This window comes from Anabas testudineus, chromosome 18, assembly GCF_900324465.2.
Source record: "Anabas testudineus chromosome 18, fAnaTes1.2, whole genome shotgun sequence".
NCBI classification, from domain to species: Eukaryota; Metazoa; Chordata; class Actinopteri; order Anabantiformes; family Anabantidae; genus Anabas; species Anabas testudineus.
In genome coordinates, this window is record NC_046627.1 from 10,424,353 (window position 1) to 10,496,441 (window position 72,089).

At 38.7% G+C, this 72,089-nt stretch overlaps 1 protein-coding gene, 1 long non-coding RNA gene and 1 pseudogene across 3 annotated transcripts; 1 reads left to right on the plus strand and 2 right to left on the minus strand.

The window, feature by feature from the left end:
• Positions 1–23,654: 23,654 nt before the first annotated feature.
• LOC113168583 lies at positions 23,655–24,439 on the minus strand. Of its 2 annotated transcripts, none has more exons than XR_003299477.1 (3): positions 24,415–24,439; positions 24,129–24,199; positions 23,655–23,852 (listed from the first exon to the last, which is right to left on the minus strand). It is a non-coding gene; the product is annotated as an uncharacterized LOC113168583 (long non-coding RNA). The 2 variants fall into 2 exon arrangements; XR_003299478.1 differs by having other exon boundaries at positions 23,687–23,726.
• An 11,212-nt stretch (positions 24,440–35,651) lies between these two features.
• Positions 35,652–55,804, plus strand: LOC113168310 (uncharacterized protein YGR130C-like). Its single transcript, XM_026369329.1, has 58 exons — positions 35,652–35,670; positions 35,882–35,935; positions 36,713–36,751; positions 36,849–36,920; positions 37,146–37,184; positions 37,284–37,322; positions 37,422–37,460; positions 37,558–37,629; positions 37,856–37,894; positions 37,992–38,063; positions 38,290–38,328; positions 38,426–38,497; positions 38,724–38,762; positions 38,860–38,931; positions 39,158–39,196; positions 39,296–39,334; positions 39,434–39,472; positions 39,570–39,641; positions 39,868–39,906; positions 40,006–40,044; positions 40,142–40,213; positions 40,440–40,478; positions 40,576–40,647; positions 41,276–41,347; positions 41,574–41,612; positions 41,712–41,750; positions 41,848–41,919; positions 42,146–42,184; positions 42,282–42,353; positions 42,717–42,755; positions 42,853–42,924; positions 43,150–43,188; positions 43,288–43,326; positions 43,424–43,495; positions 43,722–43,760; positions 43,860–43,898; positions 43,996–44,067; positions 44,293–44,331; positions 44,431–44,433; positions 44,567–44,638; positions 44,865–44,903; positions 45,001–45,072; positions 45,299–45,337; positions 45,437–45,475; positions 45,575–45,613; positions 45,711–45,782; positions 46,008–46,010; positions 46,148–46,186; positions 46,284–46,355; positions 46,579–46,617; positions 46,715–46,786; positions 47,026–47,064; positions 47,162–47,233; positions 47,457–47,528; positions 47,719–47,790; positions 52,790–53,017; positions 55,490–55,602; positions 55,763–55,804. Exons 1-58 carry the CDS (start codon positions 35,652–35,654, stop codon positions 55,802–55,804), a joined length of 3,177 nt encoding a protein of 1,058 aa, XP_026225114.1.
• A 2,192-nt stretch (positions 55,805–57,996) lies between these two features.
• LOC113168311 lies at positions 57,997–59,521 on the minus strand (annotated as a pseudogene).
• Positions 59,522–72,089: the final 12,568 nt, after the last annotated feature.

Here is a 72,089-nt window from a genome sequence, read left to right on the forward strand (position 1 = left end):
TAGGAGTGACCAGGTTAGACAGAATAAGGAACGAGTACATCAGAGGGACGGCTCACGTTGCCTGTGTTAGCGACAAAGTCAGAGAGGCCAGACTGAGATGGTTTGGACATGTTCAGAGGAGGGATAGTGAATATATTGGTAGAAGGATGTTGGAGATGGAGCTGCCAGGCAGGAGGACAAGAGGACGACCAAGGAGGAGATATATGGATGTTATAACAGAGGACATGAAGTTGGCTAGTGTTAGGGTAGAAGATGTTCATGATAGAGTGAGGTGGAAAAGGATGATTCGCTGTGGTGACCCCTGATGGGAAAAGCCGAAAGAGAAGAAGAAGAACTCATTAAAAAGCCTCCAGTCAATCCAAAATGCTGCAGCCAGAGTTCTGACTGGAATTAGCAAGAGAGATCATATTTCTCCTACGTTAGCTTCTCTCCATTGGCTCCCTGTTAAATCCAGAATTTAATTTAAAATACTTCTCCTCACTTACAAATCCCTTAATAATCAGGCTCCATCTTATCTTAAAGACCTCATAGTTCCTTATCTTCCAAGCAGAACTCTCCGTTCTCAGACTGCAGGTTTACTTGTGGTTCCTAGAGTTTCCAAATGTAGAATGGGAGGCAGAGCCTTTAGCTACCAAGCCCCTCTCCTGTGGAACCAGCTCCCAGTTCAGGTTCTGGAGGAAAGACACCCTCTCTACCTTTAAGACTAGACTTAAAACTTTCCTTTTTTATAAAGCTTATAGTTAGAGATGGATCAGGTGACTCTGAACCATCTCTTAGTTATGCTGATATAGCTTAGTCTGCTGGGGGACCTCTACTGATAAACTGAGCTCCTCTCCTCTCTCCTTTCTCCTCTATCAATGCAAATGCCACCATTGCATGTCATTAACTTTGTGTCTTCTCTCTCTTTTAGTTGTGTTTCCTCCTCTCTGTCTCCCTCTCTCTGTACTTTTCTGCAGGTATCCTCGGCCTGGAGCTGTACATCTCCAGAATCCAGTTCATCTGCCCAATGTTCTTGCTGCTTGTTGTTGTTTTTGTTACCTGCTGTTCTTTTCTCTCTACTCTTTCCACTCACCCCAACCGGTTGAGGCAGAAGGCCGCCCACTATGAGCCTGGTTCTGCTGGAGGTTTCATCCTCTAAAGGGAGTTTTTCCTCTCCACTGTTGCCTAAAGAATGAATGAATGAATGAATGAATGCCTTTTATTGTCACTGTTCACATATACAATGTGCATTATATACATGTACAATGAGATTGAAAGCATCTCACTGTTGGTGCAGCATGCTTAAATATAACATAAATAAATAACAGTTTCAACAGTAGCAGCATGGGGGTGCAGGTCACATGAGGTAGGGTACACAAGAGAGGTAGCACTAATATGTACATATATCAATATGAAGATGGATAGAAAAATTGCACAGCAATTTTAAATATTGCACATTCAGTGGTATATACAAGGTTTTTATTTTAATTCTGTAGTTCGGATGATTCATTAGGTAGTCAGTGCATATGTGAGTTTATGACAGTGATGGCTTTTGGGAAAAAGCTGTTCCTGAGTCTGTTAGTCCTCGTTCTGTGGCACCTGTAGCGCCTTCCTGAGGGTAACAGGTTAAACAGTCCAGAAGCAGGATGGGAACTGTCCTTGATGATGTTCTCTGCTCTGCTGAGGCAGCGGGAGGTGTAGATGTCCGACAGGGAGGGGAGAGAGCAGCCTATGATCTTTTGTGCTGATTTAACTACTCTCTGAAGCCTCCCTCAGTCTGCCATAGTGCAACTCCCGTACCATACTGTGATGCAGTAAGTCAGCAGGCTGTCGATGGACGCGCGGTAGAAGGTCAACAGTAGGCTGGGAGCCAGGTTGTGCTTCCTGAGGACTCTCAGGAAGTAGAGTCTCTGCTGGGCCTTCTTGATGACCGCTGTGATGTTCTCTGTCCATGAGATATCATCAGAGATGAGGACCCCGAGAAACCGGAAAGTGTGGACCATCTCCACGGACTAACCACTGATGTAGAGAGGGGCTAGCTCGGTGCTGTGCTTCCTGAAGTCGACAATGACCTCTTTGGTTTTCTTGGTGTTCAGGGCTAGGTTATTCTCTGAACACCATGTTTCCAGCTTCAGGACCTCTTCTCTCCCTCTATGAGGTTTCTGTCGTGGGACGGACTACAGTCATGGGTGTAGAGACAGTACAGGAAGGGGCTCATCACACAGCCCTGTGGGGAGCCAATGCTCAGTGTGCGGGTGGAGGACAGGTGTGGGCCAAGTCTCACAGTCTGGGACCGGTTTGTGAGAAAGTCTTTTAAACAGGCACAAGTAAGTGGGGGGAAGCCAAGAATGTCCAGTTTCCTGATGAGTATGTCAGGAGTGATAGTATTGAATGCTGAGCTAAAGTCCACGAAGAGCATCCGAGCATAACTCTGCTGCTGCTCCTGGTGTCCTAGCACAGCGAGGAGGGCTAGGGCGATGGCGTCCTCTGTGGATCTGTTGGTGCAATATGCAAACTGGTGTGGGTCGAAGTCTGGTGGAAGGTAGCCTTTAATGTGTCTGAGAACCAGCCTCTCAAAGCACTTCATGATTACTGGAGTGAGAGCCACAGGTCAGTAATCGTTCAGGCTGGTGACAGGAGACTTCTTCGGTAGTGGAATGATTGTTGCGGATTTTAGACAGGATGGGATGACTGCCTGTGCTAAGGAGCGGTTGAAAATTGTAGTGAAGATGGAGGCGAGCTGGGGGGCACATGTCCTTAGCACCATGCCAGGTACACCATCTGGGCCAGCAGCCTTCCTGGGGTTCACTGCTAGGAGCACCCGTCTGACATCTTGCTCTGTTACAGTGAGTGGGGCAGTGCCGGAACCAGATGGAGGTTGGAGCGGTAGTAGGGCTTGGGCAGATGCGTGCTGATGCTGTGTTTCAAAGCGGGCGAAGAAGCTATTTAGCTCCTCTGCCAGCGACACATCTATGTCCTCCGTTAAACCCTCGCTGCCTCTGTAGTTTGTGATGGCTTGAATACCCTGCCACACCACCCTTGTGTTGTTGCTGGACAGATGGGACTCCAATCTCCTCTTATAGTCCGTTTTGGCTTTATTAATTCCTTTTTTCAGGTCTGCTCGAGCAGCTCTGTACAGAGCTCTGTCGCCTGACCTGAAGGCAGCATCGCGGCCTTTGAGGAGTTTGCGGACCTGGTTGGTCATCCAGGGTTTCTTGTTAGGAAAGACCCGGATGTTTTTTTCCACAGTCACATTCCCGATGCAGAACTTGATGTAGTCCAGCACCGTTCCTGTAAGTGTTTCCAGCTCCTGGTGTTCGAACATGTCCCACACTGTCTGTTCAAAGCAGTCCTGCAGTCTGGAGAGTGAACCTTCAGGCCAGCTTGTTACAGCTCTTGTAACGCGCCTGGTACTGCGCCTGCGGGGGGTGTAGGCTGGGGAGAGCAGGAGGGAAAGATGATCTGAAAGATGATCTAAAGCTTGCTCAATTGGGATTGTTGGGTTTTTTGTACAATTATACTCTGTAAGGTCTTAAACCTTAAAGTGCCTTGAAATGACTTCTGTTGTGAAATGGTGCTGTAAAAATCAAATTGAATTAAATATTTATTGAAATCAGCTATGTGGGCAGATGACGTCATCTTGCTTCTCCAGCGCAGAGTCAAAGCTTCTCCCTCCAGCACTGGGAGGACAGCACTCTCCAGGAAAACAGAACCATCTGATCATGAATATTTGCAATATGTCAAACATTTAGCGTGGTAGAAAATGTCCTGATTGAAGAATACTTAGCTATCCCAAAACATTGACAATTATATCATCAAACCTGGTTCCAAATAGGACAAAACATAGTTTAACATTTTAGATTCTTTTAAACTGTTTTTTGTCTTGCTCACATTAGAATTGTATCAGTGTTTGTTTTTGTTTGTGTGTGATGGACATTGTTGTTATTGAGAAATATCACTTTATCATTATTACAGTGTAAATGTTTTATATAAATTTTTTAATAAAAGCTAGAACCAAAGGGAACTAGTAAGTGCCTGGTAAAGACCAGAAAATTATCAACAGAAAATCACGGCATTAATGGGCAGGCAAAAAAGTTAAAAAGCTAAAGTTCTATGTCTTTGATCAAAAGGTGCATCCAGAAGTGAGCAAGAGGTCCAAAACATGAGGGAGTCAAAATTCTAGTGGGCAAAGCAAATTCCAGAAGACAGGGGCAGGAAGCACAGTCGGGGTTGTCGCTGACTCACCACAAGAGGAAGGGAGGCCGGCTGAAGCTCTGCCTCACCAAGACATCTTATGGAGACATCCACACACTTCTTCTTCTTCCTTCTCCAAAGCGGGATGACAAGTCGTCTTTGGTGCTTTATCCGTTCATAACAAATACATAGAACAATCGAACTCATCCACACAGTGAGACACGGAGCGGGACCGGACACCGTAACACGCCGTCGAAGCAGTTCAACAAAGAGGGATGACAAGTTGTCTTTGTCTCTAAACTGGGTGCAGTTCTCAAGTTAAAAAATATTATATCATATTTAAAAAAAGCGACTCACAAGTAGGACCCCTACTATTAGTAGATCACAGCTGGGATTTGAACCCCAGTCTCCCACATGGGAGGTGGTGATGTCACCACTACACTAACCAGCCGAATACTAATGTTTTAACAAAGCTAAGAACAGAACCTGTAGTGTTCTGCAGGGAGCTACTGTTACAGTGTTACATTGCAAAAATACAATAATCTAGATCAAACAACACAGTAAATAAGGAGTAATAAGGAGGTGTTCTTGTTAGAAATATTTCAACGGGGGGGTAACATAGGTCGAGTTGTATGTGTGAATTTCTCACTCTAATATGTTTTCTAAAACCACGCAAATCACAAATGTGCAAAGAAAGTAACAAAAAATCACAATGGCAGAAGAGACACATCCAGGACTTCTGATTGATGGCACAAATCAGGCCATTCACCATTCAGAAGTGGGAAATGTGCAACAGTTCTCCGGTCAAAACAATGATAAACTCCCTACTGAACAACATGCATTTGTATGATGAACATGCACTCAATCACACTTATGATTACATGCTATACCAGTACATTTTCCTGCTTTTGTACTGACATGAATAGTTTCATTATTTGTTACTTTAGCCAACATAATGTTAAAACAAACATTTTTTGTGTTTTTTTTTTATTACTGTGACCACCAAAGAAAAATGTAATGGTGCCTAAGACCTTTGCACAGTAATGCATATTCTTAGTTTTAGTTAGTCAGAGCAAAATCTAGATCAAACAACACAGTAAATAAGGAGTAATAAGGAGGTGTTCTTGTTAGAAATATTTCAACGGGGGGGTAACATAGGTCGAGTTGTATGTGTTAATTTCTCACTCTAATATGTTTTCTAAAACCACGCAAATCACAAATGTGCAAAGAAAGTAACAAAAAATCACAATGGCAGAAGAGACACATCCAGGACTTCTGATTGATAAACTGTCCACATGTGAACCTACAGAAACCAGCACATCTCTTGGTCTGAGGTTCACAGTGCAGCAGTGCTTCACCTGGCACACGGCTCTTTTTCCAGGACTAGGTGTGGGGGGTTGGTTTCGAAGCTCTTGCTCCTTCGTTGCATTTTTTCCTGTGCAGCTGTTGAATGAAAGTGGGCGGGCCTTCCATGCCCCGCGCCCCCAGCCCCCACATGTACCTGTACATGTAGGGGGGGGCTCGAAGTCAGGACTCCAGAGCCAGGACAGGACCCAGAGTCATTCAGTTGTATGTCTGACAGAGCTGCTTACCTACTAAAAAGTCACTGAGACAAATACGTTGTGACACATTTACAATGTGACAGAGGGGGTGTAGGTTTTTATAAAAAGAGTGTGACACGGAAACTGAGTGCTTTATTTGTTGGTCACATAACACATACATGTTTCTGAATAATAACAGTAATAACAATAACAATAACAATAACAGTAATAACAATAATAATAACAGTGTGACACCGTAACACGCCGTTGAAGCAGTTCAACAAAGCGGGACAACAAGTTGTCTTTGTCTCTAAACTGGGTTCTTTATTCGTTGCTCTGTTTCTATGGGTCTTTTGGTTCTCACATCTACAGACATGGGCCACTGACCCATGGGTTGAATGGCCCACCTGATGGCACAAATCAGGCCATTCACCATTCAGAAGTGGGAAATGTGCAACAGTTCTCCGGTCAAAACAATGATAAACTCCCTACTGAACAACATGCATTTGTATGATGAACATGCACTCAATCACACTTATTATTACATGCTATACCAGTACATTTTCCTGCTTTTGTACTGACATGAATAGTTTCATTATTTGTTACTTTAGCCAACATAATGTTAAAACAAACATTTTTTGTGTTTTTTTTTTATTACTGTGACCACCAAAGAAAAATGTAATGGTGCCTAAGACCTTTGCACAGTAATGCATATTCTTAGTTTTAGTTAGTCAGAGCAAAATTGTTTAAAATTGATACACCTCAAATCCTTGAGACAATTCGTCAATGTTTAGCAGGCTATCAATGCGTTGTCTGCAAATTTCAAGATATGATGATTTCAAACCTGCTGATACAGTCATTTGTGTAAAAGATGTACAAGAGAGGAGAGCTCTGTGGTGACCCAGTTAATACTGTTGTCTGGTCTGAGATTGTCCATCTGAGTCCTGCAGGTTAAAAAGTCCAAGATCCAGCCAACAACCAAACTGTTTCTTCACCATCAGGTGGGGTTGGATGATTTTACATGCTGATGAGAAATCCACAGTCAAGAATGATTTCCACGCAAGGGTTTTTAACAAAAAAAAAAAATTAAAAAGTGATTAAAGATGCATTAAAAAAACACATGATTATTACACAAGATAGTTATTTAATTCCCTACAACCACTACAGCAAGAGGTGAGGCCAAATGTAAATAAAATACTTAAATAAAGCCATAAATAAAACCTGGACAGAGCTGTACATTTTAAAGAACTCTGATCATCCAACATTAAAACCTTGAGTGAAATGATGCAAATACGTATTTTAGTATTTACTGGTGCATATGGACCTACCGCGTTCCCTCCTCTCCTTTACTGTAAGTGGGCGAGATTCCTAAGGACAAACAACCTGAGACTGTCTTAAGTCTTTAGTACTTATACCTATAATTAATAATAATGTATTACAAAGTATCTTATGCTTATGGAATCAGGCGCATACGCAGCATAACCTTACATTTTGTGTTTACACATTGACTGGTTTTAGTACTGTATGTGTTTTAAAAACTATAATTTTTCGTTTTGTTTAAAAATAATTAATTCATACATATAGAAGACGCTTTTTATCCAAAGCAACTTACAAGTAGGGTACAAGTGTAGGCGTGAGGAGGTCTTGCCAAAGCACCCCTACTGGTTTTAGGCCACAGCTGGGATTTGAACCCAAGTCTCCCACACGGGAGGCAGTGACCACCATTCTCCTGCATGTCCCTGACTCCATCTCACCAAAGTGCATCAACCCTCATCTGGTTCACCTGTGTCTCGTTATCTCCACCCCTTTACTACACATCCCACTCCACTCCGCTGCCTCCCTGTCAGTCCATCCAAGTCTGCTCGACCAAGAACTCTCAGGATTACTATTAGTTTATTGTTTCTTCTGTCTGCTAGCTCTTGCCAGAGAATTTCCTGACACCTTTATGTCAGGAAGGAATGATTTATGACCCTCACGGTGTGATTTATGATAAACTTTACAATCACAACATTAGCTTTGTCTGATAGCCCAACGGAGAAACAAAGCAATATTATTATTCTACCAGCCAGCGAGTTACTTTAAGCTAACGGCTGTATGTCTGCAAAAAAACTGAAAATTCCAGACATAAATTTTCATTTTTAAGATATTTTCTCCATTTCATGAGGCGGCTACGTGATGATCTACAACTTCGGTGGCTTTTTCCGGCGGAGTCTGGGGATGAAAATCAACATCCGGTCAGAGCTGTCTGGAAGAAAAAAAAAAAAAAAAACTACGAAAAAATGTAAGGCCTCTGAACGATTGTTTTGAAAATATAAATTTTAAATTTTCAGTCATAAAAAAACTGATACAGTGCTTGTGTTTCAGCGCCGTAGGTCGCCATTCCTGGATCCACTATCGGTGGCTTATTCTGAAGAAAAACAGGCTTTTATTCTCTGCAATCGGCGATTCGACTTCCGGCGCGTCATTCAAAGGATCAGACCGACGCTTGGAAACATCAACGGGTAGTGTAAGTGATCCATCTTAATTCCTTTTAGAAAAAAGTCTGTATTCATGTCAACAGCGCCTAAACTTTGACCTATTCGTCTACTCCAGGATATCCTGCTGTGTAGCTCGTCTTCATTCAAAGAAAAAAATACATAAAGTGCTACGTTTTGTTGGAATGCCACCTATCTCGTGATTGTATATTACATCAGCGTTTTTTTTGTTTGTTTTGTTCTCATTAATGTTTTGTGGGAAATTAGGATATAATGTGTAGTCGTTTTCTGAAAAAATCCTTGTGTTGAGGGACTGTTGCGAGTTTTGTGGTTTTTATATGTTGTTATCGTTTATGGTTGATGATTGTTCATATAATTTGTGAAATTAAGTGAGAAAATGGAGCTTAATAATGTACGTGAGTTTGTTTCTGACGTTATCGGCGCTCTGTCACCGCCAGCGTCAGCTGATCCTATTAGTCTACCTAGCACACCAAACGTTGATAGCAATAATATCGCGGCTCAGCCGGATGTTGATGAATGTGAGTCATAAACTCCCATAAGACCGCACACACCACCCCGGGACCTCCATTTGATCATGACGAAGCAATAAACCGTATACTAAATATTGCCAATCAGAATCAATACGTTGCATATGACCAGAGTAACGCAGCTGAAAATATACTGTCTCAACATCAACAACAAACTGCAACAGCGTCTACATCGTCTGGTATGTCTGGTGTGCGGCCTTGTATGTTCACATAATGGATGTTGTTCATCAGTTGGTTGACGAAATACAGGCGCATGTTAGGGGTGATGATGATGTAATACAGCTGGAGCTACGTGGTGAATTGATGCGAAACAGCGCCCCCGCCATTGTATCGACGCCTGATGGAATTGACCTGAGTCTCTTTCAGGATGTGCTTGATCACGTGGCCCAGTCTAACCAATCAGTTATGAGCGACAGTAGTTTAGAGCTTGTTGTGCAGGTTGTTCATAACGAAAGGGGGGGTGTTAAAAGACGTGCAGACGAAACCCTAAACTGTGAGATTCTGCATAAAAAATGTAAATCTCTGTATATTGTAAACAACAAAGACAACCAACTGTGTTTTGCTATCAATCTTGCGCATCTTCTGCATTCTGGTTGCACCAATGCTGATGCCGAGGCCTTTGGTAAAATTATTCAGGAGCAAACAGGTCTACCAGAGCAGACCCCTGTCTCCTTCGCGGACATTGCTAAATTCGAAACAGTCGTGGAGAGTAAAATTGTTGTATATTACAGAAACCAGGGTAGCTCTATGTTGAAATTTGAAACTCAGACCCCTAGAAATGCAAAAACCCTGTTTTTGTTCTTATTCCAAGGTCATTATTATGGAATAAAAGATGTCAGAGCTTTTCTTGGAGTTAGGTACTTTTGCACATTCTGTCATACTGCATGTCGCTCGGAAGAGCATCACATGTGTTTGAATCATTGTGGTGTGTGCCTTGATGAAGCATGTAGCAGACGTCCAAAAAATTTCATCGTATATCAGGATTGTAACCGCAAGTGTCAATTGGTCTACTGTGTGGATAAACACAAAGAGCAAAGATGGCGACCTAGAGCTGGTAAATTTGCTTGTCAATGTGATTTACAAAAATATTTTCCTGATTGCGAAATGTTCTATTATGGGTACTAAATGAAATCGAAGATAAGCATAGCTGTGGAAGTGTCCATTGTCATATTTGTCAAAAAGTGTATGATCTCGAAAAGGAGACACCCGAAACACATGAGTGTTTCAAATCAGCCCATCGGATTTAAAAAGAAAAAGAAACAAAAAAAAACAAGTCTAAAACAAAGCAAAAACATGCTGGGGGTCCTGGTGCTGATGTTGATGATGATGATGATGAAGAGTACGCGCTAGATATTATTTACTATGATTTTGAGACATTCCCGACAGCTAGCAGTATCCACATACAATTTTTTGTGTGTGCAATAAGTGATGATGGAGATGAGTGGACGTTTCATGGTAAAGAGTGTTCTAAAGAGTTTGTTCTGCATTTCAGGAAACCGCAGTTCAAGAGAAGCATTTTTGTGGCTCATAATTCTCGAGGATACATAATTGTGTATAATATGGTGGAGTTAGGGATTGTTCCAGATGTGGTGATGCAAGGTGCCAAGCTAGTGTTATTCAGTGAAAAACACTATAACCAGAGATTTATAGATTCAGCATCCTTCCTCCCATTTCCACTGTCTCAGCTGCCCAAATGTCTGGGGTTTGAGGATAAAGTGAAAGGTTATTTTCCTCATTGCTTTAGCTCAGAGGAAAATCTGAATTATGTGGGGGCTTATCCTGCTGTTGGATATTACGGCATGGATCAAATGACCAGTTTCTAAGCTGGTACAAAACGGTTTGCAGAGGCACGTTTGATTGTCAGAAAGAGGCACAACTCTATTGTAGGAATGACACAGAGATCCTCAGGGTGGCATGTCAGTTGTTCGCAGAAATTACATAAATGAAACGACTGTGGATCCGTTTAGTTCAGCTACAATAGCTTCTGCGTGCATGACGGTTTTCAGGAAAAACCATCTTCAACCAGAAACACTCGCAATTCCATGCCCTCAAATTACCGAAAGCAGTGTAAGCGGTATTCCGACGCTGGCATTCTGTGGCTGGAATACATCATGCATGAACAAAATGTGTTCATTGGGCATGCACTCAACAGAGGGGAAAAACTATTTGGAAATTTCTTTGTTGACGGCTATGCAGTGATTGATGGTGTTGAGACAGTTTTTGAGTTTCTTGGATGTTTTTACCATGGCTGTGTGAAGTGTTTCAACCCCGCAGACAGAAATCCATTGACCGGTCAGAGTTTTGAATCTGCATACATGCAAACTGAGGAGCGTCTCAGGCAGCTAGAGAGTGAGTACGGTGTGAGGTTGGTGACTATGTGGGGACATCAGTGGACCCGTATGAAAAAAAAAAAAGATCCGGCTGTGTGTAACTTCCTCAAAGATTACCACGCCCCAACCCCTGATCCCACGTGATGCACTGTACGGTGGCCGTACGTGCCCTGTACGTTTGCGCCGCTGATGACGAGAGTTTTTATTACGTGGACTTTACATCATTGCACCCTGATGTTCTTTGAAGATTCCCCTACCCTGTTAGCCATCCGGAAATTATCAATCACAACTTTCAGTCCCCAGAGCATTATTTCGGACTCATCCAGGCTAAGGTGTACACACCCAGAAGTCTGTTCTTTCCGGTTCTGCCGTACCGCACTTCTAGCGGTAAAGTCGTCTTCACGCTCTGCCGCACATGCGCAGAGGTGAATTATCAGAGCGGTGCTTGTCTGCATGGCGAGGAAGAGCGAGCCTTGAGCGGAGTGTGGATTTCACCTGAGATCAATAAAGCTGTGGAGAAGGGTTTACCGGGTTGACATAAAGGAGGGATGGAATTTCACTGAAAAAAGTAAGACTCTCTTTACAGATTAATTCAATTCAATTCAATTCAATTCAATTTTATTTGTATAGCGCCAATTTACAACAGAAGTTATCTCAAGGCACTTTACAGTGTAAGGTTTAAGACCTTACAGAAAATATTTATACAAAAAATTATAGAGAAAACCCAACAATCCCATTTGAGCAAGCTTTAGGCAACAGTGGAGAGGAAAAACTCCCTTTAGAGGAAGAAACCTCCAGCAGAACCAGGCTCATAGTGGGCGGCCATCTGCCTTGACCGGTTGGGGTGAGTGGAAAGAGAAGAGAGAAAAGAACAGCAGGCAATAAAGACAACAACAAGCATCAAGAACATTGGGCAGATGAACTGGATTCTGGAGATGTACAGCTCCAGGCCGAGGATACCTGCAGAAAAGTACAGAGAGAGGGAGACAGAGAGGAGGAAACACAACTAAAAGAGAGAGAAGACACAAAGTTAATGACATGCAATGGTGGCATTTGCATTGATACAGGAGAAAGGAGAGAGGAGAGGAGCTCAGTTTATCAGTAGAGGTCCCCCAGCAGAATAACCTATATCAGCATAACTAAGAGATGGTTCAGAGTCACCTGATCCATCTCTAACTATAAGCTTTATAAAAAAGGAAAGTTTTAAGTCTAGTCTTAAATGTAGAGACGGTGTCTGCCTCCCGAACCTGAACTGGGAGCTGGTTCCACAGGAGAGGGGCTTGGTAGCTAAAGGCTCTGCCTCCCATTCTACATTTGGAAACTCTAGGAACCACAAGTAAACCTGCAGTCTGAGAACGGAGAGTTCTGCTGGGAAGATATAGAACTATCTTTAAGATAAGATGGAGCCTGATTATTAAGGGATTTATAAGTTAGGAGAAGAATTTTAAATTCAATTCTGGATTTAACAGGGAGCCAATGGAGAGAAGCTAACGTAGGAGAAATATGATCTCTCTTGCTAATTCCAGTCAGAACTCTGGCTGCAGCATTTTGGATTAACTGGAGGCTCTTTAATGAGTTATTGGGACATCCTATTAATAATGAATTACAATAGTCCAGTCTGGAAGTAACAAATGCATGGACTAGTTTTTCAGCATCAGTTTGGGACAGGATGCTCCTAATTTTAGCAATGTTTCTTAGGTGAAAAAAGGCAGTTCTAGAGATTTCTTTGATGTATGAAGTGAAGGAGATATCCTGATCAAAGATAACTCCGAGGTTTCTTACAGTATTACTTGAGGCCAGAACTAAGTCATCAATGGTGAGAATGTGTTTAGACATAGTGTCTCTGAGATTTTTAGGCCCAAACAGTATAACCTCTGTCTTGTCCGGATTTAGGAGAAGGAAATTGGAGGTCATCCAGGCCTTTATGTCTTTTAAGCATTCCTGAAGTTTGACTAATTGATTAGTTTCTCCTGGTTTCATAGATAAATATAGCTGGGTATCATCTGCATAACAATGGAAATTTATAGAGTGTTTCCTAATAATATTGCCTAAAGGGGACATATATAAAGTGAAAAGAATCGGTCCAAGCACAGATCCCTGTGGAACTCCATAGCTGACTTTGCTGTGCATGGAAGACTCATCATTAACGTGTACAAACTGAAATCTATCTGATAGATACGATTTAAACCACTCTAGTGCTGTTCCTTTGATCCCAATGACATGTTCCAGTCTGTGTAATAAAATGTTGTGATCTATAGTGTCGAATGCAGCACTAAGATCTAACAAGATGAGTATAGAGAGTAGACCATTGTCTGATGCTAATAGAAGATCATTAGTGACCTTTACCAGTGCTGTTTCTGTACTATGATGTACTCTAAATCCTGACTGGAAATCTTCATACAAGTTATTGCTACGCAGGTGGTCGTACAATTGCTTAGAAACTATCTTTTCAAGGATTTTAGAGATAAAGGGCAGATTGGATATTGGTCTATAATTCGCTAAGACCCCTGAGTCCAGAGTAGGCTTTTTGAGTAGGGGCTTGACTAAAGCAACCTTAAAAGCCTGTGGTACGTAGCCTATTTGTAAAGACAGATTGATCTGATCTAATATGGACGTGCTGATCAAAGGTAAGACATCCTTGAGAAGTCTAGTCGGGATGGGGTCTAAGAGACATGTTGATGGTTTAGAGGAATTAATTACTGAAATTAATTCAGAATGATCTACAGGGAGGAAGCAGTCTAAGTACGAGCGTGGATCTAGAGTTGTTGTACAATCCATGCTATATGCAGGGATGATCTGATCAATTTTTTCTCTAATAGTTATGATTTTATTTGTAAAGAAATTCATGAAGTCATTGCTGCTGAGAGTTGAGGGAATACTAGGGTCAACCGAGCTATGACTCTTTGTCAGCCTGGCTACAGTGCTGAAAAGAAACCTATGGTTGTTCTTATTTGCCTCTATTAATGAGGAGTAATATGAAGTTCTAGCTTTACGCAGGGCTTTTTTATATATTATTAAACTATCTTTCCAGGCTAGGCAATATTCATCTAAATTGGTGGAACGCCACCTCCTTTCCAGCTTACGTGATTTCTGCTTTAAGCTACGGATTTGTGAATTGTACCATGGAACTAACTTCCTCTGACTCACTAGTTTCTTTTTCAGAGGAGCAACAGTATCAAGTATTGTTCCAAGTGAAGCACCAGTACTATTAACAAGATAGTCCACTTGTGCTGGAGTAACATTGAAATAACTGCCTTCCTCTGTGTTGGTACATGGCTCTGAAATAAAAGATGGAATCAGTTCCTTAAATTTGTCAACAGCATTTTCACAGAAACATCTACTGTAGTGAATCTTATCTGTAGGTTTAGTAAAGTCTGGTACTGTAAATTCAAATGTAATTAAGAAATGGTCACATAAAAGAGGGTTTTGGGGAAAAACTATTAACTGATCAACTTCCACACCGTATGTCAGAATAAGATCAAGGGTGTGATTAAAACAGTGAGTGGGTTTATTTACATTTTGGGTAAAACCAATGGAGTCTAATAGTGAATTAAATGCAGTGTTGAGGCAGTTATCATCAACATCTACATGGATATTAAAGTCACCCACTATAATGACTTTATCTGCACTAAGAACTAAATCAGATAGAAACTCTGAGAATTCAGTTAAAAACTCAGAGTAAGGGACAGGAGGACGGTACACAATAACAAAAAGGACTGGTTTTGGATTTTTCCAGTTAGGATCAGAGAGGCTAAGAGTGAGGCTCTCAAATGAATTAAACCTATGTTTAGGTCTGGGGTTGATTAACAAACTTGAGTGGAAGATTGCTGCTACTCCTCCACCCCGACCTGTGTTTCTAGGAACATGATAATTAACATGACTTGAGGGGGTCGACTCATTCAGAGAGACATATTCATCCTGCTGCAGCCAGGTTTCAGTAAGACAGAATAAGTCTATTTGATGGTCAGTTATCAAATCATTTACTAACAGGGATTTAGACGAGAGAGATCTGATATTTAAAAGTCCACATTTGATTGTTTTCTTGTTATTTTGTTCTAAGAGAGGAGTCGTCTTTATTTTTATTAGGTTTTTATGAATTACTCCTCTTGTGTTAGTTTTAGATATAAATAATTTAGGTACTCGGGGAGCAGACACTGTCTCTATGGGGTTATGGTAGTTTTTGGGGGGTGACGGCTGTAAGGAAGCTGCAGAGAGGTGTGTAAGACTGTGTCTCTGCGTCCTGGGCTCCACTCTGACATGTCAGGGTTTAGGTCGTCTAATAAACTCTGTCATATTCCTAGAGAGTTGAGACGCACCATCTAAAGTGGGATGGATGCCGTCTCTTCTAATCAGCCCAGGTTTTCTCCAAAACGTTTTCCAATTGTCTATGTAGCCCACGTTGTTAGCGGGACACCACTTAGACAGCCAGCGGTTGAATGACGTCATGCGGCTAAACATGTCGTCACTGGTCAGATTGGGAAGGGGCCCAGAGAAAACTACGGAGTCCGACATCGTTTTGGCAAAGTTACACACCGATTCAACATTAATTTTAGTGACTTCCGATTGGCGTAATCGGGCGTCATTAACTCCTGTGTGAATTATTATCTTACTATATTTACGTTTATCCTTACACAGGAGTTTTAAATAGGATTCGACGTCGCCCGCTCTGGCCCCAGGAATACACTTGACTATGGCCGCTGGAGTCTCTAACTTCACGTTTCTGACTATGGAGCTGCCAATAACCAGAGTGGGTTTCTCAGCAGGTGTGTTGCTGAGTGGGGAAAACCGGTTGGAAACGTGAACCTGGTCGTGGTGAACCTTGGGCGAGTGTCTAGGGTTATGCTTCCTACGAACCGTCACCCAGCCGGCCTGACTTCCCGGCTGCTCGGGAACTGCCGGGGGACAGCTAACAGGAGCTATGCTAGCTGGCTCCACACCGACTACCGGGACCTGACTAGCTGGCTTGTTTTCCACGGTGGGGAGCCGAGTCTCCAAATCAGTCAGCCTCGCCTCCAAAGCTGCAAATAAACAACATTTATTACAAATTCCCTTCTCACTAAAGGAGGCAGAGGAAAAACTAAACATGTGACACACCGAGCAAGAGAGAGCAGGAGGAGAAGAGGGAGAAGAAGATAAGGGAGAAGCAGCCATGGCTAACAGAGTTAAGCTAGCAGACCTCACAACACAAGAAAACAAGAGTAATAAGTATTATGAATGGTCCTTAAGCAACACAGGTGTATGTTATAACTCTTACGCCAGTAGTGCTTTTCACTAACACTATAAATTTAGCTTAAAGTTTGTTAAATTTAGCAAAACAAACAGAGCAACTGAAAAGCGAGTCAGCGTCGACAACAGGAAGAGATACGATACGCCTACCGTAGGAGGAGCAGCCAGATTACATCATGGGTTTCCTGAAATGGAACCAAGAAGCCATTGGGTATCCTGCTGAAGCTGTAGATGAGGCAAGCAGAGAGAGATACATTGAACAGTATGCAGAAAAATAGGGTATAAGGCTTGATCCAGCTAAAATCTCCTTCAATCCTGCTAAAAGACAAGTTGCAAAACTTTGTCTCAACAGTTTGTGGGGGAAATTTGCACAGAAGAACAACATGACGCAGACTGGGCTGGTGAATAAACCCGAGGATTTCCTCAAATGCATGTTCACCAGGGAATGTAGAATAAAGTACTTTACTTTTATCAACGACAAGGTGGCTCTAGTCCAAAAATGCTATGGTGACAAATATGTTGCACCACCTAATAATACAGACAACATCTTCATTGCAGCTTTCACAACTGGCTATGCACACCCGAGGCTCTATGTACACCTCGATCGGCTCCAGGACAGGGTATTATGACACAGATAGTTCGATTTACGTGGCAAATCCAAATCAGGCTCCTCTCCCTCTAGGTAATCTACTCGGTGATCTTACAGATGAGCTAACAGGTGATTCCATGAAAGAGTACGTAGCAGCTGGCCCTAAAAGTTATGGTTATCAGACAAGGCGTGGTAAAATGTCACTATGTGGGAAGGGATCACACAGACTTATGAATGTTGTGAGGCAATTCATTTTGACAGTGTTAAGGATCTGGTTGAAGGGTACATCGCCGATTCGACAGAGGAACGTTCCTTCAAAACTTCGCAGCACAAGATTCTGCGTGACAAGAGCACATTCCAATTGAAAAACTCCTTGATTGAAAAAAAGTTTTTGATAAATGTAGGTTGCTGCCTGGTGGAAAGAGTGTCCATTCGGCTATTAAAAAGACAAATGACTATGGATGAAACAGATTCAGATTTTAGACTGAAGGCTAAAACTGTTTTTGTTAAAAATGTATTGGTGAATTGTAAATATGTAATGGATGTTGTGCATGACAATATTGTATGGATTTACACTTGTTTTCAACCTTTGTATTGTGAATTGCACAAAAACAAAAAAAAAATCAAGTTTGTGGAAGGCTTGCCTGCTTCTTTTGATGATGATAAACTGTTCCCTGATGGTGAAAAACATTTGGTTATTTTAGATGATGTAATCCGTGAAGCGAATGATAACCCTGAAGTAGTGAAAATTTTTACATAGTATAGACATCATAAAAATATGTCAGTGATGTTTCTCACACAAAACATATTTCATAAGAGTAAATATAGTCGTACTCTCATCTTGAATTGTACTTATCTTGTCCTTTTCAAAAACCCACGTGACAAGCTTCAAATGTCTATTTTCGCTCAGCAAAGATTTCCCAGACAGAAAGAAAGTTAGAAAGTTATGAAGACGCCACAAAAAATCCACACAGTTATTTATTAGTCGACCTCACGCCAGCTTGCCCAGACGACTTTAGACTGAGAACCGGTCTGCTGCCCTCTGAGCTCCCATGTGTCTATCTGCCTGGAAAAATAAATAAATAATAATGTCAGCTCGCATGAAAAGAAACATGCCTCTACCCTCAGCGTTATTGAACAACACGCCGCGTCTGCGCAAAGCAATACTCTCAAACTGCTCCTCAGACCTTATCCAGGCTTTGTGTGAATTAGGTTTAAACTTACTAAAAGGTCAGATTCCAGTCTCAGACACACAATATAAAAAGCTCAGACGGGGAAAGAATCATCTTAGACTGATTGCTAACAGAAGGACGAGTTTATCCAGGAAAAGAAAAACTCTTCAAACAGGTGGTTTTCTGCTCCCTTTACTCAGCATCGCTCTGCCATTCCCCGGTCAGCCGATATCAAACTCTGCTTCAAGATAATTGATGTAAGACATGGCGTCATGAAAAATGTGCCTGGTATCCCCTGAACAACTAAAACGTCTAAGAAAGAGTTAACCAACCTGAAAATATCAGAGAGCAGGTTGAAAAGATGCGGGAGATCCTGGAAGAAAAAGGTCTGATGCCTGATGAGAAAATAAAAAAATACAACACTCTGCTGCAGCGATATTTGAATCTCCAGAGAACGAAACAAGGTGAGAGCCGAGAAATTGTTCTCAGTGTGCCGAAGGAGGAGGACCAAAAAGAATCACAGGTGCGTAAAGATGCAGAAGACGCTGTTGTCAAAGAGGTTCTAATGAACATTAATCCTCGTTTTCAAAAGAAGGCTCAATACATTTTACAGAAAATATCAGAATCTGATGGTTTAGCTCGTTGGAACAATGACGGAGAATTTGTATAGAATAAAAAAACTATTCGCGGATCACATGTAATGGATCCAATAAAACATTTAGTGGTTACACATCATTCAACCTCTGGGCTGGCCTGATTTCATACACACTTTATCCAGCCTGAACATACCTCTGTCCACGATTCCTAATAATCGTGCACGTATGGAAATTCAACAAATCAAAGACAACAACGGATCATCTCTGCCATATTCTAAAACCCTGCAACTGAGAAGTTATGGTTCATACGCCGATTGGCCTGAAACACCACAGGCTCCATATGAAGCACCTGTTACCCGTGCTTTTACATCAAAATATAGGAAGAATAAAAAGAAAAACATTACTCTGTCACCACGTTGGCTCACTATGTGATGATTATGTATGCTATGTACTTGTTTGTTTGCTTTTTTGTTTCATAATAATAATAAAGAGGCTTTTTGAAAAAGTAATTATGAATTAGTCGACGTCTTTATTTGTTATACATTACAAGTTATGACATTGTAGAAACATTTCCATTGAACAGGCCATATGGTTATAGTGAGGTATGCTGTGTTTAATTACACATTTTATTACATTTTGATATTTTTCCACAAATTCACAAACAATAGAATCATTTAGATCACAGTCATCGTTATAAAGAGAGAGAACATTTTGATAAGACAAACGGCAGGCACGATGACACAGGTAGTATATGCAGTAATGACCACAAGCAACAGATAATGGACTCTGTAACGTCATGTTGTGATATTTAATCCTCTTTATTCAGTCCTGGCTTTCCAAAAAGTGTAGAATGGACTCTGGATAATAAATAAAGTCAGGTGGAAACCCAAATGAATCGAAAAACGTAGCGTCACCATTTTAATCCAGAGTGAGGGCCAACCAGTGCCCGCCCGGCCGGTCACGTGGGTCTGTATTTACTACAAAGTAGGCCGGTCTTTCCAGATTGTTTTCCAGCAGATATAACTCGTCAGAGGCCAAAACACCGCAGAAAACATCACCCAGTAAATGATGTAAAAGGTTTTGAATCTGATGATTGTTCATTATGAATCTCAGTAATAATCAACCAAGATATTTCTTTTTGAATTGATTTCAAGGATTGAGTTGTAGCAACCATAGACGATGAGTGTTGTTGTCTGAGGTAAGGGGCTTCTGAACCGCATCTCCAGTCTCAGTGTACCGGTGGTTACTGGTGCTAGAGCCTCTGTGTCCTCATCCGCAGTCAGATTAAAGACAAATAATGCATAACCCTGCTGAAAATCATCCCTATCTATACAGAGAGGTAAATCTTTAAGATGTCTGCCTGTTGCTGTGTAGAGCGAGTAGAACTCTCTTACAGCCTGATTCTCAACAAAGTTAGGTTGAAACGCCTAAGCTGGAATTTGTCTTCCGTTCTGGCACAGGGCTAAGTATTCAATATCATTATGTAAAAAGTTGAATGGGGATAGGTTTGGTCGACCTGTAAATGCTTCATGATTTACCATGGCTAACGCGAAATACTTGGCTTATTCCAGAGAAACAGGTTCTTCTGGTTACATACTCGTGGTATAGAATACGTTTTCACATTAATGCGTGAGAGAGGGTATAAAGCATTCCCTTTAATTGATGCAGCTGAATGCCCGAGCCTCACAGACGGTGAAACTTTCTTCACAAAAAGGGGAGCACCCAGTATTTTCAGTCGGTATTCTGCATTAGCCGCGTGCATTAAGCAAACAGCATCATTTGCTCTAGTAGGTTTGATTCTCAAATCCACAGAGTTCAAAAAGAGCGGCTCACAGAAAAATATATCAACATGTACAGTTCCTAAAACGTGAAATTCCCTTGATTCCTCACTAAATGTGACGCGTTTTACTAGCCCTCTATTTGGTCCGTTATTAGTGACGAAAGAATCCATTGATCCGGCTGTGTCCTTATAAAACAGACCTGCTGTAAATTGTGACTTCAGGGTGTCGTCAGAGAAATTTAACAATGTTTTAATTATTCCTCTGTATGGATGTGTTGCACTGGACTGTGAAATAAGTCGGTCTCCGAGGATGGCACTTAGAGAAAATGGTGTTTATTGGATAGTTAATAACAGAAACAGCCGCACCGGGAGCAATGTCAGTTCCATCTGCATTTGTTATTTTTAACCGTAAAAATAACAAGGTGTCGTTTAAATCCAGATATTTTTCTCCATCGCAGGGTCAGAGAGGGCCATGTTCGGTGATGGCCGATATGGGCCATGACCAATACTGAATTGAGACATTGGGCAAGAAAACAAATCCAATTCTGACAAGGCACATTCGGACGATTTCTCATGTAAAAGAGCCATATTATTTCTCAAAATATGTTGTTGCTGCTCCGTGTAGACTTCCTTCTTTTTGACTTGATGACCTCGACTGACTTCATTTTTTGAGAGCATCTCTCCTTTTTATCCCCCCGCCTCACACGCTCACCAGGGGGTCGCTTTCTAGCTCACCTAGATAGAATCATGAGACCTGACCCCTCCTGACGGTCATCCCCGTTATTATTACAGGCCAGTCGGTGTACAGTTTTACTCAACACGTCACTCGCAATGTTTTTAGTTGCAGTTTTCAAATGAGGTTTAACAACTGAAACACCTTTCTTTAGGAACGGCAAAACGGAAAACGAACAATTTTGAAAAGATTAATCCAATTCCACGGCCATACATCACAGGCGCTCCATGAAAACCAGGCAACTCTCCAACCTGGTTTTCATAATAACTCACAACTCGCCAGAGGTAAGTACTGGAGGATTAAAGGACTGACTGATGACGTCGCCATATTTCCCCTCTATTTTAACAGTGTCAAGTAGAGGAGCGTAGGCATCTCCCACAACCTGATGTCTGACAATGTCGCTGTAAAAAAACCGGGCCCGGTCCAACTTGTACCCACTCACCCCCTCTTAAACCAAGTAAGTAAGACATGGGGGGATTGACACACACAATAACTCAAAATCTCAGTACCATGTGATTTAAAACAAGCGTTTAATTCCTGCATGATTGTGTCTTTGTCTTCATACACACCATCTTCAAATGGTACAGTGCGCAGATTTAAATATTCATACAGTCGTGAGGGGGTGTTTTCTCCGCTGACAGGGGTTCCGTGTTGCCTAAAATCAATGGATTCAATCTTCTGTAAATATATGATATGGTGTGAGACTGAATCAACATTAGCTTGGATTCCTTAAGCAGTAGTAAGTGATTGAGATATTAAATATAATCAGTAGTAAGTGATTGAGATATTAAATATAATCAATATATTCAGATGATATTGGTAGTGAATAGCATGCTTCACTTAATGTAGAGTAGACATATACATTTCCGTGTAAGGCCATGTAACATGTAGAATCAGAAAGGTATGCACAAGATTCATAAATTGCCCTGTATGGTAACATAGCAAGAAAGGAGCCAGGCACACATAGTTCTTGTTTGGGTTGATAATCAAAACAGATAAGGGAGTATAGGGGACCACCTCAGGAATGAGACATATGTGTAGATCCAATTTATGGTTAGACATGAAACGGCAGAAGCAGAGAGAGAGAGAGAGAATCTTCTCACAAACAACCACTGATAACAACATGAAGGGTGTTATGTGGAAGCAGGTTGCAATTAAATTGCAAGGCATGGGAGTAACCAGCAACCATGAAGGAGACCAGAGCACAAAGTGTCTTTGTGTTATGTTTTCAGAAAGGCATAAATCGTGGGAAACGTGCTCTGAGGGTGAAGGGCCCCACCAGGAAGGAACCCGATGCAACGTAGACCAATGACTGAGGATGATGAAGGTCAAGGAGTAGGATGAGGCTGAGGTGGACCTATGGATTAACCGGAATGAAGAATGTGCAAACATTTATGCAAATTAATTATTTTTGTGTATAAGAAGACTGGGTCAGGGAGAGTCAGGTGTCAGACTTCGTGAACTGGCACACACTTTGTTGTTTGTCAGGGATAGGAAGATCAAGACCCAGAGCTCTGTATGCTTTATTCATTTATCTAGTCATTTATCTAATTATTCATTTATTTACTTATGCATTTATTGACTCATTTATTCATTTATTTAATCATTCATTTAATGGTTAAATAAACACTTAACTTGAGACCGAAACTTCTTCTCCTATTCCTTCATAAACGAGCACGCAGGACTTGGCTGACACATAGAAGAGAGTTTTTGCTAGTAGATTGAGCCACAGTCCAACACTTCCTAGGGCTTACATTAATATAATCATACGTTTTCACCAACAGCAGGTGCACCGTTTTGCCATAAGTCGATGCATTGGAAAAATGCCTGTTCCTTATTGGCTGTGTACCAAGTATGAGGATATGAGATATCCGTCACGGCTACCTCCCATTGTCCATCGAGGTCGATATGATGAGCCAGGTCCACTCTGAAATTTGAACTAGTGTTGTCTTTGAATATATCGCAGCTGGCGTTGGATGGAAGTATGATGTAAAAGCCTTCAGCCGTGGTAGCAGCGAGAGTGAATGTGCCAAGCCCTGTAATACGTTCTTATACATTCACAACATCCAAGCTCGTATGAATGAGTTATATTTTTCATGCCAGTTTTTCCATTTGACCAGATAGTGTTTTACACCTCTCATTTTACGCTCACCCAATATTTTTTCTATATGAAAGACTTTATCTCTTGATACAATAACTTTTTGCATCTCAGCCTCATAAAAACACAGAACCCAGATAATCCTTCAGCTTGTAGACTGGTGGAATGCGTGGAATGCATTCATCTACAATAAATAATTCATCCACAAAACTCTTTGTATATTTCTTCTCAAACACACCTCGTCTGGATATTCGTACAACATCCCCCTTGTGAAAATTCATTTTAAATTTGTTTTTATAATGTAATGGTATTGAGCCATAAAGATTTTGAAATACTTGTAATGTGCTCTCAGGTGTCACTTGCATAGGCGTCATTTTTATACTGCTATTGTGACCTATGGTATCATGTCTTCGAATGACCACTCAGAGCTGCTCTGGATGTTGGTAACAGCAGGTTTATTCGGCAACTGTAGTTTCACAAGGGATTACAAAGACAAAATGGATCGTGTGCTGTGGGCACTCTGCTCGTGCGCTCCGTCTCTCGGGAAATCCTCCGCGCTTCTGAAGATTACCCATTCATAGTTCACAACTGTCTATAATGTGAACATATCGTGGACTATGTGTTTATAAAGAAGATAAAAATAAATAAATTATTCTAACCTTACAACAGTAAAAATTAATTAATACAAAATAAAACATACCTACAGTGTAGCTTACACTGGACTGTTACCTTCTTATATTTTCATTACAATATGAAAGACTTGACAACAAATTACAGCTCCACTTAAAACATGTAACTGAGCCAGATAACAAATATAATCTTAACCACATTTTTACAATATAAACATTATCAAACAACAATGACATACCTGTAGTTTCACAAGGGATTACAAAGACAAAATGGATCATGTGCTGTGGGCACTCTGCTCGTGCGCTCCGTCTGGAGAGATAGCACCATTAGAGTTAGCTAGTTAGCTTAAGGCTTCGACATTTCAAGCTAAAATACACACACAAAATGGTTCACAAGTCAACAAAATCACTGCGAAAACAATCAACAAACCGCTACTATCAGCCTCATAGTGCTGGTACAACTTTCATATACTTTTAATAAAGTTTACACACTTTGCCCAGGGAACACATTCACAAGCACGTTACCTCTCGGGAAATCCTCCGCGCTTCTGAGGATTACCCATAATCCCTTGGTTTTACTACCGAATGTATGTGCAACATTTTACCAGCAGGTGGCGAATTGCTCCTTTTAGCTGGATTTAACCAGCATACACTTTAACTATGTTACACTATGATACAGTAAGTGTTGTTGTAACTTGAAACCAGATCGTCGATCACGTCGACATGAGTGTTTTCAGCTGTAAAATACCTATATAATTTTGTTTTCAGAGTTCTGTTGAACCTTTCTACCACACACACTTTCATATCGCTGGCGGTAAAATAGCTTGATATTGTGTTTTTTTCAACGTTTTATTGTGAAACTCACGCCCTTTGTCCGTCTGCAGAAAACGTGGAACTCCACTGTCGTTCAACACGGATGCAAAAGCTTTGGTGACATCCACCGCTGTTTTTTTATTTAAAGGTCGTACATATGCTTTTTTAGAAAATACATCAATAACCGTGAGCAGATAGTTATACCCATTATTAAGGACAAAGGTCCGCTTGAATTTGAATCAGCGATCTTGACACAAACACCTTGTTTCTGGGGAATTTTATCCTGGCTGGCTTGTGTAAAGTATATATATCTTCAGACATTAGAAATTCTCTGATTCGACAGATGTTTACTTTTTTACCAGTTTCTTCTTTTACCGCTTGCTGTAGGCATCTCACTCCACCGAAACTCCCTGGGTGGGATGGATCATAATATATTTTTGTCATGATGGCTTTGAATTTACGGGACATCTTTGCAGGCTTTTGAATTTTACAAACTAAGACTAAAGTAAAACTTTCATCTTTTATAATTCATAAACAATGAGAACAACAAATAAATAAAAAAAACACAAGTACCGGTGGAAAAAACAAAGTTTTATTTGCTATAACACAGAACATTCTTATTTATTCACTTAGCATCATCATGATGTTTGATCACATTTAAAGCATGAATAAGTATGCCACATCCATTTTTACACAAGATACTGGAATTAAGTTTTCTCAACTCAGCCATCACATGAACAGTTTGCCTGTTTTTTTAAAAGACAAGTCATTGTGTCAACAAACAATGTGTACAATGTAAACAGATGGAGCAGGCTCAATACATTGTCTGGAAATACATCAACGACTTTTGACAATGCCATTCCTGAATTTTGACCAACTGATTCAACTATGCTATTCCACGGCTGGTTTTTAGAGTTCTCTCGTACAGTTGACATTACTTTTTCAAACGTACAAACATCTCTGTCACAAACATAACTGTTGCTTTTATACACTGAAACATTTCCAACACACTTCTCAATAGCTTTATCAATCACCTTGGCAAGCTCCCTGACAACTAGGCCCTCGCCGATAGCCACAAATAATTTTCTAAAACTTTAGAAAAAAATTTTATATATTTTTTTAGCTTTGCCAAAATGCTACAGCTTCTTCAATTTTAGCTAGTTTAACATTTACATTTACATTTAGTCATTTAGCAGACGCTTTTATCCAAAGCGACTTACAAGTGAGGAACAAGGCAAGCAAACAAAATCAAGAAAAAACTACATCAAAGCAAAGTGCTATCGAAAAAGTGTTTCTGTTTCAGGAGATGTGAGAATGAAAGAGTAGGAAAGTTTTTTTTTTTTTTGCAAAGGAAGAAGCGGAAGAGTTCTGTTTTCAGCAGTTTTTTAAAGATTGCTAGTGAGGTGGCTGAGCGTGCAGAGATAGGCAGCTCATTCCACCATCGTGGGATCACTGAGCTGAACAGTTTTCCTTGGTGTCGACTGTGTGGTGCTGGTACCACCAGACGACGTTCCCTGGTTGAGCGCAGTGGACGGGAGGGGATGTAGAACTGAATGATTGAGTTGAGATAAGATGGAGCTGTGGAGTTAACCACTCTGTAGGCAAGAGACAGAGCTTTGAACTTGATCTTTGCAGCCACAGGAAGCCAGTGCAAAGATCTGAAGAGCGGTGTGACATGAGACCTTTTTGGTTGATTAAAAATGAGGCGTGCTGCTGCATTTTCGATCATCTGGAGGGGTTTGGTCGTGGATGCCAGTAAACCCATCAGTAGTGCATTGCAGTAATCCAGGCGAGATAAGATCAACGCCTGTACAATAAGTTGGGTCGTGTACTCCTTCAGGTAAGGTCTGATCTTTCTGATATTGTGAAGGGCATATCTGCACGACCTAGCGACTGTGGCGATGTGATCTGTGAAGGTCAGCTGGTCATCAATGATGACCCCCAGGTTTCTGGCTGACTTAGTAGGGGATATCACCGCAGATCCAATGTTAATGCTGATGTTGTGTTGAGTTGAAGGTCTGGCAGGGAAGACTAGAAGTTCAGTTTTGGGTATGTTGAGTTGAAGGTGTCTTTTTCTCATCCAGGCAGAGATGTCAGAGAGACAGGCAGAGATGCGAGATGAGACAGTTGAGTCATTCGGCGGAAAAGACAGGTAAGAGCTGTGTGTCATCTGCATAGCAGTGATAAGAAAAGCCATGAGAATGGATGATAGAGCCTAGAGAAGAAGTATAGATTGAAAAAAGAAGAGGACCAAGGACTGAGCCCTGCAGTACACCGGTGGAGAGGTTATGAGAGTCAGAGACACGCCCCTGCCAGGATACCTTAAAGGTTCGTTCGGACAAGTATGACCGAAGCCAGGCTAGAGCTGATCTAGAGATGCCCAGGTCTGAGAGTGTAGTCATAAGGATCTTATGGTTTATAGTGTCCAAGGCTGCAGATAAATCTAATAGAATAAGGACAGAAGAGTTTCCTGCAGCTCTTGTCACCCGTAGGGATTCCACAACAGTCAGAAGTGCCGTCTCTGTGGAGTGACCACTCTTTAAGCCAGACTGATTGACATCAAGGAGATTGTTCCGGGAAAGAAAGTCAGAGAGTTGATTGAAGGCTGCACGTTCCAGAGTCTTGGCCAGGTATGAAAGAAGAGAGACCGGTCTGTAGTTCTCCACAAGGGAGGGATCCAGAGAAGGCTTCTTCAATAGTGGAGTAATCTGGGCCTGCTTGAATGAGGTGGGAAAGGTGCCTGTTGTGAAAGAGGTGTTGATAATCTGTGTAATGGCTGGTGTTAGTGTTGGTGCGATAGCATGAAGAAGAGTAGAGGGGATCGGATCCAGAGACCAGGTGGTCGGGCGATTGGAGAGAAGGAGGGTGGATACATCGTCCTCTGACAGTGTTGAAAAAGCGAAGTGAGATGCATCGTCGGGTTTAGTAAGCAGAATGTCATCGTCAGGAGGAGTGAACTGGGAGCTGATGGCTGCCATATTGTTGGTAAAAAAGGAGGCGAAGACGTCAGCTGTGGTGGAGGTGGGTGGTGGAGGTGGAGGTGGATAGAGTAGAGACTTGAAAGTTGAGAACAGCTTTCTGGTGTCTGTGGTGTTGCTGAGCTTGTCCTGGTAGTATTCAGTCTTTGCCCTGGTGACACTGTAAGAGAAAGATTGAAGCAAATCCTGATACTCAGTTAGAGCAGGTTGAGACTTGGATTTGCGCCACGCGCTGTTCACGGATCTGGTCAGTGAGCCACGAGTTGGAAGCTGAAGGACGAACAGGTCTAGTAGATGTCGGGCACAGACTATCCAGGCAGAACAAAAGAGTATCGCAGAGCCTGTCCGTGGCTGCGTCGGTGTCGTAGGTGGATAAAACCTGCGATGAGGGCAGCGCTGCAGAAACCAGGGAAGACAACTGCTCCGGGTTGAGAGATCTGAGGTTGCAGCGGAATGTTTCCAATGCAGTGGAAGAATGAGACGGTCTAGAGATGAAGACTGTGAGCTCAATGAAGAAGTGATCCGACAAATGCAGAGGAGTGACAGAGATGTCATCCACAGTGCAATTTCGGATCAGAACGAGGTCCAGGTTGTTGCCAGCTTTGTGAATTGGAGGAGTGGAGACTAGTCTAAGGTCAAACGTGTTCAGAAGAGCGAGCACGTCAGATGCCTGTGGTTTGTCAAGGTGGATGTTGACGTCTCCTAAGACGCTAAGAGGAGTGTCATCTTCAGGGAATTGAGACAATAGCATATCCAGCTTGTCACAAAAGTACCCCAGCTGGCCCGGCGGTCGGTACATCACAATGAGGTGGGCTGTGATCGGCACTGTAATCCTAACGGCATGATATTCTAAGGAAGACAGATTACTAAAGGGTGCCATAGTGAAGAACTTCCAGGTATCGGCTACTAGGAGACCAGTCCCGCCCCCCCGGCGTGATGGGCGAGCAGTGTGAGAAAAAGCAAAGCCGGTGGAGAGCGCTGCTGGGGTGGTCGTGTTTTATTAGTAATCCAGGTCTCCGTAAGTGCAAGCAGCTGAACAGCTGAGGTTGTAGCAAAAGCTGGAATGAAGTCCGCCTTGTTCACCGCCCACTGACAGTTCCACAGGGCAAGAGAATAAGAGGCCGGTGGCGAGGTGTTCTGGGTGAGGGGCCGCAGGTGGGAGATGCATCGTCCTCTCGGAGAACGCCATGTCCTGCGTCTGCCGAGGAGGACTGGAATCTGCTGAAAACACATTGGAAGAAAGGAGACAGAAAGGTTTTCCGAAGCGGAAAGGGTTAAAGTGAAGAGAAAGAGAAAAGTGCAATTTGTGTGCCTTTGTTAGGTCAAAGGTGTGAATGCTCGGTGATTACTAAGCTGAAACTACCACCAACAATAGACCAAAACTCTCTAACTACAGTTCTTAATACTTATTGAAACACACTGACAAACAGGCTAAATCAGCAGACTAGAGAGAAATGACAGAAACTCTGCTACCTCTGAAACTAACAAACAAATTTCAAACAACCCTTACTTATTCAGTAGATCTCCTGTTCTAGTTTGGTGCTTGTCCTAGCTTACCAAGTGCAAATCTGGCTTTATATATGGCCACTTCTCTTAAAATACCGCCCCCTGGTAGAAACCAATCTAATTTGTGTGCCTTTGTGTCAAAGGTGTGAATGCTCGGTGATTACTAAGCTGAAACTACCACCAACAATAGACCAAAACTCTCTAACTACAGAGAGTTAGTGTACTGTAGTGCTCTCTACTACTCTCTGTAGTAGTAGAGAGCACTACAGTTCTTAATATGTATTTAATAACCAGTTTGTGCGGGTCAAGACTCATTAAACTGTCTTCTACTGCCTCAGTTGCCTTGGCTATATCAGGCCAAACTCGTACAAAAACGTCTCAATCACACTTGTATTTTGGTTTCTGACGCTCGCAGGTCGTAGGCTTCCAAATGACGGAGAGCAGCCGGTATTCATTTTCAGCCCCAGAGTCTTTTCTTCACACCGTATCAAATATCACAATACCGGCATCCGGCGCTGGGGGAGACCAGTTCTTCAATGATGGAGTGCTTTCTTCCCAAGTCTTTTTTTTTTTCTTGAGAAAAAACACATAAAAGGGGATAGAACAATACAGATCTTAACGTTAAAAACACAGCTCTATCCACCGTTTTTACCAATTGTTTTATTTTTTTAATAATAACATTGTTTGAGATTAACAACATGTAAAAAACGTACATAGATTTGTTTTTTTTCCCCAACGTTGTCTTTAAAAATGGCGAGCCTCCTCGAACGCCAACCAACGACGACGCCGGCCTCACCTGTGTTCTGCGGATACTTACATGCTCCTCTTTTCCGGGTGAGGGGCGGGATCGGCTCTGATTGGCTAGCGGCTCGTGGGGCTGGTTATGCCCTAAGGCTGCAGAGGGGGTGCACCGGGGGGAGCATGAGGGGCACCACATGGTGGAGGGGTAGCGGGGGCACAAGTGGGGGGTCACAAGGGGGGTCACGATGACGATCACGAGGGGTGCCACCATGATGGCTGTGAGGGTGCATGAGGTGCGCACGTGGGGGGGTGGGTGGATTCCTATGTGTACAGGAGGGGGTCACGAGATTAACCTGTGACCTGGGGGGGTGGGGGTGGTCATAAATTATGACATATGACCTGAGGGGTCATAACACATCACGTCATAAATCATTCCTTTCCTGACATAAAGGTGTCAGGAAATTCTCTTACAGGGCTAGACCACTACCACACCTCTGGCAATTCTGACCGCATGTCCTTGCTTTTAATCCCTGTTCCTAGCCTTCCTCCTCAGCCCTGTTTTCTTCCCCCCTGGATCCTCTGGACTTTGTTCTTCTGAACTTTGGACTTAAGTTACCTGTTTCTGTGAGTTGAGCCATTGAGCAGTGGTTTCTGTTGTACTTTGGTTTCTTGTTTGTTACTTTGTGCCCCGCCATATTGGTAGTTTTATGTTGTTACTTTTTCTTCGTGTTTTTGCCTGTTTTTGTAGTGTTTTTTGACACCCCCCCTTAGTTCTCTGTTTTGTGTGTAGTTTTCTATAATAAATCCTGTTTCTATTTCACTATTCACTATTCATCCCCGACTTGTCCCTTTCCCCTTAATTTGTGACTCTTGATGGTACAGGAGGGCTGCTGGACCCGGTGGTGCCTCCAGATATGTGCTATCCTGTCTGCAGTGCTCCACCACATGCTACAGCTTGGCATTCAACACTACCCTACCCCTACCCCCAGGACTTGAGCTACACTTCTTTAGCGCTACACTTATGATTGCACCTCAGCCCACCCCAGCCCACCACAGCAACCTCGACGTCAAATTTGCAGGCAACTTCACAGTATTGGGGCAAATGTGTGGGATAGATGAGTCTGCCTGCAGGCATGAGGTAGAGCATCTGGCACAGTTTTGTGTGAGAGTAACCTGCTCATCAACCTCAACAAAGGAGTAGCATTGTTTCGGATTCACTCAATATGAACTAATCTTTTCTATGACTTGGGAGTGATTAGTTCTCTCAGTGAGTGATTCGTTCATTTCCAGTTCATTGCAGTACCTTCTCTCCCCACATGGCATCAGCTGCATAAGCTCAGTCAGCAGGACAGGAAACAGAAATGATTCGTTCACGGCTCACTCAACTGTGAGTCTGTACTGAGGTCCTCGTTCTTTTGTCATGTGACAGCCAAGCCGCTCAGGCTCTGTGGCAGCAGGTACTACATTTCGTTCACAATTCATTCATATGGATCATTACGGATCGTGCTTTCATTCTTTTGTTATGTGACAGCTGTAGCTCTGCTACGGAGTTGTGGACTGAGAAACAAAGGAAATGAATGATATCTGATATCTGACTGTCATTTATTTGTCAGCTGACGCCCGACAGACATTATTTATTCATGGAATCATATTTAATTAGTGGTCTTTGATTCTTGTAGATGTGTGTAGTGATGTTGTGTTAATAATGTAAATTATGTTTGTACATAAATACTTTTGAAAATTATAAACATGTTAATTGTGTTTTTCTCTTCCATAAAATAATAAAATGTAACATTATTAATAACAACGACAATAACAATAATAATAAATATAAAATAATAATAATAATAATGATAATGTCGCGTGTTGGACAGAATTAATGCACCATGTAAATATTTTCAGGAACTTGTTACTTGTTGCTTTAAAAGTTCAGTTCAATTGTTCGCAGCTCAGTCTCTCGTTCATGTGTCACGTGACAGCTACAAAGTCACTGCTTCGCTGTTAAACAACAATATCAGGGTGGATGCAAGAACACTTTATTGTGGTGTGTATTTGTTTTCATAGGTTTTCACATGGTTTGAATTGCTTGTGGCATTTTGTGTATTATAATTTGTCAGATGAACAAACCATGTTGTCTTCAGTATATAGTGTCTGAGAACCGTGGCCATTTTTATATCACCCACTAGAAGATTACACCGCAACCCACTGGAAAATGAATGAAATAAATCAAAATGATTTGTTCACTTTACAGTACGAGACTCACGCATCTGAGTCAGTTCAAAGACTCATTTTTCCCTTCTCTACAAAGGACCAGTTTTATAAAACTGTGTGAATAATGCTCTGACTGGATGACATTTTTATTGTATTGTACATGGTACAACACAATAAATATTTTATGATTCTGCTAACAGCTAATTAGAAGTCTAGAAAATAAATCTCCCTCCCCAAACTGCTACCTTTTAGTGCAAGGTTGTGTGTAACCAAATGATCTTACGAGCTATGTTGTCAGGGGTTTAAAGCCACTGGTAGGTTATGCCAAAGCAAACAGGTCCTAGGCAACAGGCCAGATCAAGAGCAGTTCATATACCCTTAATGAACAGTGCACAATCAAGGATCGCTGATCGCTGTTGCTTGAATTGTTCATTGCCGGGGCCCTACTCCAGGCCTGGCAGCAAACTGAATATTTGTTTCAATTTCTGGGCTATGGTTCTCAAGCTGAATAAAGTTGATTTGCCTTCTCCAGGCTGGAGGAAAGATCCTGCCTCAAGTGGAGGTGTTCAAGTATCTTGGGGTCTTGTTCATGAGTAAGGTGGAGGTGGATGGAGCGCAACAGACCACCATGGTTGACACACCATCCACCACTACAGTGTAAGGTCAATTTTAAAAAGTGCATATATTTTAAAATGAATTAAAATTATTATTATGCTTAGGGAGTAGGCTTTGAGCAACCTAACTGTGTATAAATGTTACAGATGTTACAGAAAGGGAAACATATGATGATCTAGGTCAAAGTACTTTTTGTATCTTGCACTTCTATTGCGGCACTTTGACCTACAGCTTCAGGCTTATCACCCTGTCTGAGACTCTTTTCACCTCTAGAACATTGTTCACAAACTCCCCCTTCATTCCTAAACCCGTTTCTCTTCCTATCAACACCATGGTAGAACAGTTTGTATCCTCCTCCAATACTACGTGCCTTGCTGCCCTTCCACCTTGTCTCCTGCACACACAGAACATCTACCTTTCTTCTCTCCATCATGTCTGCCAGCTCTCTGCCTTTCCCTGTCATCGTGCCAACGTTAAGAGTCCCTATTCTCAGATCTATGCTCCTGCCTTTTCCCTTCTCTCTCTGACCACGAACCCTTCTGCCTCCCCTCTTTCTTCGACCAACAGTAGTCAAATTTCTACCGACACCCTGTCGGTTAACGGCATCGGTGGCGGTTGTTGTTAACCCGGGCATCACACCAACCGATCTGGCATGAAAGTCTTGTGGATGATTTGCATAGTTATTTTGGCAATTTTTACGACAAATGCCCTTCCTGATGCAACCCTCTCTATTTATTCAGGCTTGGGACCGGCACAGAAGTCACTGGCTTGCAACCCCTGTGGCTAGATTAGAAAACAGGATATCATGGCAACAATAAAAGAACAGAATAGGAGAGATCTATATAAAGACAAGAAAAACAGCTTATATCCACACAGTCTAGTCAAAAGATCTCTGCATATGTGGTCTGTGCATATGTGTGTACCAGAGACCAGAGTTCACACCCCGATTCAGACAAGGTAACAGGGAAGTAACTGAAAAACCTAGCTTTCCTGTTTATTTTCTAATCTGATTTTGAATGGTTGAATGGTTAATATAAGACATCTTACTCCTATTTTCAGTGTGTTTGTAGCAGGAACATTGTGAGTACATTGTTGTAGGCACACAAATAAGACTCCACATACTACGGATGAGAGTTATTTCACTACCAACAACCACCAGCAAGAGGTGTCGCCAGAAGTGATTAGGATTGTTATATCAACCATAAAGTGAACACAGTTTATGAGCCTGGTCAAATTCCTAAATGTCAAACAGCTAAATTATCTAGAGTGAACTGATATGGATAGGTATCTGTATTTAATACTGGTGCTATTAAATGGAGCTCTACAGAGGTTCATATGTTTTGTCAGTATGAAAAACAACCTTGTAAAGAGTACACTCAATTGTAAACCTGAAAGCTGACTTACTCATCTTGAAACCTCAAAAACAGAAAGACATAAACAGCCCTTTGAGAGCCTCCTCATTTCCTAAGGGGTGTCCTGTCTGATCTCTGCTCACAATGCACAAATGAAGCAACTCTAATCATTAACATATTGGATACATGCTGCTTCTCCTACAGTATAAGTTGGAGCATCAATAACACCTGGTGTACTAACTAGTAACTGTAGATCCCAGAAGAGTGATCTCCCTGAAAAACAACTAGTGAAGGACCTGAGACTTCCACATTCCATCAGTGACTTCATCTTCCTGTCTTTTCTCAGCCACAGGGTTAAAATTGTATATATATATATATATATACATATATATATATATATATATAAATTTTTTAGACTTTATTTTGTGCAACCTAACACTGTGTGTATATATATCTATATCTATCTATCTTTATAGGTATGTTTCACCTTTGCACAAAGGAAAAACTCATGATGACCTAGGTCAAAGTACACTTTTTATAATGCACTTATATTGCGGCACTTTGACCTACAGCTTCATACTGAACTGACTACTGCTGAACTGCAACAAATCTACAAGGTATCTACCTTCAGTTAAGTAAATATTTTTTATTTAATTATTTACCTTTTCACCATTTTTAATGAACGTATTTCTGGATATGGGTTATTTGTTCGACATCTTAACAGTCTTACTGTGTTGAGTGTTCCAATCCCTCCTACTACTACTAAAATTCTCTCTAACTATTGTGATATTGTACTGGAAGGCATCTGTGACATAACAATAGAACTGAGCTATGATTAACTACGCAAGATCATATATGGAGTTTAGTATTGACAGTATTGACTTTTAAATATGTATATGTACATAATTATTTGCTAGTAGATAATTACAAAAAGGGTGTATCTTTAATTTACTAAGTTTGTTGACTTTCCACTGCATCATGACCCCACTTATTTTAACAAAGACTTATACAGTAAGTATGAACAGAGGGTGAAGTCAATATGAAAATATTCACTAGGAGCCTATTTTGCATGTTTGAGTACGAAACTCAAAATCAGTGAGTATCTTTCATAAAGCTGACAAAATATGTTTTTATAGTAAACAAATGTGTCATCTTTGCTAAAATATTTTCCTTCTACAATTAACTTAATCTTTGTCTTTTTCAGCACCTGAGATTTTATCAGCAATAAAGGAGATAAAAATAAAGGAGATTTCCATTAAACAAAATACTTCATACAATGCAGAAATCCAGTGAGTATTTCAAATAAAGCTGCCGAAACATGATTTTATTGTAATATAAATATCATATTTCACAAAAGAATATATGTATATTTTTATTTCCACTTTTGCCATCTCTGGAAATTGAATATAAAAACATCAAATAAATAAAGTATTAGAGCACAATATATTTCAATAAGTTTTCTTCTAGAATTAACTTTTATTTTTGTCTTTTTCAGCACATGATATTTTATCAGCAATAAAGAAGATTTCCAATAAATGAGACTCCGATGAAGAAACTCAAGCCCAGTAAGTATGTTTACTGATGCTGTCAAACTATAATTTTATTGAAATCTAAACGTCCTCATTCCAAAAATGACTTATGTAAATTTCAATTTCCACTAATTTCCAATTTCTGGAAACATATATAGTAGATAGTAGATAGTAGATTTTCAGATGTAAATTTCCTTCTAGCATTGATTTTCATTTTTGTCTTTTAAAGTCCTTAAAATTTTAACAGCAAAAAAGAAGACTTTCAATAAACAAGAGACTCAGCTGCAGAAACGAGAACCCAGTGAGTATCTTTACTAATGCTGCCAAAATGTAATTGTATTATAGTATAAATGTTTTTTTTTTTTATAAATGCCCATTTCCACTATAGCCAATAGTAGAACATATATAAGAGCAGTAGGACTTGCAAATTTTGATTACTAAATGCAAGTTAAGCTTTGAAATTAACTTTCATCTTTGTCTTTTACAGTGCTTGAAAATTTGTCATCAATAAAGAAAATTTAAAAAGAGACTCAAGTTAAGAAACTTGAATCCTGTAAGTATTTTAAATAATGCTGCCAAAACATTATTTTATTGTAATATAAATGTCATATTGACCAAAAGCTGATATATAAATTCTTAATTGTACTATAAACATCTTTAAAGATGGAACATACATATAAAATATATAAGTATTTGTGAAAGTATGTTTCCTTCTAATTTTAACTTTTTTGAACGATTTTTGAATTCTTCAGTGTCTGACGTTTTATCAGCAACAATGAACATTTTCAATTACCAAAGTACTCAGGTGCACAAAGAAGAAGCCAGTAAGTATCTTTCCTACTGCTGCCAAAATGTGTAATTTATTTTTTTGTAATCTCAATTTCATCTTTTCAAAAATGTTTAATGTATATTTCAATTTTTTACTTTGACCATCACTGCAAATCGAACATAATATGTAAAATGTAAATAAAAACATAAAAGCAGTGAACTAAAAGAGGCAAGGAATCTATCAATAGTTTTTTTTTTTTATATATATAAGTTTCCTTCTAATATTAACTTTCTTTTTTTTCTTTTTCAGTAACTCAAGATGAGATACAGGCAAAGAAACAAGATCCCAGTAAGTATTGTTAAAAATGCCAACAAAATGTAATGTTATTGTTATATGAAGGACACGCTTTCTGCCTAATATTAACTTTAACTTTTGATTTCTTCAGTGTCTGACGTTTCATCATCAACAATGGAGATTTCCAATGTCCAAGATAATCAGGTGCACAAAGAAGAACTCAGTAAGTATCTATAACCCTACTACCAAAGTGTAATTTTATTGTAATATAAATGTCATCTTTGTTCAAATGTTTTACTTAAATTACCATGTTCTACTATAACCAACTCTGGATGTTGAACCTAAAAACGTAAAATGAGTCACTGTAGGAGCAGAATGTTTTAGAATTGTTGATTCTAAAATATAAGTTTCCTTCTAATATTAACTTTCATTTTTGTTTCTTTTTCAGTAACTAAAGATGAGATACAGGCAAAGAAACAAGATCCCAGTAAGTATTGTTAAAAATGCTAACAAAATGTAATGTTATTGTTACATGAAGAACACGCTTTCTGCCTAATATTAACTTTCATTTTTGTTTCTTTTTCAGGAGGTGAAGATGAGATACAGGTGCAGAAACAAGATCCCAGTAAGTATTGTTAAAAATGCTAACAAAATGTAATGTTATTGTTATATGAAGGACTCGCTTTCTGCCTAATATTAACTTTCATTTTTGTTTCTTTTTCAGGAGGTGAAGATGAGATACAGGCAAAGAAAGAAGATCCCAGTAAGTATTGTTAAAAATGCTAACAAAATCTAATGATATTGTTATATGAAGAACATTCTTTCTGCCTAATATTAACTTTAACTTTTGATTTCTTCAGTGTCTGACGATTCATCATCAACAATGGAGATTTCCAATGTCCAAGATAATCAGGTGCACAAAGAAGAACTCAGTAAGTATCTCTAACCCTACTACCAAAGTGTTATTTTATTGTAATATAAATGTCATCTTTGTTCAAATGTTTTACTTAAATTACCATGTTCTACTATAACCAACTCTGGATGTTGAACCTAAAAACATAAAATGAGTCACTGTAGGAGCAGTATGTTTTAGAATTGTTGATTTTAAAATATAACTTATCATTCTAATATTAACTTTCATTTTTGTTTCTTTTTCAGGAGGTGAAGATGAGATACAGGTGCAGAAACAAGATCCCAGTAAGTATTGTTAAAAATGCTAACAAAATGTAATGTTATTGTTATATGAAGGACACGCTTTCTGCCTAATATTAACTTTAACTTTTGATTTCTTCAGTGTCTGACGATTCATCATCAACAATGGAGATTTCCAATGTCCAAGATAATCAGGTGCACAAAGAAGAACTCAGTAAGTATCTATAACCCTACTACCAAAGTGTAATGTTATTGTAATATAAATGTCATCTTTGTTCAAATGTTTTACTTTAATTACCATGTTCTACTATAACCAACTCTGGATGTTGAAACTAAAAACATAAAATGAGTCACTGTAGGAGCAGTATGTTTTAGAATTGTTGATTTTAAAATATAAGTTTTCATTCTAATATTAACTTTCATTTTTGTTTCTTTTTCAGGAGGTGAAGATGAGATACAGGCGCAGAAAGAAGATCCCAGTAAGTATTGTTAAAAATGCTAACAAAATGTAATGTTATTGTTATATGAAGGACTCGCTTTCTGCCTAATATTAACTTTAACTTTTGATTTCTTCAGTGTCTGACGTTTCATCATCAACAATGGAGATTTCCAATGTCCAAGATAATCAGGTGCACAAAGAAGAACCCAGTAAGTATCTATAACCCTACTACCAAAGTGTTATGTTATTGTTATATAAATGTCATCTTTGTTCAAATGTTTTACTTAAATTACCATTTTCTACTATAACCAACTCTGGATGTTGAACCTAAAAACATAAAATGAGTCACTGTAGGAGCAGTATGTCTTAGAATTGTTGATTTTAAAATATAAGTTTTCATTCTAATATTAACTTTCATTTTTGTTTCTTTTTCAGTAACTAAAGATGGGATACAGGCAAAGAAACAAGATCCCAGTAAGTATTGTTAAAAATGCTAACAAAATGTAATGTTATTGTTATATGAAGGACACGCTTTCTGCCTAATATTAACTTTAACTTTTGATTTCTTCAGTGTCTGACGTTTCATCATCAACAATGGAGATTTCCAATGTCCAAGATAATCAGGTGCACAAAGAAGAACCCAGTAAGTATCTATAACCCTACTACCAAAGTGTTATTTTATTGTAATATAAATGTCATCTTTGTTCAAATGTTTTACTTAAATTACCATTTTCTACTATAACCAACTCTGGATGTTGAACCTAAAAACATAAAATGAGTCACTGTAGGAGCAGTATGTCTTAGAATTGCTGATTTTAAAATATAAGTTTTCATTCTAATATTAACTTTCATTTTTGTTTCTTTTTCAGGAGGTGAAGATGAGATACAAGTGCAGAAACAAGATCCCAGTAAGTATTGTTAAAAATGCTAACAAAATGTAATGTTATTGTTATATGAAGGACTCGCTTTCTGCCAAATATTAACTTTCATTTTTGTTTCTTTTTCAGGAGGTGAAGATGAGATACAGGTGCAGAAACAAGATCCCAGTAAGTATTGTTAAAAATGCTAACAAAATGTAATGATATTGTTACATGAAGGACTCGCTTTCTGCCTAATATTAACTTTCATTTTTGTTTCTTTTTCAGGAGGTGAAGATGAGATACAGGCAAAGAAACAAGATCCCAGTAAGTATTGTTAAAAATGCTAACAAAATGTAATGATATTGTTACATGAAGAACACGCTTTCTGCCTAATATTAACTTTAACTTTTGATTTCTTCAGTGTCTGACGATTCATCATCAACAATGGAGATTTCCAATGTCCAAGATAATCAGGTGCACAAAGAAGAACCCAGTAAGTATCTATAACCCTACTACCAAAGTGTTATTTTATTGTAATATAAATGTCAACTTTGTTCAAATGTTTTACTTAAATTACCATGTTCTACTATAACCAACTCTGGATGTTGAACCTAAAAACATAAAATGAGTCACTGTAGGAGCAGTATGTCTTAGAATTGTTGATTTTAAAAAATAAGTTTTCATTCTAATATTAACTTTCATTTTTGTTTCTTTTTCAGGAGGTGAAGATGAGATACAGGTGCAGAAACAAGATCCCAGTAAGTATTGTTAAAAATGCTAACAAAATGTAATGTTATTGTTATATGAAGGACTCGCTTTCTGCCTAATATTAACTTTCATTTTTGTTTCTTTTTCAGGAGGTGAAGATGAGATACAGGCAAAGAAAGAAGATCCCAGTAAGTATTGTTAAAAATGCTAACAAAATGTAATGTTATTGTTATATGAAGAACACGCTTTCTGCCTAATATTAACTTTAACTTTTGATTTCTTCAGTGTCTGACGTTTCATCATCAACAATGGAGATTTCCAATGTCCAAGATAATCAGGTGCACAAAGAAGAACCCAGTAAGTGTCTCTAACCCTTCTACCAAAGTGTTATTTTATTGTAATATAAATGTCATCTTTGTTCAAATGTTTTACTTAAATTACCATTTTCTACTATAACCAACTCTGGATGTTGAACCTAAAAACATAAAATGAGTCACTGTAGGAGCAGTATGTCTTAGAATTGCTGATTTTAAAATATAAGTTTTCATTCTAATATTAACTTTCATTTTTGTTTCTTTTTCAGGAGGTGAAGATGAGATACAGGCAAAGAAACAAGATCCCAGTAAGTATTGTTAAAAATGCTAACAAAATGTAATGATATTGTTATATGAAGAACTCGCTTTCTGCCTAATATTAACTTTAACTTTTGATTTCTTCAGTGTCTGACGATTCATCATCAACAATGGAGATTTCCAATGTCCAAGATAATCAGGTGCACAAAGAAGAACCCAGTAAGTATCTATAACCCTACTACCAAAGTGTTATTTTATTGTAATATAAATGTCATCTTTGTTCAAATGTTTTACTTAAATTACCATGTTCTACTATAACCAACTCTGGATTTTGAACCTAAAACATAAAATAGTCCTGTAGAGCAGTATGTTTTAGAATTGTGGATCGAAAATATAATTTCCTTCTAAAGAGTAACTTCATTTTTGTTTCTTTTTCAGTACTAAAGATGAGATACAGGCAAAGAAACAAGATCCCAGTAATATTGTTAAAATGCTAACAAAATGTAATGTTTTGTTTACATGAAGAACACCTTTCCTGCGCCTAATATTAACTTCATTTTTGTTCGTTTTCAAGGCAGTGAAGAGAGATACAGGTGCAGAAACAAGATCCCAGTAGTTTGTTAAAAATGCGACAAAATGTAATGTGTATTGTTATATGAAGGACTCCGCTATTCTCTGCCTAATATTAACTTTCATTTTTGTTTCTTTTTCAGAGGGTGAAGATGAGATCAGGCCAATAAACAAGATCCCAGTAGTAATTGTTAAAAATGCTAACAAAATTAATGATATTGTTACATGAAAAGACACGCTTTCTGCCTAATATTAACTTAACTTTTGATTTCTTCAGTGTCTGACGATTCATCATCAACAATGGAGATTTCCAATGTCCAAGATAATCAGGTGCACAAAGAAGAACCCAGTAAGTATCTCTAACCCTACTACCAAAGTGTTATTTTATTGTAATATAAATGTCATCTTTGTTCAAATGTTTTACTTAAATTACCATTTTCTACTATAACCAACTCTGGATGTTGAACCTAAAAACATAAAATGAGTCACTGTAGGAGCAGTATGTCTTAGAATTGTTGATTTTAAAATATAAGTTTTCATTCTAATATTAACTTTCATTTTTGTTTCTTTTTCAGGAGGTGAAGATGAGATACAGGTGCAGAAACAAGATCCCAGTAAGTATTGTTAAAAATGCTAACAAAATGTAATGTTATTGTTATATGAAGGACTCGCTTTCTGCCAAATATTAACTTTCATTTTTGTTTCTTTTTCAGGAGGTGAAGATGAGATACAGGCAAAGAAAGAAGATCCCAGTAAGTATTGTTAAAAATGCTAACAAAATGTAATGATATTGTTATATGAAGGACACGCTTTCTGCCTAATATTAACTTTAACTTTTGATTTCTTCAGTGTCTGACGTTTCATCATCAACAATGGAGATTTCCAATGTCCAAGATAATCAGGTGCACAAAGAAGAACCCAGTAAGTATCTATAACCCTACTACCAAAGTGTTATTTTATTGTAATATAAATGTCATCTTTGTTCAAATGTTTTACTTAAATTACCATTTTCTACTATAACCAACTCTGGATGTTGAACCTAAAAACATAAAATGAGTCACTGTAGGAGCAGTATGTCTTAGAATTGCTGATTTTAAAATATAAGTTTTCATTCTAATATTAACTTTCATTTTTGTTTCTTTTTCAGGAGGTGAAGATGAGATACAGGCAAAGAAACAAGATCCCAGTAAGTATTGTTAAAAATGCTAACAAAATGTAATGTTATTGTTATATGAAGGACTCGCTTTCTGCCTAATATTAACTTTAACTTTTGATTTCTTCAGTGTCTGACGTTTCATCATCAACAATGAAGATTTCCAATGTCCAAGATAATCAGGTGCACAAAGAAGAACCCAGTAAGTGTCTCTAACCCTTCTACCAAAGTGTTATTTTATTGTAATATAAATGTCATCTTTGTTCAAATGTTTTACTTAAATTACCATTTTCTACTATAACCAACTCTGGATGTTGAACCTAAAAACGTAAAATGAGTCACTGTAGGAGCAATATGTTTTAGAATTGTTGATTCTAAAATATAAGTTTCCTTCTAATATTAACTTTCATTTTTGTTTCTTTTTCAGGAGGTGAAGATGAGATACAGGTAAAGAAACAAGATCCCAGTAAGTATTGTTAAAAATGCTAACAAAATGTAATGATATTGTTACATGAAGGACTCGCTTTCTGCCTAGTATTAACTTTCATTTTTGTTTCTTTTTCAGGAGGTGAAGATGAGATACAGGTGCAGAAACAAGATCCCAGTAAGTATTGTTAAAAATGCTAACAAAATGTAATGATATTGTTACATGAAGAACATGCTTTCTGCCTAATATTAACTTTAACTTTTGATTTCTTCAGTGTCTGACGATTCATCATCAACAATGGAGATTTCCAATGTCCAAGATAATCAGGTGCACAAAGAAGAACCCAGTAAGTATCTATAACCCTACTACCAAAGTGTAATTTTATTGTAATATAAATGTCATCTTTGTTCAAATGTTTTACTTAAATTACCATTTTCTACTATAACCAACTCTGGATGTTGAACCTAAAAACATAAAATGAGTCACTGTAGGAGCAGTATGTTTTAGAATTGTTGATTCTAAAATATAAGTTTCCTTCTAATATTAACTTTAATTTTTGTTTCTTTTTCAGTAACTCAAGATGAGATACAGGCGCAGAAACAAGATCCCAGTAAGTATTGTTAAAAATGCTAACAAAATGTAATGTTATTGTTACATGAAGAACACGCTTTCTGCCTAATATTAACTTTCATTTTTGTTTCTTTTTCAGGAGGTGAAGATGAGATACAGGTGCAGAAACAAGATCCCAGTAAGTATTATTAAAAATGCTAACAAAATGTAATGTTATTGTTATATGAAGAACATGCTTTCTGCCTAATATTAACTTTAACTTTTGATTTCTTCAGTGTCTGACGATTCATCATCAACAATGGAGATTTCCAATGTCCAAGATAATCAGGTGCACAAAGAAGAACCCAGTAAGTATCTATAACCCTACTACCAAAGTGTTATTTTATTGTAATATAAATGTCATCTTTGTTCAAATGTTTTACTTAAATTACCATGTTCTGCTATAACCAACTCTGGATGTTGAACCTAAAAACATAAAATGAGTCACTATAGGAGCAGTATGTTTTAGAATTGTTGATTCTAAAATATAAGTTTTCATTCTAATATTAACTTTCATTTTTGTTTCTTTTTCAGGAGGTGAAGATGAGATACAGGTGCAGAAACAAGATCCCAGTAAGTATTGTTAAAAATGCTAACAAAATGTAATGTTATTGTTATATGAAGGACTCGCTTTCTGCCAAATATTAACTTTCATTTTTGTTTCTTTTTCAGGAGGTGAAGATGAGATACAGGCAAAGAAAGAAGATCCCAGTAAGTATTGTTAAAAATGCTAACAAAATGTAATGATATTGTTATATGAAGGACACGCTTTCTGCCTAATATTAACTTTAACTTTTGATTTCTTCAGTGTCTGACGTTTCATCATCAACAATGGAGATTTCCAATGTCCAAGATAATCAGGTGCACAAAGAAGAACCCAGTAAGTATCTATAACCCTACTACCAAAGTGTTATTTTATTGTAATATAAATGTCATCTTTGTTCAAATGTTTTACTTAAATTACCATGTTCTACTATAACCAACTCTGGATGTTGAACCTAAAAACATAAAATGAGTCACTGTAGGAGCAGTATGTTTTAGAATTGTTGATTCTAAAATATAAGTTTCCTTCTAATATTAACTTTAATTTTTGTTTCTTTTTCAGTAACTCAAGATGAGATAGAGGCGCAGAAACAAGATCCCAGTAAGTATTGTTAAAAATGCTAACAAAATGTAATGTTATTGTTATATGAAGGACTCGCTTTCTGCCTAATATTAACTTTCATTTTTGTTTCTTTTTCAGGAGGTGAAGATGAGATACAGGTGCAAGAAAGAAGATCCCAGTAAGTATTGTTAAAATGCTAACAAAATGTAATGATATTGTTATATGAAGAACACGCTTTCTGCCTACTATTAACTTTAACTTTTGATTTCTTCAGTGTCTGACGTTTCATCATCAACAATGGAGATTTCCAATGTCCAAGATAATCAGGTGCACAAAGAAGAACTCAGTAAGTATCTATAACCCTACTACCAAAGTGTTATTTTATTGTAATATAAATGTCATCTTTGTTCAAATGTTTTACTTAAATTACCATGTTCTACTATAACCAACTCTGGATGTTGATCCTAAAAACATAAAATGAGTCACTGTAGGAGCAGTATGTCTTAGAATTGTTGATTCTGAAATATAAATTTTCATTCTAATATCAACTTTCATTTTTGTTTCTTTTTCAGTAACTCAAGATGAGATACAGGCGCAGAAACAAGATCCCAGTAAGTATTGTTAAAAATGCTAACAAAATGTAATGATATTGTTATATGAAGGACACGCTTTCTGCCTAATATTAACTTTAACTTTTGATTTCTTCAGTGTCTGACGATTCATCATCAACAATGGAGATTTCCAATGTCCAAGATAATCAGGTGCACAAAGAAGAACCCAGTAAGTATCTATAACCCTACTACCAAAGTGTTATTTTATTGTAATATAAATGTCATCTTTGTTCAAATGTTTTACTTAAATTACCATGTTCTACTATAACCAACTCTGGATGTTGAACCTAAAAACATAAAATGAGTCACTGTAGGAGCAGTATGTTTTAGAATTGTTGATTCTAAAATACTAAGTTTCCTTCTAATATTAACTTTAATTTTTGTTTCTTTTTCAGTAACTAAAGATGGGATACAGGCGCAGAAACAAGATCCCAGTAAGTATTGTTAAAAATGCTAACAAAATGTAATGTTATTGTTATATGAAAGACACGCTTTCTGCCTAATATTAACTTTCATTTTTGTTTCTTTTTCAGGAGGTGAAGATGAGATACAGGTGCAGAAACAAGATCCCAGTAAGTATTGTTAAAAATGCTAACAAAATGTAATGATATTGTTACATGAAGGACTCGCTTTCTGCCTAATATTAACTTTCATTTTTGTTTCTTTTTCAGGAGGTGAAGATGAGATACAGGCAAAGAAACAAGATCCCAGTAAGTATTGTTAAAAATGCTAACAAAATGTAATGATATTGTTACATGAAGAACACGCTTTCTGCCTAATATTAACTTTAACTTTTGATTTCTTCAGTGTCTGACGATTCATCATCAACAATGGAGATTTCCAATGTCCAAGATAATCAGGTGCACAAAGAAGAACCCAGTAAGTATCTATAACCCTACTACCAAAGTGTTATTTTATTGTAATATAAATGTCAACTTTGTTCAAATGTTTTACTTAAATTACCATGTTCTACTATAACCAACTCTGGATGTTGAACCTAAAAACATAAAATGAGTCACTGTAGGAGCAGTATGTTTTAGAATTGTTGATTCTAAAATATAAATTTCCTTCTAATATCAACTTTCATTTTTGTTTCTTTTTCAGGAGGTGAAGATGAGATACAGGTGCAAAGAAACAAGATCCCAGTAAGTATTGTTAAAAATGCTAACAAAATGTAATGTTATTGTTATATGAAGGACTCGCTTTCTGCCTAATATTAACTTTCATTTTTGTTTCTTTTTCAGGAGGTGAAGATGAGATACAGGCAAAGAAACAAGATCCCAGTAAGTATTGTTAAAAATGCTAACAAAATGTAATGATATTGTTACATGAAGAACACGCTTTCTGCCTAATATTAACTTTAACTTTTGATTTCTTCAGTGTCTGACGTTTCATCATCAACAATGAAGATTTCCAATGTCCAAGATAATCAGGTGCACAAAGAAGAACCCAGTAAGTGTCTCTAACCCTTCTACCAAAGTGTTATTTTATTGTAATATAAATGTCATCTTTGTTCAAATGTTTTACTTAAATTACCATGTTCTACTATAACCAACTCTGGATGTTGAACCTACAAACATAAAATGAGTCACTGTAGGAGCAGTATGTTTTAGAATTGTTGATTCTAAAATATGTTTCCTTCTAATATTAACTTTCATTTTTGTTTCTTTTTCAGGAGGTGAAGATGAGATACAGGTGCAGAAACAAGATCCCAGTAAGTATTATTAAAAATGCTAACAAAATGTAATGTTATTGTTATATGAAGAACACGCTTTCTGCCTAATATTACCTTTAACTTTTGATTTCTTCAGTGTCTGACGTTTCATCATCAACAATGGAGATTTCCAATGACCAAAGTACTCAGGTGCACAAACACGAGGCCAGTAAGTATCTTTCCCACTGCAGCTAAAATGTGATTTTATTGTAACCAAAATTTCATCTTTTCAAAAAGTTTAATGTATATTTAAATTTTTTACTATGGCCATCTCTGCAAGTGGATCATAAAATGTAAAATTTAAATAAAAACATAAAAGCAGTGAACTGAAAGAGGCAGGTAATCTATCTTTTTTTTTTTTTCAAATGTAATTTTCCTTCTAATATTAACTTTCTTTATTTTTTTCAGAAACTGAAGATGAGATACAGGCAAAGAAAGAAGATCCCAGTAAGTATTGTTAAAAATGCTAACAAAATGTAATGTTATTGTTATATGAAGGTCATGTTTTCTTTCTAATATTAACGTTGATTTTTTATTTCTTCAGTGTCTGACGTTTTATCATCAACAATGGAGATTTCCAATGACCAAGATAATCAGGTGCATAAAGAAGATCCCAGTAAGTATCTATAACCCTACTACCAAAGTGTTATTTCATTGTAATATAAATGTCATCTATGTTCAGATGTTTTACGTAAATTACCATGTTCTACTATAACCAACTCTGGAAGTGGAACATAAAAATATAAAATGTGTGATTTTAAGAGCAGTCATTTTTAAAATAGTACAATCTTAAATGTTAATTTCCTTCTACAATTTATTTCATTTTTTATCTTTTTCAGTGCTTAAGGTTTTAGCCAAAATAAAGGAGATTTCCATTAAACAAGATAGTCAGCTGCAGAAACTTGAATCCAGTGAGTATCATACTAATGTTTCCCAAAATGTAATTTTGTAATTAGTTTTGCTAAAATGTTCTATTAAAATGTCCTCTTACCACTATAGCCATCTCTGGAAAATATATGAGTGTAAGTGAAAGTCTTTTAATTGGGGATTTTTTAATGTAAGTTTATGTCTACAGTAACCTTTCGATTTTGTCTTTTTCAGTTACTAAGATTTTGCCAGCAACAAGAAAGATTTCCAAGAAACGTAAGAATCAGCTGAAGAAACTAGAATCAAGTAAGTATCATTTTTAATACAATTTTATTGTGATAGAAAATCTTCTTCTTCTCTTTCGGCTTTTCCCATCAGGGGTCGCCACAGCGAATCATCCTTTTCCACCTCACTCTATCATCAACATCTTCTACCCTAACACTAGCCAACCTCATGTCCTCTGTTAAGACATCCATATATCTCCTCTTTGGTCGTCCTCTTGTCCTCCTGCCTGGCAGCTCCATCTCCAACATCCTTCTACCAATATACTCACTATCCCTCCTCTGAACATGTCCGAACCATCTCAGTCTGGCCTCTCTGACTTTGTCGCTAACACAGGCAACGTGAGCCGTCCCTCTGATGTACTCGTTCCTTATTCTGTCTAACCTGGTCACTCCTAAGGAGAACCTCAACATCTTCATCTCTGCTACCTCCATCTCAGCCTCTTGTCTCTTTCTCACTGCTACCGTCTCTAACCCATAGAGCAGAGCTGGTCTCACCACTGTCTTGTACACCTTTCCTTTGAGTCTTGCTGACACTCTTCTGTCACACAACACTCCTGACACTTTCCTCCACCCGCTCCAACCTGCCTGCACTCGCCTCTTCACCTCTTTTCCACACTCTCCATCACACTGAACTGTTGACCCCAAGTACTTAAACTCCTGTACCTTCTTCACCTCAGCCCCCTGTAACCTAATGCTTCTACCTGGATCCCTCTCGTTCAGACACATGTATTCTGTCTTACTACGACTGACCTTCATGCCTCTTGTTTCCAGAGCAAACCTCCACCTCTCCAGCTGTTCCTCTACCTGCTCTCTACTCTCACTGCAAATTACAATGTCATCCGCAAACATTATTGTCCAGGGAGATTCCTGTCTGACCTCATCTGTCAGCCTGTCCATCAACATAGCAAACAAGAAGGGACTCAAAGCTGATCCTTGGTGTAGTCCCACCTCCACCTTGAACTCCTCTGTCTGACCTACAGCACATCTCACCACCGTCATACTTCTCTCATACATGTCCTGAACTAGTCTGACGTACTTCTCTGCCACTCCCGACGACCTCATACAGTACCACAGCTCCTCCCTCGGCACCCTGTCATACGCCTTCTCTAAATCTACAAAGACACAATGCAGCTCCTTCTGACCATCTCTGTACTTTTCCATTAACATTCTCAAAGCAAAAATGGCATCAGTGGTGCTCTTACGGGGCATGAAACCATACTGCTGCTCACAAATCTCCACCTTCTTCCTACGCCTGGCTTCCACTACTCTTTCCCACAGCTTCATTGTTTGGCTCATCAACTTTATTCCTCTGTAGTTGCTGCAGTTCTGCGTGTCACCCTTGTTCTTAAAGATCGGAACCAGAACACTTCTCCTCCATTCCTCAGGCATCTTCTCACTCTCTAGAATCCTATTGAACAAACTGGTTAGAAACTCCACTGCTGTCTCTCCTAAGCACTTCCACACCTCCACAGGTACGTCATCAGGACCAACAGCCTTTCCACTCTTCATCCTTTTCAGAGCCTTCCTAACCTCATCCTTTCCAATCTCTTCTATTTCCTGCTCCACAACATCAACATCTTCCTCTCTTCTTTCCCTGTCATTTTCCTCGTTCATCAGCTCCTCAAAATACTCCTTCCATCTTTTCTGCACACTCTCCTGGGTTGTTAGCACCTTTCCATATGAAAGTCTTGTGAATGATTCGCATGGTTATTTTGGCAATTTTTACGCCGGATGCCCTTACTGACGCAACCCTCTCTATTTATCCGGGCTTGGGACCGGCACAGAAGTCACTGGCTTGCAACCCCTATGGCTAGATTATATTGTGATAGAAAAACAACCTTTGTAAAAATGTTTTATATAAATTTAAATTTCTGCTAAAGCTATCTACCATAAATTATTTGGCTATAGCAGCAGTAAATTTGTCAATAGTTGGTCTTTCATTAAAAGTGTCCCTCTACAAATTACTTTTATCTTTTTCTATTTTAGTGTTTTAGATATTTTTATTATTACAGTGGCAAGAAAAAGTATGTGAACTCTTTGGCATAACGTGGAGCTTTGCATGAAGTGGTCAAAAAATGTCCTCTGATCTTCTTCAACTCACAACAATACAAAAACACAGTCTGCTGAAAATAATAGTACACAAACATTATGTTTTTCATGTTTTTATTTAACATAACATGTAAACATTCACAGTGCAAGGTGTGAACCCCTAGCCTAATGACTTCTCCAAGAGCTAATTGGAGCCAGGAGTGAGGCAACCTTGAATCCAATCAGTGAGATTATATTGGATGTGTTGCTGAAAGCTGTTCTGCCCTTTAAAAACACACACCAGTTTTGGGTTTACTGTTGCAGCACCTTTTGATAGTCTCCCCAGGTGTGGTCGTCCTGTAAAGATGACTGCAAGAGTACAGTGCTGAATGAGGTAAAGAAGAATCCTTCAGCTAAAGACTTACAGAATAGCACATGCTAGCATTTTTGTTGACACACCTACAATAAGGAAAACATCAAACAAGTATGGAGTACATGGGAGGACACCACGGAGAAAGCCATTGCTGTCCAAAAAAAATATTGCAGGACGTTTGAATTTTGCAAAGGAGCATCTGGATGTTCCACAGCACTACTGGCAAAATATTCTGTGGACAGATGAAACCAAAATTAAGTTGTTTGGAAAAAACACACAACAGAAAAAAAGGCACAGCACACCAACATCAAAACCTCATCCCCACTGTAAAACATGGCAGAGGGAGCATCATGGTTTGGGGCTGCTTTGCTGCCTCAGGGCCTGGACAGATTGTTGTCATTGATGGAAAAATGAATTCCAGAGTTTATCAAGACATTTTGCACGAAAACGTAAGACCATCTGTCCCCAACTGAAGCTCCACAGAGGGTAGGTGATTCAACAGAACAATGATCCAAAGCATGCAAGTAATTCAACAAAAGAATAGCTTCAACAGAACAAAATACGCATTCTGAAGTGGCCCAGTCAGAGTCCTGACCTCAACCCGATTGAAATGCTGTGGCATTACCTCAAGAGAGCCATTCACACCAGACATCGCAAGAATATTGCTATATACAGTTTTATGAAGAGGAGTGGTCCAAAATTACTCCAGATCGTTGTGCAGGACTCATCTGCAACTACAGGAAATGCACATTTTATGACCAATTCATGCAAAACTCAAAAAAATGGTATTCATTAATTTGAATTACCTTTTTTAAAAAAGATCTGGTAGAAGAATATGAGGATGTAAAATACATGTTTGATAAATAAGTCTTTCAACAGTTGATTTTTAAATGCGAGTTTCCTTCTGCGATTAACTTTAATATTTTTTTAATTTCAGTGCCTGAGATTTTATCAGCAATAAATGAGAGATCGATTAAGTTGAGTTTGAATACAAATGAGACTCAGCTGCAGAAACTTGAACCTAGTAAGTATCTTCAATAATGCTGCAAAAATGTTTTATTGTAATGTAAATGTAAATTTTGCTCAAATTAGTTACATTTCCATTTTCATTATAGCTTTCTCTGCAAAATATATGGCTACAACAGAATTAAATCTTTCAAAAGTTGTTTTTTTAAATGTAAGTTTCATTCTACAATTATTTTTTTACTTTTCAGTACCTCCGATTTTATCAGCTATAAAGGACATTTCAAATAAACAAGAGATTCAGGTGCAGAAACTGGAAACTAGTGAGTATCTTTAATAATGCTGCCAAAATGTAATTATAAAGTTATTTAGACGTCATCTCTGCTAAAACGTTTTATATAAATTTCCATTTCCACTCTAGCCAATTGTGGAAAATAAGTGACCATAAGAGGCAGAAAATCTTTTATTAGTGGACTTTTTAAATGTGAGCTTACCTTGTTTACTTTTTTAGTGACAAAGACTTTGTCATCAACAAGAAAGATTTCCATTAAACGTAAGAATCAGCTGAAGCACCTAGAATCAGGTGAGTATCATTTACAAAGCTTCTAAAATGTTATTTTTTCGTAATATAAATGTCAACTTTGCAAAAATGTTTTACATAAATTATTGCAAATGGAACATTAAGCCCTAAAATATTTGACTATAACAGCAGTAAATCTGTCAATAGGTGCTCTTTAATTGTAGGTATCCTTCTACAAATAACTATCCTGTTCAGTGTTTGAGATCTTTTCAGTAATAAATGAGATTCAACAGCAGAAAATGTTATTCATTAATATGAATTTCAATTTAAATAATATGGAAAAATAATCTATTAATGCAGAATAAATGTTTGTTAAAGCAGTGAATATTTCAATAGTTGATTTTTTTAAATGCAAGTTTACATCTAATTTAATTTTTGTTTTTTTCAGTGCCTGAGATTTTATCAGCAATTAATGAGAATTTGATTAAAAATGAGATTCAGCTGCAGAAACTCGAACCCAGTAAGGATCTTTAATATTGATGCCAAAATGTAATTTTATGGTAACATAACTGTCATCTTTGCTGAAATCTAAATTTCCATTTTTACTATAGCCATGACTACAAAATATATTACTATAAGAGCAATAAATCTTTCAAATGTTGATCTTTTAATGTAAGTTACTTTTTACAATTACCTTACATTTTTGTCTTTTACAGTGCTTGATATTATATCACTAATAAAAGAGAATAAACAAGAGACTCAAGTGCAGAAACTTGAATTCTGTAAGTATAGCTTGTGACACTTCCAAAATGTAATTTTATTGTAATTTACTAATCGTAATTAAATTATTTGCTAAAATATTTTCATAAATTGACATTTACTCTATAGCCATCTCTTAAACATAGGTAAAATAAACATCCTTCATGTTCTTCTACAAATTACTTTCTTCTTTGTCTCATTCAGTGTTTGACATTTGATCAGCATTAAACTTGAGATTAAGATTCAACTGTAAAATAGTGTTTAATTTATTTAAATTTCATCAAAAATTCCTATTCTGCTAAAAGAGGCTGATTTTATAAAATATGTTTGTCAGGGAAGTCTCCTTCTAAAATGAACGTTCATTTTTGTCTCATTCAGCATCTGAGATTTCCCCAGTGAAACATGAGATTCTGATTAAAATTGAGTCTCAACAACCAGAGAAGATTGAAGAAAAACTGGACGCACTGATAACAGTTTTCACTTCAGTGGAGAAACTGAAACTGGGAAACCAGAGACAGGACTTCATGTTGCACTTGGAGGAAATAGAACAAGAAAGGGAGGAGAACAAGAAGAAGATTGAGTTGGTGGAGAGCAAAATAGCAGAGAGTGAGAAAGAAAAGGCCACTGACAACAGAGAAGGATATTTAAGAGAAAAACAAAAACTATTAAATGAACAGTGGAAACTGGAAAAGAAAAAAGAGTTCATAGAGAAACAGCAATTGGATTTAGAGAAACTGCAGCAGAAAACAGAGGAGATCATGTCAATAGTAACAGCAAAGAAATAGGAAAGTAGAGAATTATATGGAGGTGAGGAGTTTACAGCTGGAGAATGCAGAAAGTGAAACAGCTCATCTTCACAGAGACTAATCAGAAGGTTTCTGCAGATCTGTGACACGAGAGAACAGAGTTCAGATCCAGACTCAGACATGTTGGATCTGAAATTACTGTGAAACTTTTGTGATTAAACCAGAGTAGGAGCTCTGCTGTTTATTTTCAACTGAGTTGATTTTATGTAACATAATATACATAATAAAACAAAAGTTTTTGCATAGCAGTCAATCTGTTTGTTCAATATGATATGTAAGATATAACTCGTTATATCAAGTTAGACTTGGAGAAAACAACAATATTGGGCAAAAAAATGCCACTGCTGCTAATGAGACAATTTCAAATCAGTGTTAATGTTTTTCTCCTGTTCATGTAAATTAAAATGCGATTGAAGCTGATGTGCATACAAAACATACAAAAGAATGACAGGATGAAAGTTCTTTCGCTCCCAACAATTCAGTGTGAAAGACAAACTTGTAAACAGGTCAGGTTTCAACCTATAAGCTGATCTACTCACTTTGAAATCTGAGAGAAAAACTTGAACTAACTCTTTGCCAATCATAGAATGTGCAAGTACCAAAATCTGTTTCTCCTCCAGCAAAAGTTGGTGCATCTCTCAGGAAAAAACAACATGAGACTGTTTCAAGTCTTCTACACCGACACCAGGGTGAAACACTGTCTACTTTAACCTACTACACTGGCTGCTATATACACTGACACATTCACTGTCATTTTTAAATCATCAACTCTAACCAGAGGATCACAGAGCTCAGAGACTACACACCTGTCGCTCTGTGTCTACCTGGATCCTCCATTTGTTTAACTAGCACGAAGAAGCCTGTGTTTTCCTCTTGGCTGTTTCCTCATTTCAAGAGTAGACAACCCTGGTCCTAGAGAGCCACAGTCCTGCTGATTTCCAACTATATATGCCCTTTGCATGGCTGAATATCTGGATCAGGTGTGTTCAGGAAATCAGAAGCTGTAAGTGCTGAGATGTTTGGAAAACAAGCAGTCTTGCCTAACCTTGCCTAAGGTCATCATAATCTGATGTGTATTCTCTCTTCATGTTATATACCTCAAGCAGAAGCTTTGAAAATTCCTACCATGTTTTTAGTTTTCAGTGAATTTGAATAAGTTTAAATTTGATGTGAATGAAAAACAAAAAAAGTATAAATTTGGTGTATGACCAATAATGAATAAAACTATTTGTGAAGAAATTATTGTTGTATGTTGTTAACTAACAAATAACTATTCTAACTTACTAATTAATATATGAACAAGCTCGCAGTAAAGTTAGAACCACACATTACTCCTAATTAATAGAGTGAAATAAGAACATTCCCAGGCTTCTTATCAGCACTGTATCCAGGCTGAGAAAGAGTCATAGCTCTGCCAAGTCTAGTATCCCCTTAACACTTTACTTACTAAATGACTTTCTTTACTAATAAAATCATAATTATTAGAGAAAAAAATTATCAGATCCTCTCTGCAACTGGCATGCATGGACTTGTACGTATAGGCATCAGCTCTAGATTCATTTGTAAGACCTCACTCACATTTAGACTTTAGATCATGCTGAGGTCAGTTGTCGCCAATAACTCATTAAAAAGCCTCCAGTTAATCCAAAATGCTGCAGCCAGAGTTCTGACTTGGGCATAACAGAAAATAATTGAGAAGCACTGCTCTAAAGGGACTTTTTGGGGACTGTTTCCTAAAACTGGCTTAAAATAGGATTGTTGGGTTTTCCATATACATATACAATATTTCATTGTAAAGTTCCTTTTGATGACTTCTTTTGAGCTTATTGACTTGTGATTTGGCACTTTACAAATAAAACTGAATTAAATTGAACTTTTAACTGTAAAATATAGAGGACACCTCCTCCTTCCTTTGCTCATTATTTCCAGAGTAAATACAATGTCACCTAAGTTTTGTCATGTAAAGAAACCTGTTGCAACATCTGATTTTCAGCTCTTATTTATTATTATTATTATTATGTGGTTCAAAAACTCTTTATAACAGTTTGACACAACAAATAAAATATTCTTCACCACTCACACAGTAGCACATTCACACCACACGGTGATCCAGCTGGTGAAGAGGCTTTTAACGGTACAGCTGTAGAGGTTGCAGAGGGTGACACGCCAAACTTCTACAGTCTACTATGGAAGTATAGCTGCAGTTGTGCCTTCTTAACCAGCTGAGTGGTGTTGAGTGTCCATGTTCGCCTTTGTCTTTTCTGTGTTGAAGGTGAGGTTGTCGTCCTAACACCATTTTATCAGACTGACCACCTTCCTCATGTAGGCTACTTCATCCCCACCAGTGATCCGTCCTATCATTGCAGTGTTATCTGCAAAGTTCAGGTAATGTTGTCCTGTTTGAAGGCGACACAATCATGTGGGAAGAGTGTGTAGAGGAGGCTAATAACGCAAACCAGTGGTGTAGCTGCCCTTGGTATCAAAAAGAATTCACAGGAGAGTCTCTAACGGGTGCAGTGAGTTTACTTGCTGGTGTCATCCACAGAAGTTTGACCAGCAACACTTGAGCATCCTTCAAGCACCGTGAAAACTAAAAATGAACAAAGTTGCTGCTTAGTGGTCACTCACATTTAACAAAGTGCAAATAAACTCACATATATCACAGTAACACACATGTCTACACATAAATACAGAACGTAAATTCTGAATAAAGCAAGGTAATACACACAAAAAATTATTAATGTGCACTGCTGCATAAGCACGTGAAAATATTTAGTTTCCCAAAGAACAAATATTATAACCAATGTCAACATTTCGGGTTCTCTTAAACTTTTGTTCACTGATACAATGAGTCAAAATGACCTCGCTCCGCTTACCAAGGGTGCAATAATTGGAAAATGTCTTCGATCTTAGCATCGCTAGCTTGACTGACGCACACACGGCATCTGAGCTAAAAATAGCACATGCATGTAAGCGAGGTAAGAGAAGCTCAACTATGATTTGTTAAGTGTTTACACATTACCAAATAGCATTAAATAAAACAACATCATAATAAACGTTACAGTGACATCCAAACTTACATTCAACTTGAAGAAACATGAAGGCAGTGAGTCTGCCGTAAATCTCAGTGCTCGGCACACAGGGTCTGGGGTGAGTCTGCTTCAATTGACCCACGCCCACAACGAGTGAGTGACATTACCTTTGTGGTCATTTACACTCCCACCAAATCATGTTATGATACTTAAAATAAGTAAAGAAGAAACAACACAATCATAAATGATTTCTAGTCTATAATGAAGGACCACACTTATGACATAAAGGTGAGTTTCAACAGAGAGAATTTGTGATAACATGTTACATGTCTGATGTAAGTGCCTGATTGAACTGTTTGCCAATTATTAATTTTCCATGAGAAGTACTAACTTTTGGATAGGACGTTCAATAACTGATGGTTTGAGAGAATGGTCGTATTTCTTTGTCAGCCTTCTATCTCCTACTCGTACCTTGACTCGACGAACTAGACCATCAGCAGATTCTATAGTTTCAACCACTCGTCCTAACTGCCATTGGTTCCTTGGAAGTGTGTCTTCCTTGATAATGACTATGTCATCCACCTTTAGGTTACGCCTGGGTACATGCCATTTTTGCCTTGTGGACACATTCAAAAGATATTCTTTCTTCCACCTACTCCAGAACTGTTCAGTCAAATATTGTACTCTGTGCCATCTCTTTGCAGCATACATATCCTCTTTTACAAATTTTCCAGGAGGTGGTAAAGCAACCTTGGATTTCATCAAAATGAGGTGGTTTGGTGTCAGCGGCTCTGGAGAGCTGGGGTCATCGATTTCATTAACAACCAGTGGGCGACTATTAACAATGGCCATAGCCTCATAGAACAGCGTTCTGAGGGAAGCATCATCCAGTCTGCCTGAACATTGAGCAGCTGTGAGGTTTAACACACTGCGTATGGTTCGAATTTGTCTTTCCCAGATTCCACCTGCATGACTAGCTGAAGGGGCATTAAATACAAACTCACACTGCTTATCTGCTAGGAATGCCTCTAGGGTCTTGAAGTCACATTGTTTGAGTGCTTCTTTGAACTTGTTTTTGGCTCCCACAAAGTTTGTGCCCTGGTCACAGTGTAGTCAAGAAACAGCTCCTCTGAGACTGATGAAGCACCTTAAAGCGTTAATGAGAGGATCTGTGGTCATGTCTTCAAGCATTTCTATATGGACTGCTCGGGAAGACAAGCAAGTGAGGATGAGACCATACCTCTTGCACTCTTTACGGCCCTGCCTGATGATAAATGGGCCAAAGTAATCCATACTACAGTATGTGAAGGGTGCTGAGACTTCTACACGTTCTTTGGGAAGTTCTGACATACGTTGCTCCTCGGTTGAACGTCGAAGCTTTCGGCACTGTACACATTTGTGTATGTATTTAGCAATTGATTTGCTCCCACCAATAATCCAAAATCCATTTGCTCTGATTTCCATCAAGGTTTGATTACGGCCCTGGTGACAAATCTGGTTGTGGTAATGAGACAGGATCAGCCTTGTGACATGGCTGTCTTTTGGGAGAATGACAGGGTGTTTCAGCTCTAAATCAAGGGATGACGCTTTCAGTCTGCCTCCAACACGAATAAGTCCATCATCCAGAATGGGGTCAAGGCGAACAAGAGGACTTGATCTCGGAAGACAATTTCCCTTACGAAGTAGCCTTAGCTCTTGGGAGAAAGTGTCCTGCTGAACAAGCTTAATCACGACCTTGGCAGCCTCCTTACGTTCTTCCGAGATCAAGGGATGACGCTTTCAGTCTGCCTCCAACACGAATAAGTCCATCATCCAGAATGGGGTCAAGGCGAACAAGAGGACTTGATCTCGGAAGACAATTTCCCTTACGAAGTAGCCTTAGCTCTTGGGAGAAAGTGTCCTGCTGAACAAGCTTAATCACGACCTTGGCAGCCTCCTTACGTTCTTCCACAGTCACAAGTTCACTTTGGTGTTCCAGCTTGCACCCTAGTCTCTTGATTCTGGCAACCACCTTAATGAGCCTTGTCCAAGTGGAAAACCGACTCAGGCGATTCAAAACATCTCTTTGCTCGCTGACCTGTGTTGCAAAGGCTTGGACTGATTTAACTTCTGGATCGCCAACAAGCAACTCAGTTGGCGGATTAGGTGCTGGGAGAACCTCCTTTTCCCACAAAAACCTAGGCCCTGAAAGCCAGTTAGTTGAAGAGATGTCCTTTGCATGAAGACCTCTAGAGGCGTGATCAGCTGGGTTTTGTGTAGTGTCTACATAATGCCACTGACTTGGGTCTGTGTTGGCTCTTATCACTTGAACACGGTTGGCTACGAACACATGAAATCTTCGTGCTTCATTGTTGATGTATGCCAACACTACTTGGGAGTCAGTCCAGAAAAATTATCTGTCAATTTTCATTTCAAGTTCAGTCTTAAGCATAGTACTTAGTTTTGCTGAAGTGACTGCGGCAGAGAGCTCCAGCCTTGGGATACTGTCGACCTTGGTAGGTGCAACTCTTGCTTTAGCCATCACAAGGTTACAATGGACTTGGTTGTTGTTATTTTTATATCTGAGGTAGGAGCATGCACCATATCCCACGTTGCTGGCATCTGAGTAGTGGTGCAATTCCACTCTAATAATGTTACCAAAGTCTTGAGGATGGTAACATCTGGGTATGGTGACTTCCTTCAACCTCTGAAGACCATATTTCCACTCCTCCCACCGTGGAAGCAAGTTCTGAGGAAGTGGGTCATCCCATCCGTTACCTCTGCGACATAGCTCCTGCAAGATGCGTTTTCCACCCGATATGAAGGGGGCCAAAAACCCGAGTGGGTCAAAAAGAGAGGCCACGACTGACAGGATAGTACGCCGAGTTGGTGGATAATGCTTTACATCAATATTGAACCCAAATGTGTCATCTTCTATAGACCACTGTATGCCAAGTACATGTTCATTCTGTGTCATATCTGGGTTTATGCTGAGAGGTTCCGTAGTTGTGGCCCTTTCTGAAGGGGATACACAGGACAGAACATCCCTCTGGTTTGAGTTGAACTTGTGCAAACGCAGACCTGCACCTTTGCATAACTTCTGTGCTTCAATGATTAGATTCTTGGCTTCTTCAATTGATTGCACGCTCACCAGACCATCGTCTACATAGAAGTTCTTCTCAATAAAGGCTGATGCTGAAGGAAAGTTATCCTTGTGCTGTCGTGCTAGGTACTTAAGGCCAAAGTTGGCACATCCAGAGGAGGAGGCCGCGCCGAAGAGGTGGACTGCCATTCTGTACTCTTTTGGCTCTGATTGCAGCTGTCCATCTTCCCACCACAGTGTGAGAGTCTCAAGTAGTTGCGATGTTCAGGCGCAACGTAGAATTGATGAAACATCCTTTCAATGTCGCAGACTACAGCAACTGTTTCTTTTCTAAAGCGGCAAAGAACTCCTACTAAGGAGTTGATCAGATCTGGGCCTGTGAGCAGACTGTCATTTAGGGAGATACCACGGAACTTTGCTGAGCAGTCAAAAACAACTCTTACTTTGTCTGGCTTCCTGGGGTGGTACACTCCATGGTGGGGAATGTACCACAGAGTCTCTCCCTCAGATATTGAAGGGGCCAGCTCTGCATCACCTTTGCTTATCGTTTCCTCCATGAATGACGTGTAATGATCATAATACTGCTTGTTTGCCTGTAACTTCTTCTTCAGGTGTTGCAACCGAACCAACGCCAGCCTTTTGTTATTTGGTAGCGAAGGTCACCCTTGAAAGGGAGGGGCATCTCATAGTGTCCATCTTCCCTTTGTAGATGCTATTGCTGAGGAGTTGTACAAAGCGAACATCATCTTGCGACACGTATTTGTGCCCTTGCCTGTCTAGGTGTGGATTGGCTAAACCTATAATGCTCCAGCCTAGTACAGTTCTTTGTGCAAAAGGTTCATTTTCATCACCTGTAATGACCTCTAAAGGAGCCAGAGCTGATGGGCAGTTATAACCAATAAGCAACCGTACCTCACAGTCTTGAAGTGGGGGCAGCTGATTTGCTAAGTGTTTGAGGTAAGGCCACTGTAGAGCTGTCTTCGTTGTAGGAATGTGAGACTTATCAACAGGAATGAAGTCTCGCATGTAGGCTTGCTGTAGTTGAATGGACGTTCCTGTGTTGAATCCCCGAATTTGCAGACCGCAAGCAATTTAACTTGTGATGACTGTGTCGGCAGCTGTCATTGTGCTGAGTCGTAGCTGCACTGCTTGAGTGTCTACATTTAGTTCATCCACTAGATCCTCTAAGATGAAAGTTGAATCACTCTGTGTGTCGAGCAGGGCGTAAGTTAGAATTTCTCTCTGAGGTTCCGCTGCTGATGACACAAAGACAGGGACAATACTTGATGTGGCAGCACTGTGCTGTGTGATTGCATGGGCCATAACCTTGTGAATCTCCTTGCTTGAATTATCTCTTGCAACAACAGAACTGCTACTTGTTGGTTCTACAGACCCATTGTTTTCTCTGTGCAAAGATGTTGGGTGATGTCGACCGCACGTGTTGCAGGTGTGTCGCCTTTTACAGTCCTTGGTGTTGTGTCCCTTCCTTAAACACCCAAAGCAAAGGTGATTTTCGTGAATGAAAATTCTCTTTTCATCCGTAGTCTTTGCTGCAAATGTAGGGCACCTGGCAAAACACCATGTGTCTCATCCTTGCAGACTATGCAGGGTGGTTTTGACCTTGAGTTTGAGGGTTCTGGTAACTTAGAGGTGGAGTTTCCCAGTTTAACACTTGTTCTGAATGTTTAGGCTCTTTTTGGAACTCTCTCATCTGTAGTTCTAGTGTTCATCAAGAGTGGGGAAGCAATAGGGTTACAAGCTATCCGTGCTTCTCTCTGCATGAACTCTGTAAACCGTGCAAAGCTTGAATAGTCTCCATAGTCTGCAAAATCCCTGAGTGCAAGGGGTTCATTTGCTGCTATTTTGGGCCACTTTGTGAGCTTGTCTCTAAATGCCCTTTGGATAATGAATGGACTTCCATACCTGTCTTGCAGGACTGTCCAGGCACCATTATATGCATCTTCCGTGTTTCGGTAGAAAAATCCCTTCACAGCCTTTTGTGGTTCACCTGCAAGATAACTTTTTAAGTAAAGCATTTTTTCACTAACTGGCAAAGGCTTCTGGTCAATGAGAGTCGTGAAGGATAACTTCCAATCTAAAAACTTTAAAGGGTCCCCAGTGAAGACTGTTGGTTCTGGAACAGGCAGACGGTTTAAGGTGAGTGAGCTTGTAATTGCCTGGGCCAAGCTGACTGCATCCTGAGTTGATTGGGCTTCCAATGTTGCATGATGAGGCTGAAATTCTGCAGCTTGTGGGGTCTCTATTTCAACATTTTGGCAACTAGGTGGCATTTTGTAGTCAGACTCTTCTTTGTTATTCCCAACACCATCAAAAATGTTATATACTCTTACTCTCGCTGCTGCTACCTTAATCTCATTTTCTGCTTGCATTTGTAGTAACCTTAGTTGCTCATCTTCTAGTTTTGATTTCATTTCTGCCTCCCTTTGCCTAATTTCTGATAGCATTTGTGATTCTTTAAGTTTCCATTCACTCTCCATTTTATTTAACTTGGCTTGTTGGGCTTGTATTTGTTGCACAGCCTTTGCCTGTTCTAATTTGGCTGCAAGGTCTGCTTCTGCGTCTGCACGTTTGGTGGAGGACCTGGAAGTGGTGTTTGAGTCACTGTCTGAGCCTCGTGGTGACTCTGAAATTACTGTTTCCGTTTTTGTGTTGCCAAAGACAGCTCCATACTCTTCTTTATTTAAAACCATCCTCACTCTTTCCTTTTCGAGTTGATCATTGAAGGCTTCATCTATACTCTCTAGTCGCTTACTGACAAGTTCACAAGTCTCAGCTGTCAGAGTGACACATGCATCCATTCTCTTGACAATGTCTGGAGCAGAGGTGTGGTTACGTAGAATTGTCTCATAATGCGTCTGTACAATGGCATGTTTAGCCTTAATGTCTCTTTGGCTTTTACCAAGGTCTTCTAGTGAGCAATAAGTCTTCAGTCTGACTCTAATCTCTTTTGCTGTTTGCTTCCAAGAGTCATAGGCCTTATTGAATGCCTTTTCAGTTTTCCTTGCTTCCTGTTCATGCATCTCCTGACCCTTCTCTGTTAAGTGTCGCTCACGAGAGCTGGACCTGACCTGTTGAGCTTCCAGGAGTTTGTCTGTTTCAGAACATCAGTGGTAAGTGAAACTACTTGCTAAACAGCTCTATGTTGTGCCCTTGTGATCAAGAACAAAATCTCCTAGTTAATAAAAACCCAGCTTACAAAAGAACATCACTGTCCACTGAGAAACTGAAGCATTGAGACCTTTCACTGAGCCTCTCTGCACTGAAACACTGATAATGGACAGTTGAGCTTGTTGTTGGTAAGATGTAATGTTTTCATGTGCAGAGTGTGCAGAATGTTATTATTAATGAATTATTAATTAATAATAAATTATTTTTCTCTGAATTATTAATCCAAATGTTGCAATGTTTTTTTCAACATATGTCATTATTACTGTCACCAGCATAACACCTAATGTATCTAAGAACCAGATTTGTCTGCCAGTCCCAAATTATTATGGCTCCAGCACTTTTCTATCTTAAACCTATGTCAAATTGTTAATTTAACTTTCTCAAGCTTTTGGAATGAATACACATTTATAAATGTGTTATCAAACATTATGTTCAATTATGAAATAACTTCCTTACCATCTTTCAGAGAAGAACTGAGGTGTAGTTGTGTAACGAACAACAACATCAAATACATCACTGTAGAGATAAAGGAAGAGAGTTAAGAAAGTAACTGTAGAAACAATACATTGCAGACAGTACATTTAAAAACTATTGTGGTGGTACAGAAAGTCAAACTTACAGCAACTGTATCTCAAAGGGCTGGTCTTTATCACATTGCAATCCTCAACTAGAGTTACAGTGTTTTTGTTATGTTTGTTTGTTTGTTTTTAATCACCAGCTCATTTATAAATAAAAAAAACTTTCTGTTCAATTACCACAACTGTCATTTGCACAAGCAGTCAAATTATCACCTGCATTTGTAGAGTCTAATCTAAACACAAGATCTAAGATACGCCTTTTTAAAATAGGTCACACATCTGTTGAGTATGTGGTTAAATATTTTACCTTAAGGTCAACAGCCAAGGTAAAAATAAGCATGCGGCAGACATACAAAAAGAGGCAGCACGTTCACCCTGAACATATGTGACAGACAGACATAAAAGGTCGTTAAAAGCCTTGGAGAATGATATGTTGCCTGTTACATTGTTCGGCATGACAGGTTATACAACTGCACCCTGAGTGCCATTAGCCATTGTCAGATCCTACACTTGTGCAGTAGGTCCTGGGTTTCTCATGGTGCATGATAATTCCTGGCTTCATGTGGCGAGAGTATTCAAGCAATCCCTGGAGGAATTGATACCATTGACTGACCCCCAGGCTGGCCTGACCTAAATCCAATGGAACACCTCTGGGACACCACCAGGTTGCAAAAGTGCGCCCCCTCCTCAGTCTCTTCTCCAGCTAAGTGGTTTGCTGACGTGTCAGCCCCGGCTCTTGACACCTAAGCAGAGAACCACGAACCACCACCAGAAAACGTGACTTTGGAGGCCACAATATTGTCTCATGTCACCAGGAGACCACCCAGTCCTGCTTCACTCCTCCACTACTGCCTTTGTTAACCTCTATCCAACCATCCAATCCCCTCAAGTGTAATAAACATCATTAAACTCACATGCCTCTGTCTAGCCTTTTTTGGGGTCTATTATTACTAAACTATTACATATAGTTTGTAGTGTGGTAGGTAACTGTGCAATATTATTTGCATAGTGAATTAATGGGAAATCTTCACCTTAACTCTAAAGTCCAGTTGATCGAGGTGAATCACCATTACCAGAAACAGATGTTGCTGCAGATGACATAACATGTTTTCTTCATTTCATCTCTCCACACTTCTGTTTCTTGCATCTGTCCATGTATCTTTAGTGGGGACAACTAGTTACAGAATGAGGGTATCATAGAGACAAAGGTTTGTCATTATCAGAATTTCAGATTATCCTTATACATTCAGTTTTATTGTGCACTCAGTGAAAAAACAATAAAAACAAAAAAAAAAGACATGTGTTATAGAGAAAAAAGTTTCCACATGACCAAACAGATGTAACAATCTATGTGGTCTAACAATCTCATGCTTAAACACACAGGATGCTGTCCATACTGTATCTGTATATATATATTTTTTAAATTTTCTTTTCTACCAGTCTCTGAATAAAAAAAATCCTCATAATATGTAAGAGAGAGACTGTACATGCAACATCTGTTGCTCGGATTCTTCACCAGTCAAAGTCTAATGGGAGGAACTCATAACTTGAGTTTGCAAATAGGCATGTGAAAGACTCCATGGTCCAGTGGAGACCAAAATGGTGCTTTTTGTCCATCAGACAAGACCCTTTGTTTGGAGTACACCAAACACTGCACATCATCACAAACACACCACCACGGTAGTGGCAGCATCGTGATGTGGGGATGGTTCTCGGCAGCCGGCCCTGGACGGCTTATTAAGGTAGAGGGTAAGATTAATGGGGCAAAATGTAGGATGATCCTGGAGGACAATCTTATTCAGTCAGCTAGACAACTAAGGCTTGGGAGAAGATTTTTTTTCCGGCAAGACAATGACCCAAAGCATACAGAGAAAGCTACACAGAAATGGTTTTCGATGTCCAAATGTGAAAGCCCAATAGGGACGTATCCACACAGACTCCATGCTGTGATTCCAGCCGAAGGTGCATTTACTACATATTGACCTGAAGAGGGTGAAGTTTTTGTTGTCTGTCTTTCTCTAACTCATGTTGTGTGCTTTTTTGAGGTGATGGGCATACGAGGACCTCTCTGATACCCTACATTTGTCATCCTCTGCATTCATTTTTTTCTTAGAAGGAACACGTTACCATGGATACTGCATTGTTTTTTTGGGAATCAGTCAAGTCTTATTATGTGATCATTGGTTTACTGTTTCAATTATATACAGTTATAGATCGTGTTGCACTTATGTGTCTGTGTCTGTGTCAGTTCAAGCTGATGTTAAATGTTAATATTAGTAGTTGACAACACACAGTGCATTTATGGTGCAGCAGCTCTGTTCTTCTAAACACCGTCTTCATACATGTGAACGGGCAGATCTGTGGTTTAACTGTTGCACTATGATAATAACCTGCTGCCTTTTAAAAATACAGTAATGCTGTGAAGCTAAAAACCTTATAAACCACGAAATAATTAAGGTCATTCAATTTTAATGTGCTTTTAACAGTAAATGTCAGACTTTAAACTATTGATAAACAAATTAGAATAGAATAGAACTTTTTTTTTTTCCTTTAGTTTGCCCTGCATTGGGAGGTACTCACAAATGTATGTAATTGTCTTATTACTGCAGGAGTTATTTGACTTGTTTGTTATCAAGTGATTATTCACTACTATTTATTAACAAGAATCATTCCACATCACCAGACTTCTATTTATCAAACTCCAGGCATCAACAAAGAGACACAAGTACAAAGCACCTGATGAATTAGATATGAGTCATGTTTATTTGTAGCCACTGTAAATTGTATTTACTGCACTGAATTAATCAGCACCTTATTACATCTTACCTTAAATTGATTGTTTTTCAGACAACTCTTATCTGAATAAAAAAGATTTTCAGTATCTACAACCTTCTTGAAAATCTAATAATGATTTAGGTCAAATTTATGGAAAAAAGAGAAACAATTTTAAAGGGTTCACAAACGTTTGTTTGTACCAAGAGACTTTTCTCCATTCGTCACGGAGGTCTTTTCATTCTAAGCAATCTGGAAGAAACAGAAATATAGTTGTAAAATTAATAAAAAAACATATGCAATGCATCTTGCTAAATGCAGTCATTACTTTAATTGATATAGATGTCATTCATTAAGTATTTGTAATAACTAGAATGTTTGTACTAATCATTGTGCAGAACCCCAGCTTAATAATCATGTTTTACAGATGACTTTATATTAATAAAAATATATATATTTAAATTAGAAAAATGCATCTAAATTAAATAATTTGAATATAACTATTCTAGACATAAAATCTTTAGATTTTGGTACATGATCCACTGTCTGCACAGATAACACAAAACAAACAATAATGAATAAGTTCCTCTTTTACTTTCACTGTATGACAACACCATATGTTGACTCAGAAACTGAGAAGTATTAGAACACTAAACTAACAAAAAAACTGAACTACTATTTATACTAAACTATGTAATTTCACACTTCAAAAACTAGCTGTTAACTGTTGATAAGGGTCAATGGATACATGTGTCAAAATGAGATACTGGCTGTTTCTTAAAAATGCCTCTCCACTTACAATTTCCTTATATACAGACACTGAGGTTAAACCCCTCTGCCTCTGACTATTTAGTCTAGATGGTCAAGTAAAACTCACTAAAATAAAAAAAGCACACAGAGTAGCCTATATTTAAAATCTGCTGCTGTTCTGTTTTTATAAACAGCATTTGTGTGAACACGTACTGGATAGAAAAAGTGTGGTTTTTGTGTTCCATGGAAGAAACCACACACACTTTCAAATAGACACAGATGTTGTGAGCTCATGAGAACTATGACTGACTGACTGAGTGGACACTGAATTTTCTTTTTATTTGCTCCACTTTTAACTTTTAAACTTGTCAGTAATGTTAAATATAAATACCTCTTGCCTTACCATTCATGACAGTCATTGTTTGGATCATCTACATTTTCATCTCCACAACCTGAAATATGAACAAAGACACTGTATTATTCCAACAGGAATAATAACAAATTAGTAAGCAAAATTACTTGTTAGCAGTAGACAGACAGGTGTCAAAACACATTTATATTATAGTCACAGTTTTAATTATATTTGTTATCACCAAAATACCAAACTATTTTATTACTTTCTAATAAGCACTGAAGGAATTTAAAAGAAACATATCATACAGTTTGTAGTCTGTACATACATTGCATAGTTAGTATTGGACATGAAAGTTATTAAAAGTAACTACCTGTTTTCTTCTTTTGCTTTTTGACTTCAGCGTATACAGCTGTTTGTGGAACTCCAAAACCAACCAGTTCATAGGCTGAAACATATATAGATAACAATATAACAAATATAAAGTATATCAAAGCACAAATGGTATGTGTACTTTTTGATACTCACTTCGATCTGACTCAGGTGTAGGAGGCTCAGAAGAAAAGCATGAAACTATATAGAGAAAAAGGAAAAAGAGAGAACATGAGGATGCACATCTAACTTTTGATGTGAGACAACAGTGAGAACTACACTACTGTGCAATAAATCATTACTAACACATAGAAACCCTTGGTTTTGTTCAGTGATTAACAATTCTTTAGTCATTTACTCTAAAGCATGAATGGTTATAGTTTATTTAAAGTTACACGGCTAAAACAGACGCAGACCAGAGTGGGTCCCCTGTCAGATTGGGTTTAAGGAAGTAGTGCACTTTGGTTAGGGTTAGAGAAAGGTTTGTGTTAATAAAGACATTGTGTGTGAAGTGACTGTTACACTGTTCTTTGTTAAGCCGGCCCACAGTCTTATCTACACCTTAAGTGTAATAAGTTCCTGAACCCCATTGAAATATTAATAACACTGTTGTCACAAAACTGGTGTCTGTAGATATGTAATAATAATGTTGATTCAAAAAATTATTTGGATTGAAATATTTTAGAAATAGTTTTGTTATAATTTGTTGTATAGAATTAATTTAAATTATTATAAATAATTTGATTACATTTATTTATTGTTAGACAGTCCTAATAGAAATGTATTTTCTGTACCTCTGTGTTTGTAACGCTGAAATAGTCCTACGACCAACAGCAGCACAACAGACAAAATGGTGAAGACAACTGATAACACAGTGGAGAGTTGAACGGATCCAGGGGAGAGAGGATTTGCAGAAGTCTCTTGGCTAATTTGAGTTGTTGTCGCTTGAGGTGAAGGATTATTAAATGCTGTTGAAAAATGCACACATTACACAAAAAGTAAGTATAATAAGTAAATAGTTATAGAATAATGAGTGAGGGACGAACAAGTAATGACCTAATAATGAATTAATCTATAATCATTTAAGTTAATGACATGCAATGGTAGCATTTGAATGGATAGAAGAGAGGAGCTCAGTGTATCACTAGAAGAATACGATACAACAATAGTAGCACAAATATTCTAACACATGAGATTTCATAATATTACAGGAAGACTTTGGAGTTTACTTTAATTTAGATCTTTATTATTATTGTATTATAAATTTATTTTAGATATTTTTTTTCTGGCACCACAGTTAAGGCAATAATTACATTTTGAACACTGCAACCTCAAGAAAACACTACAATTAGATTGAGTCATATAGCTAGATATTTACCTAAAGCAACTTACAGGGGAGTTACACAAACACAGACCTTGGGGTTTAGTGTCTCAGTCACACTTTGACCAGAGGATTTACTTTTTTAATACTTACTCACATGCCTCACCTGTTACAGTCAGCCAGCTCTCTGGTGATTCACCTTGAGGTCCTGAGATGCTGCATTTGTAGAGTCCTTCATCAGACATAGAAATATTGTGAATTGTCATCTTGCCTGTATATTCAGTTTTAATCAAGTTGCCATTTTTATAGAAATCAGCCGGGAGTTTGGAGGATGTTCCCTGTTTCCTACAAGGTAGAATCAGAGTTTCTCCCTCCATCACAGGCAGAGTAGAGATGTTCATGAGTACATCACCAGCTGAACAACAAAAGTGAGCATGAATTTAATTAGAAAATGACCTCAGCGGTTTAATGTTTTGCATCGTTACAAGCATGTACCAGTTTTGAATAGAATAGATTAAGATAAAGAAATTGAAATAAACTTTCAACATTTTACTGAATTACTGAGTTATTGGCTGCATTTTGCCATTACTGTAGATAATAATACTGTAGAAAATTTCTTTAGTTAACAGTTGCTGAACATACCTGTGACACTGACATTTACAGTCCTGCTTCTCTCTCCTTCTTCATTTTCACAAAAGTATTCTCCACTGTGTGATGCAAAGGCAGGTTTAATGTACATCGATCCTGTCGATGTTTCCCACTGAGAAGAATTTGAGGGAAGCTTTTTCATCACTCTCCATTCATTTGGTCCATGAGAGCCAACACAACTTAACGAGATGGATTCATATTCAAAGAACTGCAGCCTATTTGGATTGATATGAAGAGAAGCTCTGCCTATAACAGAGAAAGGAAAAGAAAACGTAAGAGACCTGTTAAATTCTTGAAAACTTGATTTTTACTCTGGTAAAATATGCTAAACACGAAGTAGTGCTTTTTTGGGTGTTTATAATGTTGAGTTGTTTCAAAACTTTGCTTAAAAGAAAAAGAAAATCTCATAAAAAAATGTAAATATGAGTAGGAAACATTTGTTTGTGTATTAGTGTATTGCATGAATCTCAACTTACCAGCTTTCTGCACATCAGAACTGTTCTGAGTTTGAGCGGTGAGCAGGAAGAACAAATGAAACACTAGAGAAAAAACAGAACATAGTGTTATGTCAGATATAAATATGCTGCTGCATATGAAGAATATAACAAGCTGTTGAAAAACACATACTTTCATGACCGAAACAGGAGAACATACTTGGCATCATCAGCAATTTGGATTAGTTTGTAAAAGGTTAATATAATGTTAAATAGTTATTGATTAAATAATCACCAATAACATACTTCTGTCTATTCAACGGTTTTAGGATGAAACGTATATGTCAGGTATGGTATTCAAGCTGTTAACCCGCAAGTATAATGTATTAATAATATACACTACCCAAGACTATAGTATGTGTGTTAGTATTCACATGCTGTACAAATACAACATGCAGTTGAAATTAAAATAAAGTAAATTTATATTTTATTTAGGCTAGACTGTATATACAGTGCTGTACCGTATACAATGTGTAAGGAATACACACAATAGACACAAGAACATCTATTGAGTTATACTGCTTAATATATTAGGTGTTTTTAGTGAGTATATTTAATATAAATTATATAAACGTTTTGCATTAAATGCACAAATTTCTAATTCTAAAAGCAATCAGTACTCACACAGTCTGATGTAGAACACTGTGACCTCCATACTGTCGTGCTGTTGACTGAGCATCAGACTGGGTAAAAGTTAAATATGGGTATATGTGTAGTATGTGTGAGTGGAAGAAGAAAGACTTCCTTTTCCTGTGCAGAGTGGAGGCCACATCAGTTTATAGCAGTATGACTTTTTTGTGGTATCTGCAGTCTCTGAGTGAAAAAAAACATCTTATGTTACTGTTTATAATAACCATGGAATAACAAATGAAGTGATGAAAATGTCCATGTATTTCACTTTTAGCGTAAAGTATGACTTTATATTCCAAGGGAAAAAAACCTAACGCAGCTGTTGTAGCTAAAAAAAGAATTACTAGTTTATAAGCACTCTCCTAACGAAGTGGAAACCTCTCGCAACAAGAGGAAAAGAAAAATCATGTCAAACCGGAGAAAGGTGAAGCCTGTCCGGTTCCCTCTGTTATTCTGGATAATATGTGCTCCCTGCTCAATAAAACAGACAAACTTCAAGGTAACATAATAAACATGTAGAAATAAAGGACAGCTCACTCATTGCATTTACTGAGACTTGGCTCAACTAGAACAATGAGAATAACTTTTGTATATATATATGATGTGATGCTTAACCAATGTTTTAGCTTGTACTTATTTAGCAGTAGTAGTTAATTAATACTTTAATCTAGCCAGAGGGGTTGCAAGCCAGTGACTTCTGTGCCAGTCCCAAGCCCGGATAAATAGAGAGGGTTGCGTCAGGAAGGGCATTCAGCGAGAATAGGGACTCTTAACATCGGCACAATGACAGGGAAAGGCAGAGAGCTGGCAGACATAACGGAGAGAAGGAAGTTAGATGTACTGTGTGTGCAGGAGACAAGGTGGAAGGGCAGCAAGGCACATAGCATTGGAGGAGGATACAAACTGTTCTACCATGGTGTGGATAGGAAGAGAAACGGGGTAGGAGTGATCCTGAAGGGGGAGTTTGTGAACAATGTTCTAGAGGTGAAAAGAGTCTCAGACAGGGTGATGAGCATAAAGCTAGAAATTGAAGGGGTGATGTTGAATGTAGTCAGTGGGTATGCGCCACAGGTTGGCTGTGAGTTAGAAGAGAAGGAGAGATTCTGGAGTGAGTTTGATGAGGTCATAGAGAGTATCCCCAGAGGAGAGAGAGTTGTTGTTGGAGCAGACTTCAATGGGCATGTTGGTGAGGGCAACAGAGGTGATGAGGAGGTGATGGGCAGGTTTGGTGAAAAGCAGTGCTTCTCAATTATTTTCTGTTGCGCCCCCCCCGTAGGACAGAGTAAACGTTGGCGCCCCCCCAGGCAGAAGTACACATCATCCCCCCCCCCGCCACAGCGAACCTACCGGCCTTTCCTCGTCTCTCCTTGCTCTACATAACCTTCGCCATATTTCTTCGTCATAGCTTTCGGGTGACTTTCGTCTCATCATCTCGGTCTCTTTCACCTTTCTTTTCATCCCTGTTAAATATTTTTTCATGGTGTTTCTTGAGGGTTTCTTCACTACACTTCAAACCTCCCTCGCTGTATGTGCACATACTCGGTGCAATAACATCATAGAGCTAATACGCAAAAATGCATGTTTCCTGGGGTCACACGCGGCAGTAGCTCGCAGCGGCCTCTCTGGAGACCAACAATGGTGCTTTTTGTGGT

Bases quoted from the DNA above. Each gene is read 5' to 3' on its own strand.
- LOC113168310 (XM_026369329.1), top strand. The intron at 40,045-40,141 runs GTAAGTATTGTT...TGATTTCTTCAG, and splicing joins GGCAAAGAAAGAAGATCCCA to TGTCTGACGTTTCATCATCA. The intron at 42,925-43,149 runs GTAAGTATCTAT...TTTCTTTTTCAG, and splicing joins GGTGCACAAAGAAGAACCCA to TAACTCAAGATGAGATACAG.